Genomic DNA, 63,915 nt, shown 5'->3' with positions numbered 1-63,915 from the left:
TGCCTCTCTCTCTTTCCCCCTGTCTCTCATGAATGAATAAATAAGATCTTTAAAAAAAAAAAAAGAAAATATTTTTAAAGTTTTTTAACAGAATCAGGGCAGCCCTGGTGGCTCAGCGGTTTAGCGCCACCTTCAGCCCAGGGCGTGATCCTGGAGACCAGGGATCGAGTCCCGTGTTGGGCTCCCTGCATGGAGCCTGCTTCTCCCTCTGCCTGTGACTCTGCCTCTCTCTCTCTGTCTCTCTCTGATGAATAAAGTCCTTTAAAAAAAATAAAGTTTTTTGACAGAATCAATGACCATCTCGTGGATCAGTGCTTTTGCTGATACAACTGTGCTCCTTGTGTAATGTGGAAATGCAAAATGAGGCAGGAAGATTTGCTGTAGAATTCTGTTTAACACCCAATCAGAAGCAGCACCCAGCCTGCAACAACCATTCCAAAGCAGTCCTGTAGGGTTCTCTGGGTCCCCTGTGGTGTCCCACACCATGTTGTTTACCCTATGAGGATTCATATGCTTATTTTGCCAGTTGGCTCATTCAGGCTGCTTTAAACTCCTGTTCCCAGTGCCCACATTCACCCTACATCTGTGATTGCAAATGTCATCAGCCCCCACCAAACACCTACAAAGGATCCTAGGAACAAAGCCCAGAATGTTAGCCTGACCCAGGGTAGTAACATGGTAGGGACAGAGGTGGGGGGTGATCTAGTCAGCTCACTCATTACACAAATCTTATTTTCAGTGTCAACTTGGGGCATAGTCCTGTGTGAACTACATCAAGGAAGTGAGCCAAAAGTTTGTTCTTTGAAATGATGACACAGAGAGGGATTACAAACCAAAAATACATTTATACCTTCCTTTGTAATTACCTACATAATTACCTTTACTGGTACCACCGATGGCTTCATGTGTATTCAAGTTATTGTTTAGTGTTATTTCATTTCAGCCTGAAGGTCTCTCTTTAGTATTTCTTGTAGGGCAGGACTGCTAGCAAAGAATTCTGGTTTTCTTTCTCTGGGAGTGTCTTTATTTTTCCTTCATTTCTGATGGGTAGTTTGTCTGAATATTGAATTTTTGGTTGACAGAGTTTTGTTGTTGTTTTTTCCTTTCAGTACTTCGGATATGTCATCCATTGCCTTCCTGCCCCTATGTTTTCTGAAGAAAAAAACAGCTTTTAATAATATTGAGTATCCTTTGTATGTGATCAGTCGCTTCTCTCGTGTTGCTTTCAAAATTCTGTCTTTATCTTTTGACAGTTTATGATATATTTCAGTATGGATCTCTATGAGTTTATACCACATGGAGTTTGTTGATCTTCCTGGATGCATAAATTAATGTTTTGTTGTTGTTGTTTTTTACCAAACTGGGGAGTTTTCAGCTTTTATTTCTTCAAATATTCTTTCTCCCTCTTTCCTACTCTTTTCTCTTTCAGATTTTCCCATTGTGCATATATCGATATGTTTGATGATGATCCACAGGCCTCTGAGGTTCTGTTCATTTTTTTTTTTTTTCTATTTACTTGCTCTTCCCCAGACTGAAAAATCTCAATTGACCTATATTCAAGTTCACGGATTCTTTACTCTGCCTGCTTAAAACTGCTATTGAGCCTCTAGTAAATTTTTCATTTCTCAATGAAAGTTACTGTATTTCTCAACAGAAAAGTGTTTCTATTTACTTTCTATTTGGCTATTTTTTAAAAAGATTTTATTTATTTATTAGAGAAAGAGCACAAGCAGGGGAGGGGCAGAGGCAGAGGAGAAGCAGGCTCCTGGCTGAGCAGGGAGCCCAATGTGTGGCTTAATCCCAGGACCCCACAATCATGACCTGAACTGAAGACAGATGCTTAACTGACTGAGCCACCCAGTGCCCCATTTGGCTCATTTTTATAATTGTTATTTCTGGGGATCCCTGGGTGGCGCAGCAGTTTAGCGCCTGCCTTTGGCCCAGGGCGTGATCCTGGAGACCCAGGATCGAATCCTACGTCGGGCTCCTGGTGCATGGAGCCTGCTTCTCCCTCTGCCTGTGTCTCTGCCTCTCTCTCTCTCTCTCTCTCTCTCTGTGACTATCATAAATAAATAAAAATTTAAAAAAAATGTTATTTCTGTACTGATATTCTGTATTTGGTGAGCTGTTATTCTCATACTTTATTTAGTTCTTTTGATATGGTTTCCTTTAGGTCATTGAACATATTTAAAATAGCTGACTTAGAGTGCTTGTCTAGTAAGTGCAACATCTGGTCTTTCTCAAGAACATTATATATATATATATATATATATATATATATATTTAAAGGTTTTTATTTATTCATTTGACAGGGAGAGAGAGAACACAAGCAAGAGGAGTGGCAGGGAGAGGGAGACGGAGGAGGACCCTGGGATCATGACCTGAGCCAAAGGCAGACACTTAACCAACTGAGCCACATAAGGAACCACTCAAGAACATTTTACATTAGGATTCCTGGGTGGCTCAGTGGTTGAGTGTCTGCTTTTGGCTCAGGGTGTGATCCCAGAGTCCCAGGATCCAGTCCCGCATTGGGCTCCCTGCATGGAGCTGGCTTCTCCCTCTGCCCGTGTCTCTGCCTCTCTCTGTGTGTGTCTCTCATGAATTAAAAAAAAAAAAAAAAATCTTAAAAAAAAAAAAGAACATTTTACATAGATTGCTTTTTTCCCCACCCTTGTTTCTTTGCTTTTGTCATTTTTTGGTGAAAACTGGACATTTTAAATAATGTAGCGACTCTGGAAATCAGATTTTTCCCTCTCCCCAGGGTTTTTTGTTGTTCCTGCTTTTTGTAATGTTTGTTTAGACTTCTCTGAACTAATTCTGTAACATCCATATCTTTTGTAATACATGGCCACTGAAGTCTCCACTCAGTTATCTGGTGGTCAGCTAATCCTTGGACAGAATTTTCCTTAAATTCTTGGAACCAACAAATCTCCCAGTCTTGGATGGTGAGACACATCTTCAATGCTCAGACAGCTGGTTGACAACTCTGTTGGCCTTCACTTTCTGCTTCTACTGTGCTGTGCAGAGCCCTACATGTGCACGTGGCCTTTAGGATTCCCAGAAATGCATTGGAGTTTTTAGTTTTACTTTTTGAGGCTTTTGGTTAGTCTATTATTTGCTTCCATTGTTATTTGTTGCCTTGGGCAGCTACAACATTAAAACACTTGACCGCAAATGTTTTTTAACAAACACCCCCAAGAAAAAAGCTTTTAACACTGGGCAAGTTCTGGTCCAGGTCAAATGAAGACAAGCCTTTCTAGCAGTGAATTCCAAGGAACTAGACCCATCAATGAACACCATTTCTTTGGTAATGAGATTTTGAAATATCTCCGGCTCCATTCTGCTCCTTGCAGTACTGGGTGTGTGGGCCCTTAATTTTGAAGGCCACTACTGAGCTGGGGAACAAAGCAGGGGAATAGGAGAGATGGAAGGAAAGCTTGGTGTTCCTCCTGAAATTCAGGCATTTTTTTCTTGAGTAAATATTCCTTAGGTTGTTGCAAGACTGGTTAATTTCCAGAGTTCTTAAAGTCCTGAAAGTTTTTATGAATTTTTCATTGTTTTTATGAAGGGACAAACTCCCAGAGGTCCTTAGTCCCTCATTATCTTTGATGTCACTCCCACATCATTTTCTTAAGCAGGGGGTTTACTTGGTTGGGGTCAAGTCCAACTTTATCTCCTATGTTAGCAGAAATCTCCAGTTCTACTTTCTTAGCTTTGGATAGGTTGCCTGGAGTCTGTCCCATACATGCATCGTACAGGGTGAGCCAGTGATTTGGGAGGTTTATACACAGAATATGGTGCTTACCTTCTCTGTGTTTCTCTCTTTCAGTAATTATCTTACTTTCCAGCTGCTGTTCTTCTAATCTCTGTCTTCTTCCAATTCAGCAAGGAAAAGATCAGGTTTGTTTTTTTTTTTTAAGACTTATTTAAAAAAAAAAAAAAGATTTATTTATTTTTTTATGAGACACACACACACACACACACACACACAGAGGCAGTGACATAGGCAGAGGGAGAAGCAGGCTCCTCGTTGGAAGCCTGACATGGACTCCATCCTGGATCCCCAGACCATGCCCTGAGCAGAATGCAGCCACTCAACCGCTGAGCCACCCAGGCATCCTAAAGATCAGGGTTTGTATCTGGGTTTAATCTCTATACCTGGCAAGAACTGTAGCCTGCTATCAGAGTAAAAGCAAAAAAAAAAAAAAAAAAAAAAAAAAGGGGGGGGGGGTGGAAATCACCCAGTGCAGTTTGCTTCCCCAAGTGTTGAGTCCCTTCCTATGCCTCTTGCTTTGTGTCTGTCTTCAATGTCTTCATGTAGTTATCATTTAAGTTTTGTCTAGAGTTGTTATGTGTAGGGAAGTTTGGCCCAGTAGAAGATACTTCTCCATGATCAGAACTTGACATCCACAAATGCATTTTACAATAATACAACTATTTATCTATTTTTAATTTTTTTTTTTTTTTATTTATGATAGTCACAGAGAGAGAGAGAGAGAGGCAGAGACACAGAGGGAGAAGCAGGCTCCATGCACCGGGAGCCCGACGTGGGATTCGATCCCGGGTCTCCAGGATCGCGCCCTGGGCCAAAGGCAGGCGCCAAACCGCTGCGCCACCCAGGGATCCCTTTATCTATTTTTAGTTAAAAATATTTTATTGGGATCCCTGGGTGGCTCAGCGGTTTAGTGCCTGCCTTCAGCCCAGGGCGTGATCCTGGAGTCCCGGGATCGAGTCCCGCATCAGGCTCCCTGCATGGAGCTTGCTTCTCCCTCTGCCTGTGTCTCTGCCTGCCTCTCTCTCTCTGTCTCTCATGAGTAAATAAATAAAAAATCTTAAAAAAAGATTTTATTTATTTCAGAGAGAGAGTGACAGGCATGACTCAGGGGAAGGGCAAAGGGAGAGAGAAGCAGACTCTTCACTGAGCAGGGAGCCTGAATGAGACCATGACCTGGCTTAACCCACTGAGCCACCCAGGAACCCCTACAATTCAGTTTTTAAAAAGTAAACCCCCAAAGGGCTCTTAGGTCATGATCCTAGGGTTCTGGGATCGAACTCCACATGGGGCTCCCTGTTCAGTGGGGCAGAGGCGCTGCTTCTCCTCCCTCTGTCTTTCCCCCTGCTCTCCTGGCTCATGCTCTCCTTCTTAAAAAAAAAAAAAAAAAAAAAAAAGATGTAAAATTTCATAGTGAAAGGGTAGCTTGTTCATTCCCTTAACAGAAATGTCTAATAATAATTCTTTGGAAGCAGGTACATTAATGGCCAAACTTACTTTTTTATTTTTAATAAAAGGAAAGATAAAGTTTATGGAATATTTTTTCAGTGATGCTAAGAATAAAGTAGACACTGGCAGTAACTCTCTGGACTCCACTATGCCCCAAATTAAGCTGTAGAGAATCCGAATGACAGTTTTTATTGTAGTGACACAGTCTGGAGGCTAGAATGAAAGACAACAGTCATATAAAATTATGTAGCAAGGGATAACCAAAGCCTATCAACGGTATTTCAAGTTTTGATATGCAGTTCAACCCTCCCATGGCACTAGACTCCCTCTCCCCCCAAGGATCCAGAGGTGAGAAAAGCAAGTAGAGGATACAGGTTTCAATTTTAGCCTGAGGGATCTGGAGCCAAGGAAGATTTCCTGGTTCCCCATTTTCTCACCTGTAAATGATCTCAGAGGCCCGGTCCAGCTTCCAAGTTCTAATTCTGAGAGAACAGGAAGTGCACCAAAATGGTAACTTTATCAAAAAGTTTTGTTTTTTTTTTTAATTTCACTTCTATGTTTGTTTAGTGGCCTTTGGTAAGTAAATTAAAGAAAATTTTAAAGGCAAGAATTAGAGGTCAGAACTCTTCAGAGAAACTACTTTGGCACCATCTGCTGGATAGCTTTTAAGTTTTCCTGTACCTAAACTTCCTTTGCAGTTTCTTATTAGTTTTCCACCATGATTTAAAGAATATACTGTCAAAATTATTTACATCTGAATTCAGTACCATACCAGCTTATGTTAATAGGAATTTAGCTGTAAATCCACTATTACTTAAGGGGCATAACTTGTCCTGCCAGACTTCCATCACAACATATGTAAACAAATCTTAGAATGAATTTCATATGGAGGAGTTGATTTCAGATAGGTCTCAGCAGCCTCCCAGACAATCGCTGATGCATTTTTTTTTTTTTAACTTCACTGTGTTGTGAAGCCTTGAGTACCAAGCACTTTGGATACATGAACTTAATCATCTAACAAGCAACCATGTTTCCTCTCTGCCCAGAATTTTGTGGAAATCTTTCAAGGGTGCTTCCCATCAGTATTATACTAGCTTTCCATTTGTCAGAAGGGTGACTTTGGGCAAGTTATTTAGCCATGCTGAATCCTTTTTTCTCCTTTATAAACTCACTGGCTATACCTACACCTCACTGGCTACAGAAACTACAATGGTTAGCAGAGTCCGCCACTCTGTGAGCATTCCCAACCTTTCTAAACTGTCAGTGTTGTTATTACAACAAGCTTCCTTTCCCTCGTGGGAATACCCATCTTGGCCACTCCCAAAGCTGGGAGAATTTCTAAGAATGTTCTTCATGTTCCATCTATTTGGGGCAGGATGGATTTTATTTATTAATGGATTAAGCTGTGTTCTGAGACCATGCACTTTTGGACTATCACTTTTTAGATATTTATTTCTCCATATTTTACCTTCGAAAATAGAAGTTTTTGTCTCCCTTGTCCACTGCACCCAAATAATCTGTGGCAGAAGCCACTAGCTGTCCCCCAAATCCATCCTCTCCTTCATAGGGTAAAACAGCATGGCTCTTATTGCCCAGATGACTGACAGTGTGGCCATGTGACTGTCTGCCCATGGAATATGCTTAGAAGTAATGAACACCACTTCAGGGCTTTGCTCCACAAAACTTGAGGCTGTCCTTTCTCCTTCTGTGGCTACATGTAGATGATAGTCTCTAGGAACTAGGGGGCCCACAAGACAGAAAGAAACTTTGGGTCCCTGAGGGATGTGGGGAGGTAGGTTGCCCTGCCCACCTCTATACCATCCCAGAACTGTTACATAAGGAAGAAATAAACTTTTTGTCTTAACCTTCTGAGATGTTGAATCACATTGTGACCACAGCTTAACTCAATCTAAACATTAGCCATTTCCACTCAATCCTTTCTCTACTTTGTGTTTTCACGGATAGGAGTTCACAACAGTGACTCTGTGCCTTATTTCTTCTAAGTATTTTCTTTTTTTTTTTTTTTAATGATAGTCACACACACACACACACACACACACACACACACACACACACACAGAGAGAGAGAAAGAGAGGCAGAGGGAGAAGCAGGCTCCATGCACCGGGAGCCCGACGTGGAATTCGATCCCGGGTCTCCAGGATCACGCCCTGGGCCAAAGGCAGGCGCCAAACTGCTGCGCCACCCAGGGATCCCATCTTCTAAGTATTTTCTATGTTATTATGAATGCTTCATAATTTAATGGTTGTAGTATCCCATAAACTAGCTGGCTAGACAATAATTCACTTACTATTCTATTGTTGACATTTAGTTGGTTTCTAATTCTACTGTAAGTAATGTTATAATAAACATTTTTATGTAGAATCATTATTCTAGTTTGAATCATTTTTTAAAACATCACCAGAATTGGCAGCAATCAAAGGTTATAGACACATTGTTGAACTTCATTTCACAAAGACTGAATCAAGCACATTACTATCATTAATGAGTGTTTTCATTCCATCAGACTTTGCATGCAAATGGATTTTACAAATGTGTTAGTATAAACCTGTTAATTTAATTTTTAGAATTCCCCTTTTGTATTTTGCATTGAAAAAAAAAGATTTTATATATTTATTGAGAGAGAGAACACAAGTGGTGGGAGGAGCCGAGGGACCGGGGGAGAAAAAGACTCTCAAGTGGATTCCCTGCTAAGCGCAAAGCCCAACTCGGGGCTTGATCTCGTGACCCTGAGATCATGACCTGAGCCAAAACCAAGAGTTGGACATTTAACCGACTGACCACCTAGGCGCCCCATATTTTGGATTTCCTTGTTCACTACTGAGGTTGAACACTTTTCCATATCTGTTAATTACTTGCATCTTCTTTTTTAAGATTTTTGTTTATGGCCTGCCATCTATTTGGGTCTACATTTCCGGCAGCTGTATATAATCTAGCACTAATAGATATTAGAATCAATCATCCAGAATTTCTGAAAGCATTTTATTAAAAGTCAAAACAAATATTAAGGCACAAAAATACATCAACTTTTCAAACAAAAATATTCGAAAGTTTTGTCCTACATTCAAAGCAACTTCTTCCAAATTATACAATAATTTAACCCTTTTAAATAGAAAAATATAACTTCTCAAACCCCTACGTTTTCTCCTCAAATACATGAATGATTTCCTAATTCTAGAGAAGTTTCTTAATGCAGTACTGAGCTTCTATATATATTGTACATTTCCTTAAAATCCTACTTCTGTCACTTATATACATTTGATATGTTTAGAACTTTAACCAATATGTTAAACTTCTGTCTTCTAAGTATAAGGCTTGGGGTTTTGTATTGCTTATTGCATGCTGTTGATCATAAAAAGATATATTAAGAAAACTAGTGATTTTTAAATCTAGCATATTTCTCCACTTTACACTAGTCAAGTATAGCTTAGTGCAATGGACTCATACCCCTTTTATCTCTTTAAAGTAAATTCTACCCCCAACATGGGGCTCGAACTCATGACCCCAAGTTCAGAAGCCACATGTTTTACTGAATGAGCCAGGCAGGCACCTCAAACCCCCTTTTTTTAAAAAAGGAGAAAAATCAATCTATATGTACATTTTTTATACTTTCAGTCTTGACATTATAGTAGTGCAAACATACTGTATCACAGAGGAAAAGTTGGTTTTCTCTATAGGATAAGAAAGATTTTAAAATGATCTCTTTACAGGAAAAGTAAAGGAGTATTATCTCTGTCTTAAAAAATGCACATATTCATCTATTTTTCCTTATTTCTGAAATAAATTAACAATCCTTTAAAGCAGATATTTAAACATTAATCTAATTCAAATCATGAAAATTCCCTTGTAAACAAATTCCACACATCACATAAATCCAACATGACTTGCATAAGAACACTTTAGCATTTTGTCTAGAAATACATAAAACTGAACTCTTATGCTCAGTTCCCTTCATTTAGAGTAAGAACCGTCTTGATGGCATCCCAAGAATAAACTGATCTGATAGCCTCAAAAGCTTGGGTGACCAGTTTCTGGACACTTCATGCAGAAGCTGGGATAATGAGCTGTACTGTGGCCCTGGGTATCACTTCTCCCCAGCGTCCTTCAGATGAACTACAGCTACAGCCCTAGGGCACCCCTCCTGTTTATATGAGGGAGCTAAGAGGACCCTCCACAGGAATACTCAATTCAGGTCAAGAGACATCAACTGACGACACAAGTATCACTGAAAGTGATAGATACTGCATATGCCCTTTGAAAAACAACATTTCTGATGAGCTTATCAGGAGGGAATCCTACTTTCTCTAGAAGATGAAAAAAGTTTGCATTTCAGCCTGTAGCTGAGCTATACACATCATATCCTTTATCTTTACAGCTGCAGAAAAAGGTGTTCTCACACCTGCTGCTGAGGTTATACAAGAGGCAGTCTCCCTTCTGCTCACCATCAACTCCCCTTCCTGCTCCACTCCATTTGTAGCTCCTACAGGCTGGAAGGCTGGCACCCTGTATTTCAAAATTCAGCTGGAGCCATATGATGAGCTAGTGGTCTGCCTCAAAGTCTGGGAATGGGATTAGATAAAAAAATGTTAGGAATGAGAAGGCAGGGTTGCCTCCAGCTCTGAAACTACTGAGCCCAGGGTAAAACACACCAAAACCAGAATGGATATAAATGCTGGGAAATGTAGTGGGTGGGGACCTATTATTGTGGAAGAAATGGAAGGAAAGGGCAACCCTGGTGGCTTAGCGGTTTAGGGCCGCTTGCAGCCCGGGGTGTGATCCTGGAGACCCGGGATCGAGTCCCACGTCGGGCTCCCTGCATGTAGCCTGCTTCTCCCTCTGCCTGTGTCTCTGCCTCTCTCTCTCTCTGTGTGTGTGTGTCTCTATGAATATATAGATAAAATCTTAAAAAAAAAAAAAAGAAGAAATGGAAGGAAAGAATGGAACCTGTAGTAACTGACACTCTTTTCCTAGGGAGGATGCCCCACACTGTTCCATGTTCCCTACTGAAAATAAATTTGAAAGTATCTTTCAAGGCACATTACTACTAGAAATTTTTTTTGTTAACTCCTATGACATGAGTAAATGAGAAATAAATTGAAAAGGTAGGCTCTTGAAAGAAAATGTTTTATGGCTTCACGATGAAAATTAATGGTTATATTTAAGTGTTGGTACTGGTTAAGACTTTAAATGCTTCTCAATCAAAATTCTCTGAAGTCATTCTCAATTCACAAGGTTAGAACACCTTCAAAAAAAGATATATAAGATTCTAACTTTTATTCCTATTCTTAATGTTCACTAGCCCTGTATCTTTGGTCACAAAAGCAGCAAAACATTCACATTTCCATCATACTACATTCAACTACCTTTCAAGTTTTGACTGTTCTGCACCTAAAATAATATTAAAACAAAAAATTTTCAAATCATATATTACATATGTAATGTAACAAAATGATGTGTAAAACATGGTTCAAGGTTAAGAAATTAATTACAAGATTAATAGAGATGTACTATGCAGGTAAATATATGTTTCATTATGAAACCAGATAAGCCAAGATTATGTAAAGGATGCTCTAGTGTCTGCAAAGTTCACTGGTAATGAGCCCCCCAGCTGTCCAGAGAGGAACCGCTCTGGGGAGCCATGCAGTGACCCCCAGACATATTCGGCAGCAGCACGTGTACTTACAGCCTGAGTGAGGGGACAATGGCAGAGCAAATCTTTGGAAGTGACCATCATGGCCTCTTTCCTGTGTACTTGTATTCCCCTGAGCTCAGACAGAGAGGACCTAGCTCTGTGATTTGATGTACATGGTGATATTTACAAACGAGGACTTTGTGCAGACCCGTATGTATATGTATACACACACACACACACACACCTAACCATACAAACATGCTTATGTTCTAAGGCTAACCAAGTTTTACTTAATTTCAAATTACTTCAGTATAAAAGTCAAAGAAAATTATTACTGCATCTAGTAACTCTAAACCCACGAAATGGAAACGCTGCTTTACCATACAGGAGAACCACATCATCTACCTTAAAGGTAGTTGAGGAATTGTAGGAGTGTTTATGTAAAAAATATTTTTAAATCTGGAACTGTTAAATTTTCCAGTGAGAAGAGAAAACCCAAATCCACATCCCTGCCACCTCTTAGCTAAGGGCATCTGGGCATATTTCGTTATCATAATACTTAGGTTATTTCCAAATCCAGGCAATATGATGGACATTAAGCTCACATTCCAGAGTAGCTTAAAATGGTCACCAAACCCTCCTACTAACTGAATTGTTGTAATACACAGATTTCCAAGATAATGCAATAAAACCTTGTTGCACTATATCAAAACAAAGCTCTTTTTCAGTCTTGAGGAAGTCTTTCACCGTTAAGTAGGTTTAATTTATATGGGTTCCAATCACATTATCTTTTCTGAAGAGAACATTTTTTCTGCCATTTCAGATCTGGTCATGATTTCCTTTAAAAAAAAAAAAAAAGGATGATATGCTTCCAGATGTCGATGCTCCTTCCAGAACATAACAAAATTCCCTAATCTTTCAACAGTCACAATTTTGTGGGGAACTAATATATTCCACGACACATACAGAAATATTAGATATAGAAAAAAAACACTGGATAAGCCACACTTCCTGGTGATGTATGGTTGATAGTCATTGACAAGTTTAGAAAACTTGAACATCCTGCTAGCTGGAAAACATCTGGAGTTCAGAATTACCAGTGAGAAGCAGGTAGGGGGTTAACATGGATTTCTTAGGCACCTGCCTCACTTTATACAACTCATGTATTTTGAAATTATAAAATATTTATGACATGAATCCTCTAAATGCCCCCCTTTAAAAGTAATTTTTCATAGGGTATCTTTCTGTAGAGTTCTAAATCCTGAAGTTCAACTGCTTTATAGCCAGGTGCATGTCTACTGCAGCTTCCTTGAAACCTCCCGCCACTGTCAGATCAACCTGCTGTGGTTGCTCACCTCTTACCTTCAAGTCTACAGAGCTGCACTTTCTCTCCTATTCCACAGCTGTCACCTAAATCACACCTGAGCTACCACTCATTTCCCTCTACTGTTTCTTCCTGTAAGGTCATGCTCCCTACATCCACTCTTTAATTTTTACAATTCAGACTTCCCATCTTGGGCCATCCTTCAATGTCCAGATGATCCATAACTCATTTTTCTCCCCCAAACCTTCCCAAATTTATATCCTCTAAATCCTATCTCCTGCTTAGTAAATGAAAATGAGATAGAAACTCTATTTAATTCCTCAGCAAAACAGCTCAAGTGTAAGACATTTATTCAGACAAAATGCCATCTCAGAGTATTCTAAACTCTTATCAACATATAAGATGTTGGAAAATCATAGTCCTGAAACCTCATAAAATAATTCTCCCTTCCTTCACACCAACAAGTGTTTATCTCACTGTTGTTTTAAATGAGGATCGAGCTCCTTTATACTTTACTGACAAATCAGTGCAGTCTTCCAACCTGCTCAATCTGTAATCATTTTACAAAGTTCCAGAATTTCTTTCTGAAATACATTTTTACTCTGTGAAAACACCACCAAGAAAATAAGCAAAATATGTTTTACCTCATCTGAATCCACTAACACTGGAAGAGCTCTGAAACAAAACAAAAACAGATTAATAATGTTCTTAAAAGACTAGTGTATGTAAATAAATATATGCATATTCTGTGATCTACAAATTCTCATTCCTGGGTGGACACAGCCCACAGAAATAAACACCTAGGTTCACCAGCAAACATAGAGAGGAATTTTCATATTGTTCTTAATAGCCCCCAAACTGAAAATAAACCAAATAGGTGAACTGTAGTATATTCAGGCAATGGAATACTATACAGCAAAGAAAATGAATGGCTTGTCAAGGGATATATTTTTTTAAACTGATACAAGTAATCTACCATTAGAGACATGGAAACAGCAGCACATTTTGGAAAGTGGTCTTGTGATCTGGGAGGAAAGCAAAGAGATTTCTAGGGCCCTGGCGATGTTCTATTTTTTTTTTTTTTTTTTTACCTGAGTGCTAGTTATACAAATGTGCTCTTATTGAAAATTTATTGGAGCTTAGGATTCTACACCTTCCAGTGTGTGTGCTATACTTTAAAATTTTTTCAGTTAAAAACTGAATGTAAAAATAATCATAACTTCAAAATGTAAACAATAACAACAACAACAAAAAACCAAAATGTAAACAAGGCAAGATAAAAAATTCTGGAGGCAAATATGTTGGAAGAATATCCATGAATACAGCATACAAATAAATAATTCCAAACATAACTGACACCTAACTACATATTTGTTTTTTAAGCCACTGCTATTTCTTACTTTATACAGCTGGACAAGTACCTGAGTAGTGATGTACTATCTAACCGACGTTGCGTGTTTTTGTGAGAACTTAACAGGGATGAATAAGCCTGACTCTAGTAATCATTTCATTATGCTTATGTAGAGCAAATCATCATGTACACTTTATATATATACTAAAAAAAAAAGAGAGATGAATAAACATATTATAAAAGGTGGTATTTATGGAATCAAGTATTTGTTTAATTCCCATATCATTATTACTACTGACTGGAGGTCTACCAGTGAAGGTACTGGAGAGAGAGTTATACAATATAACCTTTGCTTGGGAAAGAGAATATGGGTAGAAAGAAAAGCCAAGTGTATAGCCTCAATGTGTGATGATTGCCCTCGCTGAGAGGGAGAGCCTAAAGGAAAAGTCTATGTAGCTCTCTGCAACATGCAAGTCCCATTACTGAGAGACTTCCAGGATGCCATTTACAGAGTAGCCTATGGTGGAGGTAGAAGCAAGGACGAGAGACAAGCCAGGTGTGAGAAAAGGACCAGGTTAGGTTGTTGGTAATACTACTATTAAAGAAAATCCAGGGGAGAAGATTGCTTTAGGGGAAACGTGAACCAGAACCTAGTTGTCAGAAGCCAACCGTTGGGTGGCTCAGCACTGTGTTTGGAGAAGAACACTAGCAATCTTAAAAACAGTTCCTTGGTGAGGTTAATGACTATTTAAAACTTATTAATATGTATTCAGTGCATTGAAGAGGGAGGTGAACTCTGCTGTGTCCTTTATAGCTTATCAGAGGTAAGAAAAAGTTATACTGTCTATCTCATGATAGACTTCATCACATGGTAATTCATGATTTTTTTCAAATTGTCCAATGCAGGCAAACAGAATTTCATACTAGACAGGAACTGCTTAAATAGGAAGTAAATGAGAGAACAGAAAGGAAAGAAAAGCATATGAAAAGGTTATCATATCTGGCTATCCCACTGTTTGTTTTCTGTTGTGGAAATAGCTACACGGAATTCTCATGTCAAACAGAACCTTCACCTTGATTAGCTCAAAGTCCCTGAGGGGCTTTATCTGCACTCTGTTTTTCCTATGCTCATGTTTGTCCTCCAAAGGCTTCCCCAGCATGTATGGTATTGTAGTTCCATGTGTTTGAAAAAAATGTTTTACATATGTTTGAACTTTCTCATAATACAAAGTTGAAACAAAATAAAATGATTCTAATCCTGAAGAACTCAGATCGGGAAAGGCTGGAGTTGGTTATAGGCCACAAGTATTAAAGTAGTTGCTGTTCAGGGAAAAATGGAGGAGAAACAAAAAAGGCAGGGCTGTGTTTTCTTTGTAGTTTGACAGGAAATCAGTCATTCGCTAGTGATGGGGGCCTATAAAAACATATGGAGGTGGGGATCCCTGGGTGGCTCAGCAGTTCAGCGCCTGCCTTCGGCCTACGGCATGATCCTGGAGTCCCGGGATCAAGTCCCGTGTTGGGCTCCCTGCATGGGGCCTGCTTCTCCTTCTCCCTCTGCCTGTCTCTCTCTCTCTCTCATGAATAAATAAATAAATATTTAAAAAACCCAACATATAGAGGTACAACATTCGAAAAGCACATGACAAAGTATGAAAATTATCTCTTCATACGATATGCTAAATTTTAGACTCAAACGTTAACAGAGAATATTTACACATCTGTGAATGAAGAGGGAATATTTTCTTCCACCCACTTCAAATCTTCATCCTGTAGAAGTAAATATTTATATATTAGCATTTGCTTAGTATCTCCTGAAAGTAGAATGTTAAAATACAATGCATATAAATTTATTTTTTTGCATATAAATTCAAACATTTAAATTCAAATGCATGATTCTTTTCATTTCTACATATCTTAAGAAGTTGGCACTTAATGCCACACAGAAACTATGCCAGAATTTTCTTAAATAGCAAACAAACTAAAATTTGGATTTCAAAATTTTGTACTTCTTCCTGGTTTTTGTTAGATTCATAGGTATTACTTTGTGTCCTGAAAAACCACAGTAGAAACACAGTTGAGGGACACCTGGGTGGCTCAGTGGTTGAGCCTCTGCCTTCAGGTCAGGGCGTGATCCCAGGGTTCTGGGATCGAGTCCTGTAAAGGGCTCCTTGAATGCAGCCTGCTTCTCCCTCTGCCTGTGTCTCTCATGAATAAATGAATAAAATCTTAAAAAAAAGAAAAAGAAAAAAACACATTTGATTCATAAGACAGAGAACAGCAAGAATATTGATTTTTATTGTCTTATTTTTTGCTCCCAGCATTCATTATACTTAATTTGTTCAAGTTTATATATCATGAGTTTGTAATTTTTCAACAGAAAAAGATGACAGTAACAATACTCTAATTTTACAAAAGCTTATTTATTTCTGTTGCTTATATTTATGCTCATCTCTTCAGAGACAAGAAAAGGAAAGCAGGTCAGTCATGGTATCTGTTTTTTAACAGAACTTGCTTATGGTTATCTCACTGAGAGAAAGAAAAATAAAGGGTATACTAAGTATTTTGATTTACAAAATAAATCAAATGTTTCTTTGTGATCTACCTGGCTCATGGAATACTCTGGTTCTAGTATTAATCACATTTTGCTCACCTACAGACAAAGTGATAGAACCAGTATTAACAAGAACCCCAATTCTCTGAGTGAGTCTCAAGAAGAATTAGGTTATGAGTTTGGGCTTCTGGTCAAGAGATGACTGCCCGTAATTTAAGGAAATGAAAAAGTATACCCTTGATATGTTTGTAAGCATTGAGTTTTATTTTATTATTTTTTAAAGATTTTATTTATTTATTCATCAGAGACCAGAGAAAGAGAGAGAGGCAGAGACACAGGCAGAGGGAGAAGCAGGCTCCATGCAGGGAGCCCGACGTGGGACTTGATCCTGGATCTCCAGGATCACACCCTGAGCTGAAGGTGGTGCTCAACCGCTGAGCCACCCCAGGCTGCCCCGCATTGAGTTTTATTTTATTTTTTTATTTTTTATTTTTTTATTTTTTTAAAGATTTTATTTATTTATTCATGATAGTCACAGAGAGAGAGATAAGGGCAGAGACACAGGCAGAGGGAGAAGCAGGCTCCATGCACCGGGAGCCCGACGCGGGATTCGATCCCAGGTCTCCAGGATCGCGCCCTGGGCCAAAGGCAGGCGCCAAACCGCTGCGCCACCCAGGGATCCCCCGCATTGAGTTTTAAAATGAAGTGAGACATGTTCCTAAAACAAAAGGAAAATATCTTAATGAATTTAAAGTTTAACAGCTCTAACATCAGATAATTAAAACTGATATAATTTTTTTAAATGTTTGAATCACCATAAAACTATTCAAAGAACACATTTTAAAGAATTATTACCAAAAATAAAAATGAAAAAATTTACCAAAACCAAAAGATCAAACTGTTCTCATAGATCATCTGATCTATTAGAACTTGTAACCATAAATTTTATACTCTATTAATCACAACATAATACAATTATAAGAAAGCAGAATATAAAATTATGATAGGCACTTCTACTATGCCTAATATGCATAAAATATTTAAAAACTCCTCTCTACTATTTTACCATATTATTCAAGCTTGCACAGTTCTATAACAAATGCTAATTTTGTTAATTGCATAGGCAATACATAAAGTCCTTTCTTATTAGATAACAAATGTTATCTGAAATGGCTTCAAAAATCACTTTTTTTGAATCATTTTCAAAAATCACTTTAATACAAGCTTCTACTATGTCAAAGCTTCTCAATCTTTAATGTGTGTATGAGTCATCTGTGGGATCCTGTTACAAAGCAGATTCAGGGGCAGCCTGGGTGGCACAGCGGTTTAGCGCTGCCTTCAGCCTAGGGCTTGATCCTGGAGACCTGGGATCGAGTCCCACATCGGGCTCCCTGCATGGAGCCTGCTTCTCCCTCTGCCTGTGTCTCTGCCTCTCTGTGTCTCTCATGAATGAATAAATAAAATTAAAAAAAAACAAAAAACAAAAACCAGATTCAGATTCTGTAGGTCTGAGGTGGGCCTGAGCCTATATGTCTAACAAACCCCTGGGTGATAGTCATGCTGCTGGTCCAAGAACCACACCCGAGAAGCCAGGATCTACAGCAGTTACAGTCATCAGACTTAACTAGTATCACTGCTTGGTAATATTGATTTTCATACAAAAACAGTAGAAAATGTTTTCCTGACAGTCAATGAATGTGACACAGACTCTATCAAATATATACTATACTCACAAAATTATCAGAAGTAGCAGGTTTAGCTGTTCCATTGGAAACCGTTTTAGAGACTCTTAATTTTATTCCTTCAGCTATAATGAGAAACATTATGGAGATAAATACATAAAATCATAAAATATTATTTTCCTTCACAATCTCACATTTAATTACCCAAAAAGATTTATATATGTTTATATAGAGAGATTTACATATATACTAATTACTTATATATGTATATATTTAAAGGAGAGTTAATAGCAGGAGCTTCTGCAGGGTGCTGGCTTTAACATACCACTTGGAAATATAGAAGGGATGGCAAAAATTAATAGATTTCACAAATGTTTGCAATAACAACCAGGTTTTCAAGATGCTAGTCTGAATTCCAATTTAGAGGAGTTTAAACCAACAAGCAAACATAACCTACATATTTCCTTAAACAGTTTCAATACATTTTAAAGTTTACAGATTTAAAAAATTATTCAATTTGCAGTATCATATTCAAGAATAAAACACATCTTTGGCTATGACTTTTACTTCTCCGATGTGTACTTATGGAATGTGCCTATGGTAAAAATAAGATAGGAAAGAGTAGGACTGGGATACTTGGGTGGTCAGTGGTTGAGCGGCTGCCTTCATTCAGCTCAGGGTGATCCTGGGGTCCTGGGATCAAATCCAGAATTGGGCTCCCTGCAGGAAGTCTGCTTCTCCCTCTTCCTCTGTCTATGTTTCTGCCTCTCTCTCTGTGTCTCTCATGAATAAATAAAATCTTTTTTAAAATTTTAAAAATAATATAAAATTTAAAAAAAAAAAGGTAAGAGAAGGATTTTTTCCTTTCCTATTTGACCAAGGCTCTCCTTTTTGCCAGCAGTTTTAGAGCAGAGGTTAAGAGCATGAGTCCCGGAGCTAGACTGCCTGGCTCTCCCTATGCAACCCTGGGCAAAGCAGTTAACTTTCTGTAACTCAGCTTCCCCAACTACACAATGGGGATAATACTGATATCTACCTTATAGAGTTCTGATGAGCATTAAATCAGTTACTGTATATAAGGTCCCTGATATGTAATCTATATTCCATAAGTATTCACTTTAATTATTACAATAATTTGCAAATTGTGCTTCTCTAAAAACAAGGACAATTGGTACGTTATGATCATAAGTTGATATAATAAATGAAAATGAGTTTCCTCAACCAAAAAATATTTCCACGGGGCATTTAAAATTCCAACATTTGAGATTTATTCTCTTAGTGGGGCAATACACTGATTTTTCAAAATTGAGGCACAATATATATAATAAAATACACAAATTTTAAGTATAATTTTAATTTTAAGTAATTTTAAGAGACTTTACAAACATACACACTTGTGTAACTACCATCTCAATCAAGACATTTAACATTTCCATCATCACAGACGGTTCTTTAAATTCCTTTATGGTCAATCCTAAACATACCAGAAGCAACCATTGTTGTAATTTACATAATCACCATAGCTTAGTTCTTCCTGTTTTGGAACTTCATAATAGAACCATAATCCATGGACTCAATATTCCTTTGGAATTGGCTGCTTTCACTTAACATAAAGGTTTTGAGATTTATTTATGTTGTAGAGTTTTGGTTACTTTGGTTTGATACCGAACAGTGGCCCATTGTGTGGGTATACTACAAATACTTTATCCATTCATCTGTTGATGGACATTGGGTTATATCCAGTTTTAAACTACAAAGAATAAAGCTACTGAAAGTAATAGTGTATAGTAGTGTCTTTCTGTGAAAATCTGCTTTCATTTCTATCATTTTCTATCATTTTTTCTGGGTAAGTATCTTAGGGTGGAATGGCTAGGTTGTATGGTAGGTATATGCTTACCGTTTTAAGAACCACGTTGTTTTTCAAAGAAGTCTTACTACTTTACATTCCTTCTAGTACTGTGAGTGATCTAGCCGTTCCACATCCTCTCCAACATTTCATGCTGTCAGTCTTTTAAATTTTAATCATTCTAATGGATAAGTGGTGGTTTATCACTATGGTTTTAATTTTCATTTCCCTGATGACCAATTATACCGAATACCTTTTCATGTGCTGGTTATTCCTTTGCCTTCTTTGGTAAGGTCTATTCAAGTATTTTTTTGTTTTTTTACAAATTATAATTTATTGATTTAAAGGAATTTTACTTATATCCTGGATACAAGTCCTTTCTCAGATATATGCACTGAGGATCTTTTATTCCAGTCTAGGGCTAGATATAAGTCTTTTGTCAGATACATGTACAGAGAATCTTTTTTCTATTCTAAGCCTGGCCTTTCATTTTCTTAAGTTTCTCTTGATAAGTATTTTAATTTTGGTGGTCTAATTTACCAGTTTTTAAAATTTTATGGTAACTGCTTCTTATGTCCCAAGAAATTGTCTGACCCAAGGTTATAAAGACATTTTCTTGTTTTCTTTTAGAAGAGTTATAATTCTTTTGTTTCTGTGGTTTTTTTTTGGGGGGGGGGAGGGGCTGAAGGAGAAGGAGACAGAGAATCTTAAGCAAGCTCCACACCCAGTGTGGAGCCCAGTGTAGGGCTCGATCTCACAACTCTGAGATCATGACCTAAACTGAAATCAAGAGTTGGATGCTTAACCGCCTGAGCCACCTAGGCACCCCCAGAAGAATTATATATTTTCCCCCCAGAAGAATTCTAGTTTAAATTTTCCATCTAGGTTTGTGGTCCATATTGAATTAATTATTATTGTGATATCTGTGGCAGGAGTCCAGCTGATTTTTCCTCCATGTGTTTATCTAGTTATTCTAGCACTTTTTATTGAAAATAGTATTCGGGGGCAGCTCGGGTGGCACAGTGGTTTAGCTCTGCCTTCAGCCCAGGGCTTGATCCTGGAGACCCGGGATCGAGTCCCACGTCGGACTCCCTGCATGGAGCCTGCTTCTCCCTCTGCCTGTGTCCCTGCCACTCTCTCTCTCTGTCTCTCATGAATAAATAAATAAAATCTTAAAAAAAAAAAAAGAAAATAGTATTCTATCCTCATATAACATCTTGGTGCCTTTCTCAAAAATCAGTTGACAAATGAGATTTCCAGCTTGGAGCTACTTTAATTATTGCAATCCTGGGCAGCCCGGGTGGCTCAGCGGTTTAGCATCACCTTCAGTCCGGGGCGTGATCCTGGAGTCCTGGGATGGAGTCCCACGTCAGGTTCCCTGCATGGAGCCTGCTTCTCCTTCTGCCTGTCTCTGCCTCTCTCTCTCTCTCTCTCTGTGTGCCTCTCATGAATAAACAAATAAAAATATTTTTTAAAATAATTATTGCATCCCTTTATTATTATTATTAATTTATTTGTTACTTATTTGAGGGAGGGGAGTGGCAAAGGGAGAGGGAGAATCTCAAGTAGGTTCCATGCCTAGCACAGGGCCTGATATGGGGGCTCAATCCTACAACCCTGAGATCAAGAGTCAGATGCTTAACTGACTGGGTCATCCAGGTACTCCTATTGCATTCCTTTTTATTTTTTTTTTTAATTTTTTTTTTCATTTATTTATGATAGTCACACACAGAGAGAGAGAGGCAGAGACACAGGCAGAGGGAGAAGCAGGCTCCATACACCGGGAGCCCGACGTGGGATTCGATCCCAGGTCTCCAGGATCGCGCCCTGGGCCAAAGGCAGGCGCTAAACCGCTGCGCCACCCAGGGATCCCTGCATTCCTTTTTAAAACAAAAATTTTAGGGATGCCTGGGTGGCTCAGCGGTTGAGCGTCTGCCTTTGGCTCAGGGAGTGATCCTGGAGTCCTGGGATCGACTTCCACTTTGGGCTTCCTGCATGGAGCCTGCTTCTCCCTCTGCCTGTGTCTCTGCCTCTCTCTGTGTCTCTCATGAACAAATGAATAAAATTAAAAATAATAAATACAATACAATACAATACAATACAATACAATAAAATAAAATAAAATACATTTTAGTAACCTATTACATAGAATCAATTTGGTACTTCCAAAAAGTACCTTCTTCAAAATGTTGTTGCTTAAAGTAATAACAACAACAACAACAAAATCAACTGACGATATAGGTGTGGACTTATTTCTGGGCTCTATTTTGATACACTGATAGGTTTCTGTAATCTTCTGCAAATACCACCCTATCTTGATTAGTATAACTTAAAATTTTTATAGACTTGAAATTAATGTAAGTCCATTAATTTTGTTTTATTGAGATAATTCCCACACTGTAAAATGTACCGTCTTGAAGTGTATAAATTCAGTGGATTTCAGGATAGTCACAGAATTATATATCATCACCACTAATTTCAGAAGAATTTCATCACCCTAAAAAGAAACCCCACACCCATCAGTAGTCACTCACTACTTACTCCTTCCCCAACCCCTGGCAATCACCAATATACTTTCTGTCTCTATGGATTTACCTTTTGTGGACTTTTCAGCTAAACACAGTCATACAATTCGTGATCTTTATGATTGGCTTCTTTCATTTAGCATACATGTTTTCAAGATTTGTCCATGTTGTAACTACAAAAATGTTTGGGCTCTTTTAGGTTCTTTGCTTTTCCACTTTTATTTTATTATTTTATTTTATTTTATTTATTTTATTTTATTTTTTAAAAGATTTTATTTATTTATTTATTTATTTATTTATTTATTTATTTATTTAAGATATTATTTATTTATTTCCACATACATTTTAAAATCAGGTTAACTGGAGCGCCTGGGTGGCACAGTTGAGTGTCCCCCTCTTGATTTCAGCTCAGGTCATGATCTCAGGGTCCAGAAATTGAGCTCTGCGTCAGACAGACTCTGCACTCAGTAGGGAGTCTGCTTAAGATTCTTTTCTCCCTCTGCCCTTTCCTTCTATGCTCTTTCTCTAAAATAAATAAATAAAATCTCTAAAAATATAATAAAATCAGGTTAATCATTTATACTTTTTGAAGGTCAGTTAGAATTATTTTTTAATTTTTAATTTAATTTTATTAATTTTATTTATTTTTAAAGATCTTATTTATTTATTCATGAGAGACAGAAAGAGAGGCAGAGCCACAGGCAGAGGGAGAAGCAGGCTCCATGAAGGGAGCCCGATGTGGAACTCGATCCTGGGACTCCAGGATCACACCCTGGATCGAAGGCAGGCGCTAAACCACTGAGCCAACCAGGCATCCCTTATTTAATTTTTTGAAGATTTTATTTATCTATTCATGAGAGAGAGAGAGAGAGAGAGGCAGAGACATAGGCAGAGAGAGAAGCAGGCTCCATGCAGGGAGCCCGATGAGGGACTCCATCCCGGGACTCCAGGATCATGCCCTGAGCCAAAGGCAGATGCTTAACCACTGAGCCACCCAGGCATCCCAGAACTATTTTTCTTTTAATATTTATTTACTCATGAGAGACACACAGAGAGAGGCAAAGACATAGGTGGAGGGAGAAGCAGGCTCCCCATGGGGAGTCCAATGTGGGACTTGATCGCAGGACCCCGGGATCACGCCCTGAGCCAAACTGAGCTCACTCAGGTGCCCCCAAGGTCAGTTAGAATTATGATTGGGATTGTACTGATTCTACTTACCAGTTTGTGGAACTGACTGCTTAATAATATTGAGAGTTACAATTATAAACATGTATGGTTCTACACACTTATTTTCAGCAACTAAATGACGTACTGACATTGCCTTAACACTTAATTAAAGTGTTATGGTAAAATTAATAAAATGATAAAATGCAATGTAGAAATTAGTTGAAAGATTAAACTAGTACTAAAACTGTAATTAGAAATGCTTTGCGAATGATCAGGAAATTATAAGGATGTGTAATTCTAAAGAGCAAAAAGAGGTGATTTAGCAATCATCATTAAAATGATTATTAGGAGTTAAGAACAATACACACTAAATTATTAATTATTAATGTGAAATAGTATACCTACTTTAATACTTAGGCCTTAAAAGCAAACAGGTAACAAAGGCTTAAAGTACATTATGATCTTAAAATTTTGATTACTGACTTTTCTTTTCGTGATCGTCTAGCATAATAGGGGTTTTGTAGATAGGGTTTTAAAATTATTTTAACAGGAAAAAAATGTATCTGACCTTGCATCACAAGTAAAGGTACAATACAGTGGCCACTTAATAAAAACATATCACTCACTTATATTTTCAGATGGTACCATGAATTCTTCTATTTCATCATCAGAATCATCTATTAACGGCATGAAGGCATATCTACATCAGAAACAAGGAGGAGTATTTTTACTAACACATTTAAGCTTTCAGTTTTCAGTTCATATCTAAAAGCATAATTGCATACAAAAATATTTATGTTTTAAACATTTCTTAAAAATTCAAATAACAAAAATTTAATTACTCTCAAATTAGGAAAGATTATTAGTGGTGAAACTGAAACTAGAGTTTCTAAACCCTGCTGGTAAAAGCATAACTGGGTAAGATCTTTCTGGAAAGCAGTTCTGCAATGTTCAGGGAAGGGAACTTCCTGTTCTACTTTCTTCTCCATGTCAGGTTTACCCTCCCTGCCCACTACTTTTTAACTTACCCACTAACAAAATTGCTAATCTGACTGGTGAAAATAAAGCATAATGACTGAGCCACATTTGCTAGGTCCAACAGCATTCAGAAAGCATTGCTGATACTAACAATAATCCTAGAAACAAAGTGCCTAATAATTAGGGATTGGTTCTATAAATTAGGCTACATTCATATTATGGAATGCCAAAGAACCATTAAAAATAATGTGATAGATCAAGGGGTGCCTGCTTAGCTCAGTTGGCAGAGCATGCAATTCTCAGTTTCAGGGTCATGAGTTCAAGTCCACGTGGAGTCTACTTTAAAAAAAATGTGGCAGATCTATACAAGATGATATGGAAAGATACGTCGTGGACAAGGTGCAGAATAGTGTATACATGTATATATGTATGTATAATTATGACGTATTTTTAAAAAGAGAGAGAGAAACATACACACGGGTATATACATTTTCTTTTTTTCCTAGAAGGGCATTCAAGAAACTTCACGGCCCCTTCCTTGCGAAAGAGTGAGGCAAGGGGCAGATGGAACTTCCCCATCATACGTCATCAATGGTCTACCTGAACCCACCATTCAGTCTCCTCATGGTTTTGGTCCCACCCTTCCTTTCCAGCTTTATTTCCCTCCAATGTAAGTAGGTATTAACCAAGATGCATGCCTTAATGACCCCCAAAATATACCATGGCTTCCCCCACTATCTCAGAAAATGTACATTCTTTCACAGCTCAATCTTCCACTGTTCTGCTCATGTCCTCGAGGCAGAACATAAATTCTGCCTTTCAAGGAGTCTTCCTCATCCCTCTTTGGTCTTCCCCCTGGACTTCCAAGTTTATATACCTTTGATTTCACTGTCTTGCGTTATGTCTGTCTCCCTACTTGACTGTATACTCCTTTAAAGGCGAGGCCTACTCCCTCAGTTTTTATTAATGCATTTTTATTTGAACACAATAGCAGTGATCAACAAATGCTTGCCAAACTTGAATTTTCCCATGTTAGGTACCTCTGATTATTTGCTGATGGTCTCCACAAAAACATGATTACAATAAGGATAAGTGAAAAAAGGAAGCTCCAAAATGCATCATCAACCCAGCGTTCCATCCAATCCTGTAACAAGGACAATTCAAACATGAAATGTTAATTTTCTGATCAACATCGATAGATTTCCCATTCAAATAGCGTACAATGACAGGGATACCTGGGTGGTTCAGCAACTGAGGATCTGCCTTCAGCTCCAGGAGTGATTCTGGAGTCCCGGGATCGAGTCCCACATTGTGCTACTCCTGGGAAGCCTGCTTCTCCCTCACCCTTTGCCTAGGTATCTCACTCTCTCTGTGTCTCTTACGAATAAAATCTTTAAAAAATATAGTGTACAATGATAAATACTAATGAAATCTTTCCTACCAGTTCATCTTTGAAATAAGTATATGTTTTTTTAAGAAAATAAAAACTAAGAAACACTATCTTTATCAAATTATTAACATGAATGCCTACTTCAGCCTTACAACTAATCAGATAAATAAAACTCTAACACAAATTATATACTACAGTATCATAAAGAATTAGCATCATAAAGGGGCTTTCAAGGTCATTCGATCTATTTTCTAAATGAGAACAGTCATGAGGCAGGCTAAAAGAAGAATCAGAAGCAAGTTCACAATGGGTATTTTGACATCCATATCATATTAGAATTTCTGATGTTGAATATCTCAATGTAGTATTTTTTCTTTTTCTTTTTTTTTTTTTTTAAGATTTTATTTATTTATTCATGATAGAGAGAGAGAGGCAGAGACACAGGCAGAGGGAAAAGCAGGTTCTATGCTGGGAGCCCGATGCGGGACTCGATCCCGGGACCCCAGGATCACGTCCTGGGCCAAAGGCAGGCACTAAACCGCTGAGCCACCCAGGGATCCCCTGTAGTATTTTTTCTAATAGGTTACCTTGCTTTCAATGAGACAGGAGATTTTATTTATTGTTTGAAATGTTTCAAAAAGGGCTATTTAACATGATGAATGTGCCTTTCCATAATTTTAGGGTCAACAGAAAGATTTAGAAAACAAAAATAAAAATCCAAAAGATACACTTAGAACTCCAAGTGAAAAACCCTAAAGTGAGGGGAAGAGAAAAAAGAAATTCCAGAAAGTTCAGTTTCTTCTCTCACTTAATTATCCCTAAGGCAGAAATCTAGGATGCTCAGAGGACTGTTTGTAATGTTTATTTAGAACTAGAAACTAGCTTAAATCCAGAAGCCCCGATGAGGGGTTTTTAAAGTTTTTTTTTGAAGGCCTTTTACATTTTAAGTCTAAGAAACATTATCTTCTACCTAGAGAACCCACGGAGAGTATCTCCTGAATGTTCATAATGAATGTACCATCCTATAAGCATGTCAGACTAAAGGTTTACAGTACCATTTAGATACAAAACAACCCAATTTCATGATATGCAAGAAGATTTCCTGTTACCTTAAGTTATATAGAAAGATAATATTTTTTCAAAATATATAAAGGGGGTCTTTGCTGAGGGTCACACTGAGCTGCGAGGTGCTGCAGGGGTGTCTTTAGAGTCAGCACCATGGGAGAAGACATCAAGTCCAAAATCAAGGACTACCAGTCTGCCCCTTTTGACAGCCGCTTCCCCAAATAGAACCAGACTAGGAACTGCTGGCACAACTACCTGGACTTCCACCGCTGTGAGAAGGCAATGGCTGCTAAAGGGGGTGATGTCTCCATGTGCAAATGGTACCGGCATGTGTACAAGTCCCTCTGCCCCATATCCTGGGTGTTGGCCTGGGATGACCTCTGGGCAGAAGGCACATTTCCTGGCAAGATCTGAACTGGCTCCACCCACCTCTCCTCTGTCCTCCATCCTTCTCCCAGGGTGGTGAAGGGGGACCTGGGTACATGGTGATCCCCACCCTGGGATCCTGAATCATGGCTTAACTAATAATAAATACTCGTTGGAAAAGTGTAAGACTGTGTATGTGTAAAAGAACTGGGTGATCGGGCAAGAAGCTGGGATGGGAATTAATACCTTGACCAAAAAGAGGGACTTCAGAGGGATTGTTTTCTTCTGTTTTGCTTTGTTTTATGTTACTAAATTGACCACCTTCTTTATACCAGACAATATAGTGAGTGATTATAGCCTCAGGCCCCTGTATGTGCAAAAATTTATCTGTATGTTCCCCTTTATCATCTATACAATTTCAAAAAACTTTTCTTATGCAATTTTTGAACCACATAGAAACAGTGTAATAAAAATTGTGTACCCATCAAAAAATATATATATATATAAAGGGAAGAGCATAATTTGAAAAGCAGATTTAGGAGGAACTTTTTCAGATTCACTTAAAGGAGGCAAAAGTTCTTATAATTCTATGTAAAATAATTCAAACTAAGCTGAAAATCTCCACTTAAATTGCCTCTGTTTACAAACACAAACTACATTCTTCAAAATTACCCAAACTGGTATAATTAAAAATGAAAAACTATTTAAATAGGAAGGTTATACTTACTGATTGACATTTTGCAATTCTAAATGTCTTAGTTGTCCATACCATAAACACTATAGAAGCTGAAACACATCAAAAGAGTCATCTTTAAAGGAACATGCAATACTGAAATAATTTATTATAATATAAAAAATTAAATAGCTTACCCAGTACAGCAAAGATCAGAGTATTTGTAAAGTGCCTGTATAAAGAAAATTTCACTGTGTTCTTTCTTAGCCTTAGAGTCTTCATTGTTTGTGCCAAACTTATAAATATGTGCAAAAAAAGTTAAGGAAAAACATTTTAAATAGTAATAAACAGTTAAAAAACAAAGAATCGTCTACATTTCTAAAATTAGTACTGCTATAGTTCCTATAAAAACACAGAAAATATTATTTAAGCCAATACTGTATTATCATGATATTGATTTTTATCACAGATTTTGCTTTACCATTTACCATGGTCTGAACTAAATAAACTTTGAGGAAGACAACAAGCAAGAACCTCTATGATGTTCTCCTTCAATGTCAAGCTCCCAAAGCATAGGGCAGAGCAGTATATACACTAAACAACGAGCCCACCTTAGGTCAGACACTTACAGATCATATTATGACATGCTCTTTGGCTTTTGCCTTTGTCTCTGTTTCTTACTTTGTTCTTTCTAGTCTACTCTCATTTTATCCTCTCAATGACCATAATTAAGACTTAGGTCATCTATCAATTCCATTGTATGAACTGAAAAATGAAATATGTCAAATAAAACAAATTGGGACTTAGGCCAGGAAAGACTTCATTCAAAAGGTTATTGCAGATGAGGCTTATTACAATGGGGAGAATGTTCTAACTCTAAGATCTGAGAGAGTCCCACAAGTCAGGCCAGACAGGGCTTTGTTTTTATAGGGAGGGGAAAACAAGACTGGAAAGCAGATGTGGGGAAGTGGGTGGTGTGACTAGACAGCTGCTCTGGGAGTGACTTTCCCTGAGGTGTGCAGATTCTCAAGAGGGGCACTGAGGAGGACTGTGCTGGACGAAGCTCAGGGACCTGGGGAAGGAGACGGCTGGTGGTCTGGTTAGATTGGTGTCTGAGTCCAGCCTGGTGTTCTGGTCAGAATGGTCAGGAGGGTCTGTGTCTGGGAAGGCCAGACATAGGTAACAAGGGGGCATCTGGGAGTCTCGTGAAAGTCCTATTGGGAAGGGAGGTCCTTTGTAGTAAGCCTTTTCCACAGAAGATGAAAGGGTAGGGGTTTTCTTAACCTGTTTTCTATGAGCACAGGGATCAGGTAAAGCTCAACATTGTCAAGTATGAAGAAGCAAAAAGGGGCTTCTCTACTGACTCTTCAGCAGTGAAGCTGGGATTCAAGCCAGAGTTCTCTCTTTGTAAAAGGGGTGCTTCCTCTGGAGCACATCACCACATTTTGTTCGTGATCCATATGCTGAAAATAGCAGAGTGGAGCAAAAGAACTGAAGTGGCAAATTTTGTATTTATGCCTATTTTAAATTCCAAATACTTCACAAATCAGAACCTTCATGGAAGCACTCAAATTATCAAAACTGCTATTCAGTCCTCTTAAATGACCAGTGAATTGCAAAAGAAGATCAATTTCTAAAATAACACAATTCAACCAATTACTGTCAGAATTTATTAAAAAAAGCATTATCAAGACAAATATTTTAAATTCTTGACTAAAATGAATTTTCTATGTTAAAAATATGGTCTCATTTAATAATTCAATAGTATTTCTTAGAAGCCAAGGAATAAAAAGATCAAACGTAAATTCAAAACTGCCTAAACCTCCACTTACCAAGACATTATTAAATTTAAGTAAAGCTTAGATCATTTCTTCCATTAAAGGAAAGTGGTTACGAAAGCAAACAGGCTTGGTTATCCTGAAGTGAGAAGCAATATGAACATGTTGCTGCAGTAGGAAAAGGATATCCACCAGCACAAGCCAGAGTCAAGAAGAGAGAGAGGGAGGCTGGCCAGAAGCACAAGATCAGAATCATTTGCCTGCAGCAAAACAGCAAAAAATTAAAAACAAGCAGAAAAAAAAGAGGAAGAGGGCTTCATGAGAAAAGCTACGGCTCTGAATTTTTCAAGCTATTTTTTTTTCTTTTTTTTTAGAATCATTTTCTTACAGGATAGTTCTGTTAGGTTCATCAAAGCAAAGGAAGCAGGGTCATTATGCAAGCGCTCAATGCTGTATGTAGACCTGCTTCTTTTGCTTGCCATTTGTAACCCTTTAAGAAATCTACTCTTCCTGTAAAGAAAATGCAGATTTTTCATCTCCGTAAAGAGAACTGCCAAATAGCTATCTAAAAGCAAACAGGAAATTCAAGTTCAAGCTGAAATCAATACTAAATTTTCTTTCTCTCACCATGAAACACTAACCAAGATAATTTTAATTTCTGGACTTCTTTATGACTTTTATTTCAAACACCTTTATTAACAATATTAATCATTAAGCAAACTAAATCTTCTGGCTGTTTTCCTTATCTCTCCACTCCAATTTGGTTCCCTACATGTTGGAATGGACCAAAGTCAACATTCTCCGTACAGATGATAAATTGCTCTCATTCAAATCCAGATGAAAATGGGCCTTTAGAGCTGCTTATCTTTGGAATTTTCTGCCAAGTAGCATGCATTACTGTTTTTCCCAGTGAACTACCTTGTGGATGGTGAACAGAAAATCTTTGAAATACAAATCTATAAATTACCAGGAAAAAAGACAATACAGATTTTTAAAAAATGCAATGTCTATAGTTTAGTTAATTGACTGAAGAACATACTTGCTCACTTATGAAAGGCTCCAAGCATATGTAATTGTAGAGACCATTCCATATTAAGCAGGTATCTTAAGCTCACTTTCTAAATAGGCAATGACAGAAGAGAAGAATCTGGAGCTGGTAATGCTGAGACTAACAGCTAGGCTCACCTTCACTGCAATTCTGCCTATACTGATGCCAGGTATGTTCATCCTGCCTGCCCATTCTCCTCAGGTCAGCTGAGCTTCAATAACAAGGGATGTGGCTGCAGCGGAACAAGAACCACAGCCCCTGGGGATGAGCACTCACGGCCAGAGCACTGGTTGTGGGCAGAACTGAGGAATGTAGTTCACCTTTTGAACAGTTCAATATCTTTTCATGTGGAAAATATAAAAATTACGCTATAGGAAAATTGGTATCATTCTCTGAAACGATGTATTTTTTTTTCAACAAACTTGGATTCAAACAGAAGTATGACAGATTATTTTTAAGCACGTTCAGTCAGAAACAACTCTTTAAATGAGGTATTATTTCTTAACTAGACACTCTTCAGACAGTAGGGAATCCACGGATATAACTTTGGAGGTTTTTAAATGCCCCACCGCAGGCAAAACTTCTATGAGATGTGTGTTTATAATTTTCTGAAAAGAGGTTCCCCAGCTCTCATTTGACTTTCAAAGGTAAGTTCAGTCCCAGTACCCAAACAAGGGTAAGAATCATTGCTTTAGAGAGTAAGGAGAGTAAATACAAGGTTTTTTGTTTTGTTTTTAACGTGGAAGCGTACTAAAAATTCACAAACGGAGTTTAAAGAACAGACGGACTGGGTTTATAAGAAACCACCTACAGGGGCCTCAGAAAAGGCCCTGTTTGTTAGCATGCCTGCACAGGAAGAACACAGGCAGACTCAAGCCCTCTGGCTTTCCTGTGAGAAACAATGATGAGAAAATGGAAAGAAATTACAAGGAAATGAAAAAACATTTAATATTAAAAGCTAAAAGACAAGTATTGAAGACAGTGGAAACAAAAAACTTGGTAAAAAGAAAATCTATAGAAAAAAATTTCAGGTAGGATGTAAATGCAGAAGAAAAAGATAAAAATAATGTTCTAGGATATGTATAACACTGCATTCTGCTCTGAGCAGGTCACAATTTCTTTAGAGTTCCTCCCATTTCCACGAATATTAGAATTAGAGGGCTCTGCCTTGGAATGAAAAAGGATGGAATTTTTCAGACTCCACTGGAGTCACTGAAGCAGTGAGGAGTCCTCAAGAATGGGTTACCATGCTTCTAAAACTTCTCCTACTGTAATACGGCTTCTGCCCCACCAATGTCACTGAACCTGCTCTCCTGCTGTCTCATTATGACCTCTGGAATGACCACACAGGTGCACCTTGCCAATTCATCTCGCCAATTCCTCTCTCTGTAGTACTGTACACTGTTGACCACCCCTCCTTACCAAAGCTCACCCAGTCTTCACTCCAGGACAATTTCTGGGTTCTTCTACCCCCCTTCACCCTGGTGTTCCTTTCACGCACATTTCTACCTCCCTTCACCCTGGTGTTCCTTTCATGCACATTTCTACCCTACTAAGCACCATCCTGGTCCTTTCCTCTCTCACTGGTCTACATGCTCTTGGGTTGCTTCCAAGGGTTGTAACCTCTCTCATGAAGATGACCTACAACCATTATCATCACTTCCAATTCCTTTTATAAACCCAGACTGGGATTTCCAACTGTACTTAACACTAATGCCCTGGGCAGCTCAAACTTCAACCATCATGGTCCCTTCCCTAAATTCATTGCTTTGGGGATGGCAACACTGTCCCCAACAACCCAAATGAGACATACAGTACCTCTCTGGAGCACTCTTCCTTCTTTTCCCACCCATTGCTACTAAGTCTATCATCTGGAGTCTTTGCCCTATTTTTAATTCTCACCATCTCTTTTTTGAACCACTGCAAATGACTCTTTACTAGACTTTCTACCTCTAGGCTCTAGACTCTCCTTTTCCAGGTAATTTTTATATTTATAAGATTTTAAATAATTTCTACACCTAACATGGCATATGAACTTACAACCCTGAGATCAAGAGTTGCATGCTCTTCCAACTGAGGCAGCCAGTGCCCCTTCCAGGTCATTTTTAAATGTCATTCACGAGTTCTTTCTAACATATATTTCATCATGCTACTCACCCGTGTGGCTTTGATTCCCTTCTCCTTTCTCCCCACAGAAGGAACTTGAGACTCTTGAGCATGTCATTCTATCTTTTCCTTCCTTCTGTGATTCTCCCACACATGTCCAAGCTATTCTGGAAAATTCCACCACTGCTCCCATATTTTCACGGTTCCAACTATTTGTTTCCAGTTCTTCCCAGGATGCCTTTTCCCCAATTCTTTGCCCAGTTAATCTCATCTGTCCTCCAAGTCACAATTTAATGTCCATCTCTGTGATGTCTTTCCTGATTTCTGTGCTAGAATTACTTTTTCTTCCCTGTTAGCATAGCACCTCTTTAAGATGGCAATTACTATTGCTATATTGTTCCTAGTTATATATTTGTCTTCCCTACCAGAATATGTATTTCTTAAATGCAGGGACAATACCTTTATCTTCTCTGCCTCCTCAGTATGGGGTACATACTGAGCACTTAAGTTTGGTGAAGAGAAAAAATAAAGATATTCTTTGGGGAACTGTTGCTTTTTCACCTTCAACTAAATTCCTATATTGAGATTAAAAATAATGTATACCTATATTTCTATTACTACTATTATTACAAACTGAAAGTAATCGGATTTTAATGATACAACAAAGTACTTAAGGACATAGTAAAGGATATGAACCATACAAAAATGGAGTCAATAACTGCCAAAATAATGTCACCAAAAATAACAGCTAAATGGTTAGAACCCTGAAAGATAAAAACGGAGGGAAATCTGAATATAAACGTTTCATTATACTATAGAAATTATTACATGAAAAAGAAAAACAATTTAGCTCATCTTATCACTTTACAAAAGCCACATAAAAATTTTATTCCTAACAAAATTGTGTTTAAGCATATGGAAATTTTTGTTTTGGCAGCAACAGATGTTAGCTTGCCATCTACCTGGTTCAATGGTAATGTAAAATTGTATTACAGAATGGCAAATAAAACATGTCATGTCTCCAGACCTACTTAGGTCAACCGTTTCGATCTCTCCCATCTCCACACCAAACCTACTGCCAAGAGCTACTAATGAAATGGATTCCTGATCTTTCCTACTACCTGTGAAGGGACATAGAAAGAAAAAAAAAAGGGGGGGGGGCATGGAAGGGTAAAAACAAACCATAGATGAAATACTTTAATCAAAAGTTGACAAAAAATCATATTTAAAAGTTATATCTAAGATGTTGGCTATGCAAAATTTAAAAGAAATACAATGCATATACTACATCTTATGTGCGATATTTATCTTCTTTCTACCAAAGACTAGTTGCTGTAAATTATATATATAAATGCAAAGCTTTTCACTACTCTGTAGAAGTAAAAATAAATGTACCTTTCAAAGAGTCAAAGATGAATAGAGCAGGTGTATCTATTACAGAATGCAGATGTATCAAAGATAATAGAAAAAAAGAAGAATGAGGCTTTTAACAAACTGGACAAATGGCCTGCTTCAAAATAAAAAATACATGAAATAAACTTATATGGCAACATAAGATTATTCACTCTGTGCAGTGATCTGATTTACACAACTAGTTCAAAAGACACTTTAGGTAAAAATTACTACGTTCTTTGAATCAAGTAAGGTGCTGCTTAATCACTCAGTCACCAACCATATTACTAAGAAAAACCAAGAGCTAGAAACCTAGGGGTTTTCTCCGATATCTATGTTCTGCCTTTTTCTAGAGAGTAAAGCACTGCTGCCCACATTACCCAAGTCATTTCCCCCTAGATACTACCTTCTTGTGATTCTTCCAAGAATGGAGTCTGCTGAATCCCCAAACATTGAGTCCATGAGAGTCAGAGACTACTTATAATCAAATGAAACTTAAGAGTGATGAGATGTAATGTCTGCATGTGTAAAGGGTATAGTTAATTCCGTTCACTTCCACGTGTTCAGACCAAGGGTTAAGGAAGAAATGAATGTGTTCCAACTGCATAATGACAAAGATAAATTTCTTTATAAAGAATAACCAGGTGGGTTTTTGAGATGGAGCTAATTCCTAGGGGATGACATCAAGCAATGGCTTCATAATTGATCATGTTTTAAGAGGTACTCTGTCTGGACTTTGACTACTTTAAGGAAGTATTTAAAAAGGGAAATAGTCCAATAGGGAAAAAAAGCTCAAATTAGGCCTTTTTCATAAATGTTCTATCTTTAAAAATGTATCTCAGGAGATATAAAGTAATCTTATTTCATAGCAACAACAAAAAGGGATGGAAGTGGAATTGTGTGGTTTTTACCCCAATAACTCTCATCACGCCTTCAATAGCTGCAAAGATAAAGTAGAGAATTCCCAGTCCGACCACTCGGTGCATGACTGTTCCTAAACGGGGCCTAGAATGAGGGAGAGGAAACAGAAAAAAATAATAATAAAAGAAAGAAAGGCACCAGTAAATAAAATGCATTTGAATACAGTAAATGGCTCTATTTTCAATACAGAGAAATCATTATCGAATCGAATCAGCCCCTCTCCCCCCCAATCCAGCCACTGCTTCCTTGGTTTTAAGAAATAGTTTATTTCCTCTGAACAGGGCAAAACAGGCTCAGGAGAAACAGGCCTCCTTCTCTAGGACTAGATGCTGTACTGATACCCATAAAGCAACATGTTGAGGCTACCCAGGTGCCAGAGGATTAACATAACTCAGGAATTCACTTGCACAGGACAGAAGAGTAGCCTGAGAAACCTAGGAGGCTCAGTGGCAACTCGTGTCACTGGCAGGAACAGTAACTTAATTCTTTCATGAACATTAATTAAAAACTGTTCTGGGATACTTTTTTTTTTTTTTTTTTAAGAGATAATTCACTGATCTTCTGATTTAGGCAGAAAAAGAACAGGAGTATTAGGATATTGAATTCTATTCCCTTTCTTCTCTCAATACCCAAAAGAAGAGTGCTATCACACTGTAGTTTCCCTTCTTTACATTGAAAAGAATTAAAGTAACATTTTGATTCTTTAAAAATATCAATGATTTTGGAAAATGCAAAGACGGTGATTTCTGTGATGAGTAATTTGAAAACCGAACTAAAATTTCATGAAATTTGCAAATCACATAGCACAAACTAGTTTTAGCTCAAAAACCTCTTGCCAGAGTAATTAGAAGAAAAAAACTGATTTTGGAAAAATACGTAATGTAGTCACTTTAAAACAAACTCTAACTAAAAATTAAACTAATATCCACAGCTTATATTTAAGACTCTGTATCTAATATAGTTCATCTAAATTCTGACTCGTTATAGCCCCCTAACTAGAGTCTTCCAACAGCCAGAACTATGAGTGCTCTAAGTTTGTAACTAGAACTGTGGGGTACAAGATTCCGTATGAGGACTCTGTGGTCTGTATATTGTATTAAGGCCAAAAACAAACAAACCTACCAAAACCCCAAAAGCACATAAGAAGGAATCTCAATAAATACCCAATGGAAAAAAGGTTTTCTGGCTAAAATCTTGCTAACTACACCAATCTCAAGCTCACAAGTATATGGGTGTGGATTCAGTGCATATTTACTACATGCCTACTATGTGCTGGGGGACTGTGCAGGGGCCTTAAGCAGAAGGGCACAAGACAGGCTAAGCTCTTACTCTACGGAAGTCATATCCAAGTGGAAGAGAAGAGACAGCAAATCCTAACATATGCATCAAGTGGCACTATACAAGGGGTGAGGGTCAGAGTGAACGAAGGTGTGCACCACACTGGGCATCTTGACAGCACTAGCCTCCCTGGGAGAGGATGGTGAGCAGAGATGAGAGTGAGAAAGCAAACCATGCCTGGATCTGCGGGAATATACTTACAGGCAGAGGCCTTTACAGCACTGAGAGGAAATGTCTATTGTGTTTTAAGAAACAGCAACAGGACAGAACAGAGGGTTCAAAAGGGAGAATGGTAGGAGGTAAGGTCAGCTATCTGAAAAACCACAGAAGGGAATTAGAGTTTCACTGAGTGAGATGAACAGAAATGTAAGGAGATCAGAGTTGTGTTTAAAAAGGATCATCTTGGCTGCTGCTGTGTCTGAAAAGACTGAGAGGAGACCAGGGCAGATGCAAGAAACCAGTTAGGAGGGTACTGAAGTCATCTAGGGAGAGAAGATGGTGGTTGGACCCAGGGTGGTGGCTGTGGAAAGGAGGGGTGGGTTCACTGTGGATGATGTGTCCTGATTTTAGAGCCAAGAAACTGGATAAGCGTGCCCAGGGATGCGAGTCACTGGAATGGAGGTCTGGGGCCTGAGCCTGGGGCACTTCAGTGCTGGAGCTAAGGAAGATAAAGAGAGTCTAGCAGGGGGCACTGGGGAGGAGCAGCCAGGGGCTCTAAGACTCAAGCTGCCACAGGACCCTGGCACCAAGGCTGAACAAAGCCATGTGGTTTGGCAACAGAAGTCCAGGTGATTGACAAGAGCAGTCTCAATGGAGGATGGAGACAAAACCAGGGTATGTTCAGAAGAAAATGAGGGAAGTTGAAGTGGCAAGTACAGACAATGCATCTGAGAAATGATGCTGCACAGGAATGAAGAGAAATGAAGGAGAAACAGTGGAGATGGTTGGCTGGGATTGAGGGAGGTATGCTTTGGAAGATGACTGAACCAACAACATGCTGATGGCAGTGATGCAGGAAAGCTGATGACACCACAGGAAACAGAACCTACGGACAGGTGGGAGGTAACAGGATCCAGGACTGAGGCCAGGGGAAGGACTTTACCACGTGTCCTTCAAGAGGAGGAAAAGAGCTGTATGTGGTCCAGATATGGGGGGAATGGTACAGACTTGGTGGCAGAAATGCACTGGAATTCCCCTCTAATGGCTTCCATTTCCTCAGTGAGAAAAGAAACAAGAGTGGCTAAGACAGACGTGGGTAGGGAGTCTGAGGCTAGAGGGGAGAGTAGGGGGGATAATGGTCTTCCGCAGAGTGGGAAAGGGACCATCAATTGGCAAGAGGATCTAGAAACTGCCAGGGGCCCACAGGGTACACTTGAAGTGAGATGAGCCTGCAGTATGGTCGGGTGTTCTTCTCAGACAGATTCTGTGGCTTGGGTATGAGCCTGAAGTGGACAGAAAGATGGATTTATTGAGGGAGGCTGACGAAGAGAAAGGCAGAGGGCTTCAGGTATATGCAGACTTTCAGCATCCTGCAGGATCGATTGAAGGTGGCGGTATCAAAAGGTCAGAGGCCACACCAGGGTCAAAGATGGAACTATTAGGAAAAATAAACAGGAAAGAAGGTGACAGTTGAAAAGTGGATTGCTTAACATTTATAATGATAAAGAGGGCACAGTTCAATATAATAATAAAGTCTAGAAAGTGGCAGTAAGAATCAGTAATGGAGGGGGGGACAGGTGAGAGCAGTGGAGGTGGGGAGGTGAGATCAGGTTACTCATAGGATCACACACAGAGATACTGAAATCACAAGGAATTCTGACACATGAAGCATTGAGAAAGACAGTGAAGCAAATACTTGGGAGAGTTAAGGGCTGAGGGGAGAAATCTGGAACTTGAAAGGCAATTGCAGTGAAAAGATATAGCAGGTGATCCAATCTGAAAGCTTGAGCTTCTAGAAATTAGAGAATCTTAAGAATAAAGAACAATGGTACCAAAAAAAGGGCAGGGAGGATAAAGAGGACAAGCTCTTCTATGTTCATTCTTACTAACTCTCAGGATTGAGACATAAAAGATGGGCCTGAGAGAATCTGGAAGGAGTAGGGTTCTCATAGGACGGCCAGGTTGTAGTCTGAAATCTGCTAACCTGGTGTTTAGTCCTTTCCCCCTTAAAATATTCAAATACAATTGTAAAAGCGTAACCTGGGGCACCTGGGGGGCTTAGTCAGTTGAGTGACTCTTGATCTCAGCTCAGGTCTTGATCTCGGGGTTGTGAGTTCAAGCCCCTCACTGGGGGGAACGACAAAAGAATAACTATGTGTCTAGGAAATAGAAAATGGTTTGAACTTTAAGAATCATTTAAAATTTTCCTATCCTTAAGGTGGATTACTTATTCATCTAACTATAAAAAGCTACTGGAATTCAAATTCAAGATCTTTATTTTTTTTTTAAAGATTTTATTTATGAGAGACACAGAGAGAGGCAGAGACATACGCAGAGGGAGAAGCAGGCTCCCTGCAAGAAGCCCAATGTGGGACTCAATCCCAGACCCCAGGATCACACCCTGAGCTGAAGGCAGATGCTCAACCACTAAGGCACCCAGGCATCCCTCAAGATCTTTATTTGAGGACAGGGTAAAGTGGTCAGTACATGGAAATCCCTTAAAAACACCTTCTTGCAGGTATTTTCATATAGGATTTGTGTTATAATACTGAGGAGTGTCCAGTTTCACAGAGCTCCTAATGTAGAAGGGAGGAGTCACCAGATTGGAGGCACAGTATCTTTCCAACACACCAATACTTACTTCACAATGCCATAGCCCAAGCTCACAATGATCACAAGGAGACGAGCCAATGTCCTCTTAACCGCAGATATCAACTCTGCAAATATCAGTAAACCTTGGGCTGATGGGAGGAAAGATAAGAAATCATTCTGTGTACATCTAGAGGCTTGTCATCAAAATTCTAAATATGTACTGTGTATAACTATATTTGGACCTCAGATGAATTAACTATTTGCTTCAAAGGTCATCTAATCCAACTGATGTTTGAAAACCTCAGTAAATGGGAATTCATAACCTCCTGGAGAATTCATTCCATATTTGCTAGCTCTATTAGATACAACTTGCTTACATCAATCTAAAAGCTGTCTTCCTCAATTTCCCTCTGTTCTTGTTCTTCCCCTTGAGGCTACAAAGAACTATATACCTCATTCTCTCCTGCAAATATTTGAAAACCATAAGGTCCTCTAGAGTTTTCTTTTCTCCAGGATGCCTTCATCATTTATTTGTTTATGCTCACTGTGTGGCTCTAAGAGGAAAAGAGACACCATGTTCACTTCATGAAGATTATACTCTGGTTAAAACAAGTAGATAGACAGAACTCAGCATGGTGAGTGCTAGAAGCAACATAGTATCTCCTAGGACTGTGAAGAAGCCAACCTAATCTACATTTGAGGGAGGTGCAAGTGGATCTAGAAAAGCTGCTCAGAGGAAGTAATATCTAAGTCAGGATTTGAAGGAAGGCCTAGTAAAAATGAACTATTTTGGGGAAATAAAGAGGAAAGCAAAATTAATGGTATATGAAAAGGTATGAAGGAGGAAAAGTAAAATACACTGTAGGACGTCAAAGTTCAGTATGTCTGCAGCACAGTGTAATGAGGGATGTGAAAAAAGAGGTGGTGAGAGGTAGGGACAATCACGTAAGGTTTTCAGACCATGTTACAAGTCTGGATTTTATGCTAAGGGCAGTGGGAAGTCAATGACAGTAAACAAGGGAGTAAAAAAGGAATTGGCAAACTACAGCCCATAGGCCAAATCTGGCCCTATATCTACCTTTGTTAATAAGGTTTTATTTGAACACAGCCACGCCCATTTGTTTACATCTTCATGTGGCTGCTTTTGTGTTACAATAGCAGAGATGACTAGTAGTAAGAGACTGGTGTATGGCTTGTAAAGCCAAAAATATTTACTATATGGCCTTTGCAAAAGAAGTTTGCTGATTTTTAGCGTAAAACTGACAGCTTTATTTTATCAAGACTGTTCTACCTAATGGTTTGGAAAGGAACTAGGCTACAGGCAAGGAAAATGCTCAGGAGGCTATTGTAGAAACCCAGGTAAGAGAGGAGAGCACAGTCCTGGCAGTGAAGATAGAGAAAACCAGAAAGACATTCAGAAGCCAGTAGTGAATCCACCTACTTATTCTTGTTTTCACTTCCAACTTATCCATAAGAAATCGTAAGAGACCTTGTCAAATGCCTTGTAGACAGATGTGGAACTAGAGGGAGAGGAAGAGGGTGGCAAGAGGATGGAGCCAAGGTCTAATGGAGGCAGGGCCATCCATTGACAGGAGCATTAGGTTTGGACAGAAGTGAGTCGAGTACAAAGGCAGAAAAGGTGAGTTCCTTTTCTGCCATACAGAGACTGAGAAGTCTGCAGGACATTCAGAAGATGTTTAGCAGGTGACCAGCTACTAGGTCTGCAGCTCAGGACAGACATCCGGCCAGGAGATTAAGCTTTAGGAGGAAAACAATGGATGAGCTCCCCAAGACAGCATGCAGAGTGTGAAGAGGTATAGGATGACAAACTTTTAAGGGTGGTGTTTTCAAATTCCTCCATGAGCTGCTCTGGACTTTTTCCCTCTTGGAGGAAAGTGAATACAACCTTCCTGGTACAGTTGGACTGCAAAGTAGGACTCAACGTCTTCACTGCTCACCCTCCTATTGTAACCTAAGGTTGTAGGAGCTGGTGGGAGGCAACCACTCTATAATTGCCTATGTTGAGTTTACTCTTCATCAGCTTCAACCTTTAAATCCTTTAAAAAAAGTTTCCCACTTGTATTTTTGCAACTTGTAGTTCAACCTCAAGTTCAACGTCTTGCCTATTAAGTTTCACCTTTCCATTCAAGATATCAAAACTCTTCGCATTCCTTCAAGTACCGAGGTTAGAAAGGTCCATTTAAAATTATTCTCTATACCTCCAGTATTAACAATTCTGCCAATGTCACATCATCCACAAAATTTTAGCAGATGCTCTCTATATATGCAGAGGTCTGCAATAAATGTCAGGTGAATAGTAAGAATAAACCAGCAACAAGGTCTGAAACCTGTGAGACAGATGTCCTTCAAAACCTCCTTCTAAACCAGTGATTCTCAATCCTAGATGCACACTAGAATCACATGGGAAGCCTCTGAACAGAACCAATTCTTACAGGGCACCTGGGTGGGTCAGTGGTTGAGCATCTGCTTTTGGTTCAGGTTGTGATCCTGGGGTCCTGGGATCAAGTTCCACATTAGGTTCCCTGCAGGGAGCCTGCTTCTCCCTCTGCCTATGTCTCTGCCTCTCTCTATATCTCTCATGAAGAAATAAAAAAATCTTAAAAACAAACAAAAAACCGAACCTATTCTTAGGCCTATGCCAACCATAATCTTTGGCACTGATATTATTTTAAAGTTCTTTAGTGATGCTTATGTGCAGCCAGGAATGAGAACCATTCTCCAGACCAGGGCTGTCCAGTAGAAGTTTCTGGAATGGTGGAAATGTTCTACATCTTTGCTGTCCAATAAAGTAATCACTGGCCACATGTGACTACTGAGCTTTTGAAATGCAGGACAACTAAGGAAGTGAGCTGCCAAATTAATTCTACTTAAACAGCCAGATGTGGTTTTTAGCTACAACTGGACAACATAGCTCTATACTGACAAGACTGAGGTGGTTATGTGCATGAGCCCTTTAGACATGGTTGCACAACCACTTTTCAGTTCACATTTCTCCACCTTGTCCACAAGAAATCACAGTTGTCAAATACCTTGAAGAAGTTATAAATACTAAGTTTAGAAGCACAAAAGAAGTCAATATGCCATGACCTATATTCTTAAGGTCCCCATGTTGGGTCCTAACAATCACCATTTCCTGTCTCCGCAATCTTTTTCTAAAAGATTCTAGGATCAGTGCTAAGCAAGAAAAAGCCTGGGTTACAGACTTCTCACTTGGGATAATCAGAAACAGCAGCAGCCATGCCGTCTTCTGGCACCTCTCTTTTTCACAGGACTCCTCAAAGACACTGGCAGCAACGTGGGGTTTCTCTTCCAATGCCTCATGTCATCTCAGACAAGAGGGCTTCAAGTCCTGAAGATGGCACGTGGCCTCTCATCCCTTCATGTATTTCATGTATCCCTTCTGCTGCTCCTCACCGATGTTTAGGCCACCCTCCATCTTCCAACAAGAAATGACCACCATTAAAAGCAAAGGAGCTGATCTGCCTTACTTGACATTCAAGAATGCTTTCCTCCCCAGCCATGAGCAGCAGCCTCTCCTTCATTATTTGGTTTAGAGCATACACATACACACGCATGCAAATATCACTAAAACCTCTTATAGAGTAATAATACCTCTCATATGTCTCCCTGGATATTTGTCCTTTCTTTCTTCTCTTGTACACATCCTTTTATTGTGGGAAATTACAAACGTTCCCCAACACAGAGATAGGGATATACTCAACTCCTATTTACCCAATACTCAACTACAATAATTATCAACATTATGCCAAATCTATATTCTAATTCTTTTTTTTCTAGAGTATTACAAAAATAACAGACATAACCATACCCTATGAAAATCTGCACAAAGATCATGTTAACAGATCACTCAGAAGCACACTTCTAAGCATTTTCAATCCTTTCCAGTTACCTCCCTTTCCAAAGCTTTGGTTATGAGATTGTACCTTTACTTCTCTACTTCTGGCCGTTTTGCATGCCACCTTCTAGAAATCTGGGGCACACATGTGAGGATGCCCAACTTCTTGCCCTCCCTGATTCACACATTTCCGTGTATAAACCATGAGGGGCTTCTGATGGCCCACATGCAGTTCTCTGTGAGAGTGAAGACACAGAGAACGCCAGAAGGTTGCAGGCACCATCCATCCTCGCACTACTGATTTTACTCCCTGGGGTCAAATGTCCCTTCTTTTCTGGAGCAGAAAGGAGAAGAAAGACTATGGGGAGAACACAGAGAAATATGTTAGAAGGATCAGCAGCACCTAATATGTGGAACTTCTGTTGTTTTAAGTCAGTCACTGGAATGGGAGTTTACTTTTCCCCAGAAGGAAAGTGAAGGAAAGCGGGGGAACAGAAAATGAGGACGATATATCCGCTAGCCTAGACTGGAGCCCCACTCTGACATTCCCTTCTTGGCTCTCATCCTCTTCATCTCTAATGCAACTATTCCCAAACCGCTGCCCTGCTCACAAATGCTTGGGACCTCCTGCACTGTACTGTACTTATAGAGTCACAGCTTACTTGATAGCCCAGTGCTGCTGATGTTTTGATATTCAGTATAAAAAACTGCTTTTTCCAGCATTCCCAGGAAAATAACAGCTGCAATCCAGAACTGAATTCTTAATATATCTTTCCAATAACAGGCAGACCACATCAGCCAGAGTACGCCATATAAAATATAAACGATACACATCACCATGTAAAACTGTAGGAAGAAGAGCAATTTTAAGTCAGTTAAGGCCTGTGATCATTTGAAAATGGACATTTCTTCTTTCAAGTATCTAATCTTTTACTTTGCTGTCACTCTGGAACCAGAAATAGTATGTCAAAGCATTAGCTACTAAAAGATACCCACCACTGAGCTCTTTAAATTGTTAAATTTTCCAATTAGGATATGAAGTTCATTTTTTTTTTAAAAAAGGAAAAAATGATGGGAGGTACTTACAATCATCAAAGGCCAATCTGATGCAGAAATATATCCATGAGGCCCAATCATAGAAAGAGAAACTGGTAAGGATGGGGATAAAGAAATTGAAGAATTAGTCTTTTCTTATATTTTTAAATGTAAGCTCATTTTCCAGAAGGTTCCAAGAACACAAATCAAGTTAACAAATGCTGTTTACCTAGCACACATAAGATATTATATAATTACCAGTCATTGGGCATGTAATCTCACCAAGATACCCTTACTTGTATACATGCTGTTGTCAAAAGTGGGCCAAATCTGATCTTATGCAGATAGCAGAGTAGTACTGGCCTTTGACTGGGTCCATGTTAAGTCACTGACCTCACTGAGGACTCTCTTCCTTAATGTAACTTGGGATAAATTACTGAATTCAAGCTCCCAGTCTGGGTTGTTGTCTGGGACAACAATAATAAACAGAGTACCAAATACAGTATAAGACTTATAGGTCTCAGTAACTGCTCCAGTTACTAACTAGTGGGGCCTTAAAACTGCCTGCTGGCATTAGGTGAAAAGACACAATACCTGGGAAGGTAGGGGGGACCCACAAGTCTAGGTAGCAGAATGGCCTCAAGGTGTCTGGCTCTCTTATTTGGCTCTCTTATCTGGCCCATTATATCATCTCTGGGAAGAGGCCCTACTTCCCACTCTTTCAGAGCAGCCACTGTCACCAGATTCCCCTGTGGTATGCCAGTCCTGTGCCTCTTCTGAAGCAACGCCTATGTCACCTCAATACTTTCTGCCTACCCACTGGACTGGGCAACTCTCAAAGGCAAAGCTTGGCTTCACTTCTGTATCCCTAGTAGATGAATCAGAGCAGTTTGCAAATCCCTAGGCACCTCACACGCTGTTTGGCTACTATTGGTCCAGCAGACATTCATTCTGGAAAATGATAGCCAAAGCAATTCTAAGAGCTGTGAAAACATTTGTTCCCTTAAAAATTGCTTATTGTAAGCCCACTCTTGTACTGGGCACTAGGAACTATATAGCTTAATGAGACACAGAGGGCCTACCTTGGGGGTCATGGGGTGGGCAGGTTGCTCACAAACCCATAGAAGCCACAGTTGCCAGATAGGCTACTTCTACTCCCAAGCTACAGATGCTTTAAAATAAAAATTTTAAACCCCTGATAATGGCCATTTTCATGAGACAGAATGTAATCTACTGCAAATACAATTAAAATGTTATCTACCTACTTCTATATTAGAAAATTTTTTTTAATCTGAAAGGATAAAGAATTTTATATCTTGCTATAGTTTGAAATTTTAAAAATTTATCTTAATTTTAAATTTCCAATCTATTAAAAAACAAATTACAGTTAAGATAAGCATAAAGTTTTAAGTCCCCCCCAGATACACAGATCACTTATTTTTGAGTAACAGAAATTCATTTTTGAATGAGGTATTTTAATAGAAATGTAGATTTGGATCAATGACAAAAATATAGAACACAGTAAAAGCAGACAACAAACATGCATGCAGTTAAATTATACCATTCAAATTCCATCTTGCATCTGTTTTTTCTGTTTTAATAGAAACGATAAAGATGTGAAACCCATCTCTCTGTGTTCTGGCTACAACATCCTGAAACAGGAAAAAAAATTTTTTTAATTTTAAATTTTAAAAACTGCTATATAAGCTATAGTTAAACAATTGTTCACCACATTTTAAAACAACTTTTAGGGCACGCCTGGGTAGCTCAGCGGTTGGGGGACTGCCTTCGGCTCAGGGCATGATCCAGTCAGAGGACTGAGTCCTGCCTTGGGCTCCCTGCGAGGAGCCTGGTTCTCTCTGTGCCAATATCTCTGCCTCTCTCTGTGTCTCTCATGAATAAATAAATAAAATCTTTAATAAAAAGAATAAAACAACTCTTAGCAACTAAATTGAGTTACTTTCCACTCTTTTAAAACAATGAAAAGGAATGGTAAGCAATGGAAGGATAGTAGACAATAGGATTTCTCCCATTCTTTTTTCTCCATGAGGACGTCCTCTCAGACCCAAAACAACAGAGGAGGAAAAAAGCTTTTTCTACTGTTCAATTTTTCCTCTTTCAATATTTTTAAAGAATCTCCCGGGATCCCTGAGTGGCACAGTGGTTTGGCGCCTGCCTTTGGCCCAGGGCGCGATCCTGGAGACCCGGGATCGAATCCCACATCGGGCTCCCGGCGCATGGAGCCTGCTTCTCCCTCTGCCTGTGTCTCTGCCTCTCTCTCTCTCTCTGTGACTATCATAAATAAATAAAAATTTTAAAAAAAGATTAAAAAAAAATGTGGCAAGACAGATTTTGAAAAAAAAAAAAAAAAAAAAGAATCTCCCTTAAATGTGACCATTCTATGTTTTACTCAATATCACCATTCAAATATTTCTAATATTACTCTTCCCATATTTTAAACTAATTATCAAGCATTCAGTTGTTAAATGTGGGTATTTTAAAAAATTGAACTGGGGTAGTAAGAAGTCAGATAATATTGTTAGAAAGATTGTACAGTTTCAGGACATAGGTTCAATTACTTAAACTCCTTAAGATCTATGTTACTAGCCATCCCGCTGGGAAATGAAATTGCCCACTGTAAATGCCTATGAATGCTGCAATGTTCCACATAACTGCATTAAACTTTTCACCTTCATCCTTCCAGAATTATTTCCTATTCCTTCTCTTTCATTTCCTACTCCTCTACCTGCAATAGAGTCCGTGCAGAGCAAAGAGTTTGTCCTGTGCAGAGTGGAATGCCTTCCTACTATGAAACTACTCTTTAAGATCATTGGAAAACTTAAGGAATGTGAAGAGTCACAGCAAAAAAGCAAACATTAAGCCCTCCTAAACCTGCCTTCAGTCCGTACACACAACCGCTTCAACCCTCTCCACCTCTTCATCTTCTGACTTTTAGGAATTCCTCCAAATACCACCCTCCCCCGGTGCTACATTCATGGTTTCTATTTCTTTACATCCTTTTTTTTTTTTAAGATTTTATTTATTTATTCATGAGAGACACACAGAGAGAGGCAGACATAGGCAGAGAGAGAAGCAGGCTCCATACAGGGAGCCCAATGTGGGGCTCGATTCTGGGACTCCGGGATCATGCCCTGGGCCGAAGGCGCTCAACCACTGGGCCACCCAGGCGTCCCTCTTTACATCCTTAATGATGATCCAGACCAGCCCATTGCTGTGCTAGGCATTTGAAAGAAAGGCTGCATAGAAGCTAACCTTAAATTACAACCTCAAAGGAATTTTTAAACAAAGTCAGAAATAAGTATACACAAAATTCATATAGACACACATAAAAAAAAAAATACTATTTGAAATAATGCTTTTTTTCTTCCCTGCTTCTAATCACACTACTGTATACTGCTCTCCAAGTATCTATCACAAATTCTTTTCAGACTTACTGGAACTTGTATACATTTGATTCAAAGACAAATAAAATGACTTACCGTTGATCTTTCCTGGTTCGAAACATTTTTGGTATTTGTAACTGGTTCTTTATTCTGGAAAAAAAAAATACAATAATCCCATTTTATATTGCTGCATTTCTATGGGGAAACTGTTTTAACAATTAAGAAAAAAGTTCTTATGAAAAAGGTAAAGAACCAGAGAACCCACCTCTTTGTAGCCCAAACAAAATCCTGGTTTTGAAAAATTACTTTTTAAATCAGGATAGTAGTTACCTTTGATGGTGAAGGTATTAGGAACTAAAAGGAGGGTCTAGGTGCTAAAATATTCTGTACTTGATCTGTGTCTAAATTGACATGTTCAGGTTCTAAAAATCATCAAGCCATACACTTGCTATGCACACTTTATGTTTATTATACTTCAATACAAATTTTTTAAGTCCTTTTATTTTTACTGAAGACATATTTTCATTTCAGAATCTACAAACAAAAACATAAGTTACAATGACCTGTAGCCTCACAACCCATTGCTATTAACATTTCAGAAATCAAATCTTCCAAGCCAGGAGGGAGTAAGTGCATAAGGGAGGAGAGAGTGTTTAAGTAGGTTAGATGCTTAAGCTGGCAGACCTTTAGTACTGGAAACCTTGACTAGCTGTTCTGATGAAATGATGGGGGGCAAAGGTCTCACTGGAGTAGATAGAAGAGAGAATAACAGAGGAACTGACAGCAGACCAAGAAGGATAATGAAAAGTTCTTTTTCAAGGGTGTTGCTATAAAGGGTACAATAAAATAAACCATGGTGCTAGGATCTTCCTTGTTAGGTACTACCACACCTAAACTAACACCTAAATTAAACTCCTAAAATTAACAAATTAAGTATTTTCTCTATCAAAATGTTGATAAAATAGAAGTTAATACTTGTATTCACTGGGAGTAAAGTTTTTTTTTTTTTAAAGATTTATTTATTTATTCATGATAGACATAGAGAGAGAGAGAGAGAGAGAAGCAGAGACACAGGCAGAGGGAGAAGCAGGCTCCATGCCGGGAGCCCGACGCGGGACTCGATCCTGGGACTCCAGGATCACGCCCTGGGCCAAAGGCAGGCGCTAAACCGCTGAGCCACCCAGGGATCCCACTGGGAGTAAAGTTAATTCCTTTTTTACATGGCAAGACAGATACTCACATTCAGCGATGGAAACACCTGTAAGTCACTGTTGCAGTCTAAGTTTTCATATTTTGTTGTCCAACATTCAATATTCTTGAAATAATGGCCGCATAAGTCTTCATCAACACTAAGATCATGTTTTTGTGATAGCTCCTCCTACCCAAGGTAAAATTCTATGTTATAATTTATTTACACATTTCTTATTCAAGAAGATCAGTAAAACTTAGAACCTAAATAATATCAAAGATTTATTCAGTTTGGAGGGAAAACATGCAGAAAAAAATACTGAAAAGAAAAATGTTTTGGATATAATTTTAAGTATAACGAGGTAATAAAACAAATGTTAAGCCATTCCAAGGTGCTCAGATACAGTAACACATAATACAAGGATAGTCTTACAGGACAGGACGAAAAGTGACTAAGGTGTTACTACAGGAATTGGTTCACTGAGAAATAAAGAAATACTCTGTCCTGAGGCTACTTTCATTTTATCCCACGTATAAAAGATTTTACAGAGAAACAAAAGCAGCATTAACTACAAAGAAAGTTAAACCAAGGATGGATGAATAAAAGCAGGCTCCCAATGGCCTGGCTTCTAGCCATCAAGAAAAGGTTGAGTTGGCTTCTACTGGCCAAATAGTAGACAATGTGAACAAAATAAGTAAAAAATACTAATTGATTATAACCCATGCAACAAAGCAAAAACCAGTAAGTCCATGCTAATGATTGCTCAGTTGACTGATTGACAGGTAAGATAAGAGGAAAAGAAAGAGCTCATCCTGATGGCAAAATGTTAACAAAGCAGAAGAAAAAAATGGAATTAGAAAATCATCATTTAGCAATCATCAAAGCAATAGGTGATTCATCAGGCAAGAATCAAAGGATATTAAAACAAGGACTGATGAAAAATCAGGATATTCATATACAAATATGAAAATATCTCTTCACAAATTATTGTTAACAACAAGGAGAAAAGCAGCAACTTTATAGTTACTTTATAGTGGAGAAACCTGGTAGAAACTTCCTTAACTAATTGATCTTAAAGTTAACACTTTATGTCCCCAAAATAGGACAAACCAGAACTCTTCGGTATGCCTGCCAAAAGCATAACCTGAATCTGAGCACGAGGAAGTATTAGAAATACTGGAAACTGATTGGTATTTTATAATAAATGGCTTGTACACTTCAAATATGTCAATGTCAGGAAAGACCAAAAACAAAACAAAACAAAAGCTGCAGAAATGCAGTGTGATCTTGGACTGGATCTTGTACCAGGAAAAGAACAACAATAAAAACAAACTGCTAAAAAGGATGTTTTGGGGACACTGGCCAAACTTTAATAAGATCTGTTTATTAGTTAATAGTTTTGTATCATTGTTAAAATTTCTAAATTTTATCACTGTACTGTGTAATCTAAGTATCTTTGCTCTTAGGAAATACACACTAAAGTATTTAGTGTGAAGGGGTAAAATATTTGGGGATAGAGTCACAAAAGCAGTATTTGAGGAAAATGGCACCTTTCATCCCAAATGGAAAGAAAATGCAGATAAAGGTATGGAAACCCACGTGTCATTCAAGCTAGGAGCCCACAGGAAATGGCCGGGAGCAACCATGTGGAGAATGGTCAAGTGAAGCACCTTTCCAAGGAACGTGTGAGCCCAATGGACATGCCAGGGGTAGGAGAAAGCCTACCCTGGCCTCTTTCCTCATCTCACATGCTCCCCCTCCTTTCCCTGGGGGACTCCTTTCCTTTCACCTCTCGGAATCTGCTTCTACTCACTAAAGCTGCTTGGCCTCCCTAAAGTCTAGATACCCTATAACCAACTTTTGACTGAAGTAAACCCTTTACATTTCTTCCTTAAACTATGTTGATTTTTGTTTGTATGTGACCTACAACCCCTTTATTGATTCATATATGTCTGATTTAAATATTTACTAATATTTTTCGTAAGATGAAAGAAAACTAAAAGATGTTTCCTTTTCAGAAAGCATATACTTTGATATAGTAAAAGCATTTCTTGCCTAAGTCCCAAATTAATCTGTTTTAAAACTTTTTAAACTTTTAAAACTACAATCTATATTTCTGGCCTCCTCACTTGATGAGCTAATAAATCTTTATACTCATAATTTTTCCTTCAAAGCTTTATATACATTAAAAATTTGCATTTTACTTACCTCCAGCTTAGAATATTCATTTTGACAGGTATGATACTTCAAATGCCACTCTATGGTAAACTTCACAGGCCCAGAACAACTGAACGACTTAACTGTTTAGATAAAGAAAGTCTCATTTATTTTTTTATTTTTTAAATTTTTAAAAAAGATTTTATTTATTTATTCATAACAGACAGAGAGAGGCAGAGACACAGGCAGAGGGAGAGAAGCAGGCTCCATGCAGGAAGCCCGACCGATGCAGGACTCAATCCCAGGTCTCCAGGATCACACCTCGGGCCGAAGGCAGCGCCAAACTGCTGGGCCCCCGGGGCTGCCCAGAAAGTCTCATTTTATAGTAATCACATATATATACTCCAATATAAGCTTAAGGTTTCGAGAATGCAATTTAAAATAGGCTACTTTAATGAAACATTGAGTAGATTATCTAATTTCTCCCAAAACTCACTGCAAAATGAGGTAAATTCATTATTATAGTTAACTAAAAGTTGCTTAATACACTCATTTAATTTCTATGTTAAACCTAGAGTTAAAATCAACTGAATAACCGAATATGCTGCCACTGCTTACTGTAAAGTCACTCTACACTGTTCTCTTCACTGACTTATTCATTCAAAAAGTACTGAGTGAGCATTTCTTATGTGTCAGAGACATAATGATAAACTAAAACAATCCCTGTCCTTGATATAAGAAGTACTGGGGAGGAGAGGGTTAATAATTAAATAGGCACCTTTGCTAGAATAAAGGCCTGAGAACAGGGGGTCAAGGGAGCCTTGGGCAGGGCACCTAACATGGTCCAGGAGACCATGAGGAAGGGTACCAACAGGCTTACTGGAGAAGGAGACTAACATGAAGAGCAGAATTTGCTAGGTGAAGAGGACAGTGGAGCAGTATATGCAAATGTGCATGCCAAGTTAAGTGAAAGCAGGCATGCGTATGAGCACCTGAAAATGGTCTGCTATGGTCAGAACAAACATTTGGGGAAAGGAGAAGAGCTGAAGCTGGAGAAGAGCCCTGAGGAAAAGTCACAGAGCGTAATATACTCAGCTAAGGAGTTTTCCTTTATTTTGAATATTACAAAACACTGCCATATATTTCAGGTAGGAGGGTAACATGATCAGACAGACTGAAAAGGATTAAGTTTAGAATTAGAAAAAGCTCTTTTGGGAGTGTCATCACAACATGGCGGCTGGCTTCCCCCAGAGTAGGTCATCAGAGAGAGAGAGAGAAAGACAGCGAGCAAGCATGCACAGAGAAGAAGCCACAGTATCTTTTACGTTCCAGTTTTGGAAGTGATATGCCATTAGTTCTGCTATATTCTCTTGGTCAGACCAACCTTGATATAATACGGTAGGGGACTATATAAAGTCATGAAGACCAGGAGGCAGGGATCACTGTGAGCCATCTCAAAGACTGGTAACCAGAGGGAATCCAAACTGAGCACTGAGACTGAAGTTCAAGAGTTTAAGACTGGTAGACTTTCTGGGGCAGAATACCCAAGAGTTGGGAGCTACACAGAGAAAAAGTTAACAAAATCTGGACAGGGATGCCATTGAGCCTGCCCTGCATAGCAGACAGTGCCTGCATATAAAGCAGCCCAATGATTCTCAGAGTTCACATAGGGCTGGGAACTAGTTGAGTTTCAGCTAGACAAAATGGAAATGCCTCATTAAATATACCGTGCATTCAGGAGAAATGTAGCAGGGTCAGACCTTAAAAGTGGTGCTAAGTTAGCCCTCAGTAAAGGCTACTCCAGATCCTCCCTAAAATAAATTAAACATAAAATTGGAAAGGATCAAACTGACCTAAAAGAAACTTAACTATCTGCCAGAACAAGGTTGTTAAAGGAATACAACATTTGAGCACTTAAGAATGTACGTAACATTCATGATATTCATCATCCAAACAAAAACACTAGCTATTAAAAGCAGAAAAAACTGAGTCATAATCATGATAGATTAGTCATTATGAAGAGGTAGAAATGACAAAGATGATTAGCAGAGAATATTAAAACAGCTGCTATAAATATTTTCCATATGCTCAAAGATGTAAAGGAAAAAATGAAAATACTGAGGGAAAGAAGAGATTTTAAAAAAGGAACCAAACTTCTAGAGATTAAAAAAATACAATATCCAAGTAAAAACTTTGAGTAGATTATCTAATTTCTCCCAAAACTCACTGCAAAATGAGGTAAATTCATTATTATAGTTAACTAAAAGTTGCTTAATACACTCATTTAATTTCTATGTTACTGTATGAGATTAATAGCAGATTAAATACTGGAAGAGATCACTGAACTTGAAGACAAAGCAATAGAAAGATCCAAAACGTAGCGCAAAAAGAGACTGGAAAAATTTAACAAAGTCTCAGTGACCTGTGAGACAATTATCAAGCAGTCTAATATAGGTGCAAATGGAGTCCCAGAAAGGCAGGACAGAGCTGGTAACAGTGTCTAAATCCATGATTGGGACACCTGGGTGGCTCATCAGTTAGCGCCTGCCTGTGGCTCAGGGTGTGATCCTGGGGTCCTGGGATCGAGTCTCACAGTGGGCTCTCTGTGAGGAGCCTGCTTCTCCCTCTGCCTGTGTCTCTGCCTCTCTCCATGTGTCTCTTATGAATAAGTAAATAAAATAAAATCTTTAAAAAAAAATCCATGATCAACGTAAGAGATGAGATTTCTTTCAGTGTAGATATACAGTTGTTCATTTATTGAAAAGATCAGGATCACTTATTGAAAAGACTATCTTCTCTCTAAAGAATTACTTTGGCACCTTTATTGATAATCAATTGACCTTATTATGTAGGTGTCTTTCTGGGCTCTCTGATTTGTCTCATTATTCTGTATGTCTACTCTTATATGGTACCACAGTTAGGATTATTGTACCTTTATGTAAGTTTTAAAATCAGATAGTAAAAGTCTTTCAACTTCGTTCTTTTTAAAAATTGCTTTGTGTATTCTAGGTTCTTTGTATTTGCTATAAATTTTAGAAATAGCCAATTTCTACATTAAAGTCAGCTTGGATTTTGATTGAAGTTAATTGAATTTATAGACCAATCTGGGGAAAACTGACAGTATAGTGTTAGTTACAGATTTAAAAAAATATATATATATATATATTATTTATTTATTCATGCAAGACACACAGAGAGAGGCAGAGACCTAGGCAGATGGAGAAGCAGGTTCTCTGCAGGGAGCCTGATGCAGGTGTCAATCCCAGGACACCAGGATCATGACCTGAGCCAAAGGCAGACATTCAACCACTTGAGCCACTCAGGTGCCCCAGTTATAGATTTTTCATAGATGCCTTTACCAACTTTTTTTTTAAAAGATTTTATTTATTCATGAGAGACACAGAGAGAGAGAGAGAGAGGCAGAGACAGAAGTAGGCTCCATACAGGGAGCCCAATGTGGGACTCAATTCTGGGACTCCAGGATCATGCCCTGGGCCAAAGGCAGGCACTCAAACATTAAGCCACCCAGGCATCCTGATGCCTTTACCAACTTGAGGAAGTCTCCTTCTATTTCTAGTTTTCTAAGAGTTTTTCTCAGGAATAGGTGCTGAGTTTTTTCAAATGCTCAAATGCTTTTGTCATATCAAGATGATTATATAGTATATTTCTTTTATTCTGTTTATACAGTGAATTACATTGAGAAATCTTCAGCAGTGACTCCACAAGACTACATCCTGAATGGGGTAGCAAAAGAGGGGTCACTGAAGGGAAAGCCAGATAGATGCCTGATCCACCAAAGAGCATGGACACATATCCAAGGGGCTAATTATTAGCTTTGCAGGCACTGAAATCTGGTTCTGTGAAAACAGAGACTCAGTCTCACTCCTTCACCACACCATCAATGTAGACATATAATCTAGAATGCCCACTTATTTAAAATGAATAGTAATTGAAAAGTGGTTGTGTATTGATTGATTAACTCTCTCCCTTCAGCATGCTTTCCCGAATACGCAAAGGTGATAAAGATTGCTTGATGAGCATGGCACCAGAATGAGGTGGCTCAGATGGATGCTGCCTCTATACCTGGCAGTGATACGTCATATCTACAGTCATAGTTCAAGATTTCTCTCCCATCGGTGCTGCTAGACATTTGCTTTACCCTGACTAAACCTTCATATTTTTTTATGCTTTTGCTCCTAACTCCCAGCTCTTCTGCTGCCTCATTCTTTCTTCAGATGTTAATACCATTGTCTTTTTTTTTTTTTTTTTTAAGATTTTATTTATTTGAGAGAGAAGGCAAGTGAGACACAGCACAAACCAGGGGAACTGGCAGAGGGAGAGGGAGAAGCAGGTTCCCCACTGAGCAGGGAGCCCAACTCGCAGCTCAATCCCAGGACCCAGAAATCATGACCCAAGCGAAAAGCAGACACTTAATTGACTGAGCCACCCAGGTGCACCACTGTCTTGAGTGTGGTCTACTCTTAGCTGATTGCAAACACTACATATTGATTTTTTAAATCAAATTATGTGTTTCACGGTCCATATCATTTTCCCCCATGTAACTTTCTTGCTGCACCTCCTAGATCTTACTTGTCTAGACAATGAGATTTGAATTCATTAAAGCAAATAGATGCCAAATTTTTTTCCTTGCCTACTTTGGACTTTAATTTCCTCTTGCCAAGTTATCACCACTGATGATCTGATATAAATGAGCTGCTTTGAACCACCTCTGCTATCTAGCTGATGGCTGGCCAATTCCCTCAGCAAATACCCACATATGACAGAATCACCCAACAAATTATTTGAATGTGGTGTAATAGAGAAAAGGGGCATGGCTTTGGATCCCCAGGAAGCCAATTTGTTCTATGCAACAAAAAACTACTCCTTATCCCAAAACTAACCCTTGCAATCAATTTACCTAGTCAAGTTATTGGATACACTAAGAGGAGTTAGACCACAGTAAATGTGATTTGCTATAAACCCATTAAAAATATTGAAAACCTCAAGATGTAGGACTCAGTAGTTCTTACACATCAGTATTTACAGAGAAAACATAGTCCCTAACAAATATGTTCACTTTCATAAGCACTAAAATCCTAATTAAAATGCTAGTGCCTAGTAATTTTTATTGTATTCTATGATCATGGGTATATTTATAAAAGTTTCAAGGGCATAAGGACTTTACCACAATCATGACATTTCATATATAAAAGGAATATATTTAAGCTGGGGTTCAGAGTCAAATTTCACAGAAGTCAGAAGTCAAACACTTTTTTTTTTTTTTGCTGAAGCCTACTTTATTATACTTTATAATTTTTAAAGAATGATTCATATTACATTTTTTGAGACAAAATCAGAAAAATCTATTCTTGAAAATAACCAAGACTTGACTGAAACAAAAGAAATCCTGAAAATGTTAGAACCACTTAAAAACAAAATATTTGTCTAGTTTAAAATGTTATATTAATATATCAGTTTAGGGGATCCCTGGGTGGCGCAGCGGTTTGGCGCCTGCCTTTGGCCCAGGGAGCGATCCTGGAGACCCAGGATCGAATCCCACATCGGGCTCCCGGTGCATGGAGCCTGCTTCTCCCTCTGCCTGTGTCTCTGCCTCTCTCTCTCTCTCTCTCTCTCTGTGACTATCATAAATAAATAAAAATTTAAAAAAAAATAATAATATATCAGTTTATGTTATATAGCATTACTCATTTATAATATACTGTTATATTAGTATATTAGTTTATTGTACTTACCAGAAAACTTGATTTCAGTAGAGTTAAACATAGTTTTTCTAAATATCAAAGGTCCTGATTTCTAAAAGGAAGCACAAGGAAATATATAAAGATCTAACTTAAAAATTTTTTTTCTATTTAGAGTATAGTTTTACCTTGAAAATATGTAGTTCTAACCCTTGCACTCCTGTGACCAGAGTGATTTTTTTTTTTTTTTTTTTTTTTTTTTAATGTAAACCCGGTCATATCACCCACTTGCTCAAAATCTTGTCCCACATATCTACTCTCTAAGAGGCTTCTGAATGCCTTTGCTTCTAGTGTCTCAGCCGGGGATCAGCAACACAGGACGTGCTGCTGCCACGTACCATTTTTCGTTATTGCTGCTCAGCCAGGGGACCTGTCTCTCTCAGTATTTTTAATAAAACAACCATCACTGTCCCTAAATTGTTATGGTTCTTCATTATGTACTTTTGACAGACCAATTCTTACTGCTGGTCACAGGCCTCTGGATGATCAAGCCCTGCCCACCTCTCAGCATCTTTCTCTCGGTGCTTTAAAAGCAGAAAACGCCTTCCAGCTCTCAGGACTTCAGTAGTCAACATGCAAACTTACTTAAAAACCCTTCCCTGTCCTCTTCCTTCACCTTGTTAATGACTGCTTAACGCTTCTCAGCCCAGCTCAAGAGCCTCAGGAAGTCTTCTGCCAGGTGACATACCAGACCAGGCCCTCCTTTACATGGTCTCTAGGTCCCATCTTTCACAACCCTTGCCACAATTAAAATGAAATAATCTATTACTTAATTATTTAATGTCTGCCTTCACCAAGAATAAAAATGCTGTGAGAAGGGATTGTGTTCAATAAATGAGTGGTTAAGAATGAAAAGCACAGAGTACAGGCAACTCTTATTTGATTGATAACCTCCCACCCTAACACAGTTCCAACAATAACAACAAATTTCCCAGCCAAGACCCCCCCCACCTCTGAGCCCCAGATCCACATACCCAACTACCTTAAGGTCAGGTCCACTAGGATGTCCACCAAACATTCCACACTAACCTGTCCTAAAGCAGACACACTCCTCTCTGCTCCTTCCCAACTCTTTCCATACTATACATGTTGGCTGGGGGTGATGCCATCTTTAGTCACGCCAGCCTTGGCATCATTCAATCTCTGAGCTCCATTGCCCAATCCCCAAGGCACACCCACTTTATCTCACAAACATTTCCCAAATTTAGTTCTTCCTCTCCATCCCTGTCACCACTGCTCCAATTCTGGCTCTCAACATTTTCTGCCCCCTGCTCTGCAGTAACTTAATTGGTAATTCTGCCACTAGATCTGAGCCTATAACTCATCCTGAGTTCATAGCCACAGTGATTGGTACTTACGTCTAAAATCCTTCAATGGCTCTCCCTCATTCATACCCCGAATTAGTTATCAGTGGCCTAAGCCAACCTATAAAATGAGGTTTGTTTGGCCCACATGGGAACTTTAAAAAAATTTTTGAATTAGTTGACATGATAAAAATATGGATTCTGGCTTTCACTTTTTTAAAAAAAAAAAAGGGAGATTCAGCAATTCTGTGTCTACATTGCCATATAAGATCCACTAGCCGGGGCGGGGGGGGGGGGGGGGGGGGGGGGGCCAGGTGGCTCAGCAGTTTAGCGCCGCCTTCAGTCCAGGGTGTGATCCTGGAGACCAGGGATGGAGTCCCATGTCCGGCTCCCTGCATGGAGCCTGCTTCTCCCTCTGCTTGTGTCTCTGCCCCTCTCTCTCTCTCTCTGTGTCTCTCATGAATAAATAAATAAAATCTTAAAAAAAAAAAAAAAAGATCCACTAGCTGGAACCAAATGGCAGCCACCTCTTCTGAAGGAGCACATAATCTATAGGCCATGGCTCTCTAGCACCTCCTGACTCTAGTTCATTTCACTCACTGATACCAACGGCCTCAGACCCTGTAGGTCCTGGAATTTAGACCCCCGGCCACAGGTTCAGGGACAAGCTGTGGGAGGCTTACGGTAGCCTAAGTCCCCTCTAAGACTCCTACCAGAACCTCACTGAGCAGAAACATTAAGAATTTCCTGCTTTGCTGCTTCTCTAGTCCCTCCTTCTTCATCCAGGTAACATCTACTCATCTTTCAAGACCCAACCAGACATCAACTCTAGAAAGCAGAGTTAGGTGACCCTCTTAGTGCTCCACTAACATCCCAAGAATGCTGCCATGTATTCAACTACTATTCATGAATCTGTTGTCCCTATTATATAAGCTTCTTGAGAGAAGAGGCTGTTGTCTTAATTCATCTTTGCAACAGGAATGGCCAATCTAGCACATTATGTGCAGTAGGTACTCAAACTGTTTGTTGATCTTTATAATCAAAAGAAGCATTTCTTGATACATCTGTAGTACAAATAAATGAAAACCTCCTTCTCCTTTCTTATTCTTAAGGACAAATTCTAACAGCTTGAAATGAGGGGAGAGATCAGTGTATTCTCTGCAAAAAAGGGCTTTATGGCTACTGACCTGAAAGTGGGACCCAAGGAAAAATTTACCTTCCTTATACAGGAAGCAGTTATTCTTTCTCCAGGGCCTCTGGCGTTTCATCATCCAAAGTATACTTGGCAAAGATCCTTACAGATATGGTCAAGTAGTTTAACAATCCGTACAGAGCTCATTCACTTCTAATATTGTTTACTCTTAGTTTATGATACTGCCATTCACTAAAGCAGCAGCATGAAACCACAAGTGTGGTTCTCAGAAATTCAATAATAGAGAAGTGCATGCTATATCACTGATGCATAGAATGGGACACCAAAACCCAGAAGAATTCTAGAAGAAATGGTAGCGCTGGGTCTTAAAAATTCAGAATGAGACCTTATCTTCCTTCCTGTATAGCTTCTACGTTGTAGGAAGTTATCTGCAGCCTCCGGTACTAAATTTTTCTCCTTAAGTCAAAATATAAGTTTTGCTCTTAGAACTCAAACGTCATTTTAATGCATGTGGAAAATATTCATCTCAAAACACAGCTGGATGAATAATCTGACTAGAAAAGCAGGAGATAGGGCCTCTTCCCGATTTCCCGTTCCTCTTTAACAAGACTTTCCAAAATTCAACTCCGGCATCGCTCCTACATCATCTCCTGTAACTATCGGATGCCAAGTTCTCAAATGGCTTGTCCTAGGAGGGAAGTTTACACACCGTCGTGCCTCCAAGACTAGCCTCTCAAACACTCCTTAATCACGTGTCCCACCTCATCTCCACACACACATTCCCGCAACTGTGACAGGAGCCCTAGAGAAATTCAGGAACCCCAGAAGAGCGAACGAGGGGTGGGGGTGGCAGATTTCCTCCCCATTTAAAGGAAAAAGAAAAAAAAAAGTGGCATATGCGCTTTAGGTGTATGCTGAGAGCGAAGCCTGGCAAAGTCCTTTCTGTGGCCTCACGGGTGTGGCCCTGCGGCTGCACCCGAAACCCCAGGTAAGGTCAAACGGCCCAGACGCCGGCCCGACCGAGCGCCAAGGGATCGAGCCAGGGGGCGTCAGGGCGCCGCGACGGGCCAGCACTTGGGGAAAGGCGATTCTGGAATTTAGAACGGTACCGGCGCTCGGGAGGGAGAGCCGTCCCCGCGCACGAGCCTGTGAGGGCGAGCCTTCCCGCCGCCCAGGTCGGGCCGGAGGGGGGCTCTCCTCGTCGCTGGCGGACGAGAGGCTCAGCGAGCGTGTCAGGTGCCCCGGCCCGGCCCGGCAAAGACCAGATGAACAAGTCCGGGGCCAGGCCCGGGGTCCGAGCGAGCTCCGCGCGGACCCTGAGGGCCCGAGACGCGCCACGCCTCGGTCTCCACACTCCACTTACGTCGTCGACCGTCGCTGCCCAGAGCCCGAGCTCCGGGACGGCGCTCACAACCGCCGGGGCCCAGCACGAGAGGCAGAGGGCGACGTGAAGCAGCGGAGCCGCGGCAGGAAGGCGGCGGCCGGACACCAGCCGGGCCCCGATGCGGCAGGCGGCGGCCATCTTGACGCGGAAGCCGCACCTGGCGCTCCAAGGCGCCCGCCACGCCCCGCGTCCGCACCTGGTGCAGCTCCGCCTCCGGGAGGCGGGTTCGCGTCGGTGACGGGGCTCACGCTGGGAGGTGGACCGGAGGTTTCGGCTTGGGCGAGGAGGTGCGGCTCGGGCCCCACAAGCGGGGTTCAGGCCCGGGCCCGGGCGTGGAGCTAAAGAAGCCAGAGCGCGGCTCGGAGGGGTGGGCGGGTCAGAGCGTAGAGGCGGGCCTCGGGGCTGGGCCGGAGCGGGAGGGAGGGGCGGGGCCAGATTGGGGGCGGGGCCGGGGAGAGGCGGGCTCGGGGCGGGGCCTCCGGAGTGGGGGGGCGGGGCCAGATTGGGGGCGGGGCCGGGGGGAGAGGCGGGCTCGGGGCTGGGCCTGAGCGGGAGGGAGGGGCGTGGCCAGATTAGGGGCGGGGCCGGGGGAGAGGCGGGCTCGGGGCGGGGCCTCCGGAGTGGGGGGGGCGGGCCGGGAGGCGGGGCCAGCCTGAGGCGGAAAACTCAGGTCCCAGATTGCTCAGTGCCTGTGGTTCGATGCTTAGAGGAGAGTATGGGATGGTTTCGTGTGAAAGTTCTGCTCTTATTAAACTCAACAGCAAAGAAACAATCCAATCATGAAATGGGCAAAAGACAGAAATCTCACAGAGGAAGACATAGACATGGCTAACACGCACATGAGAAAATGCTCTGCATCACTTGCCATAAGGGAAATACAAATTAAAACCACAATGAGATCCCACCTCACACCAGTGAGAATGGGGAACATTAACAAGACAGGAAACCACAAATGTTGGAGAGGATGCGGAGAAAAGGGAACCCTCTTACACTGTTGGTGGGAATGTGAACTGGTGCAGCCACTCTGGAAAACTGTGTAGAGGTTCCTCAAAGAGTTAAAAATAGACCTGCCCTATGACCCAGCAATTGCACTGCTGGGGACTTACCCCAAAGATACAGATGCAACGAAACGCCGGGACACCTGCACCCTGATGTTTATAGCAGCAATGGCCACAATAGCCAAACTGTGGAAGGAGCCTCCGTGTCCATCGAAGGATGAATGGATAAAGAAGCTGTGGTCTATGTATACAATGGAATATTACTCAGCCATTAGAAACGACAAATACCCACCATTTGCTTCAACGTGGATGGAACTGGAGGGTATTATGCTGAGTGAAGTAAGTCATTGTATGGTCTCATTCATTTGGGGAATATAAAAAATAGTGAAAGGGAATAAAGGGGAAAGGAGAATAAATGAGTGGGAAATATCAGAAAGGGAGACAGAACATGAGAGACTCCTAACTCTGGGAAACGAACTAGGGGTGGTAGAAGGGGACGTGGGTGAGGGGTGGGGGTGACTGGGTGAGGGGGGCACTTGATGGGATGAGCACTGGGTGTTATTCTATATGTTGGCAAATTGAACACCAATAAAAATAAATTTATAAATAAAAATTTTTTAAAAGTTCTGCTTCTTGTATCTCACTTTCTTGCATCCTCTGCACGTGCCCCTACCCCAGTGTTCCCATCGATTGTTCTCTAAATTCGTGGACGGTGGTCTGGAAAGTACTTTGAGATCAGGGCCCCTTGAACCCAAAGCATCGTGTTGTAAGCATAACGTCGGTACACAGCAATTTTCAGACAAATAAAGCCGCCTGATTACTTAAAGCTAAAAGGGGCAGGGCTTACATCCGTCTTATTGTGTACTTCGCCCAGCATTTTCGTCTTTGAAAGCTTGCAGTCAAAGAGAACTACTTTTTAAAAAAATTTTTTTTAAGATTTTATTTATTTATCATGAGAGACAGAGAGAGAGAGAGGCAGGGACACAGGCAGAGGGAGAAGCAGGCTCCATGTAGGGAGCCTGACGTGGGACTCCATCCCGGGTCTCCAGGATCACGACCTGAGCTGCAGGTGGCGCTAAACCGCTGCGCCACCGGGGCTGCCCAAAGAGAACTACTTTATTATCAAATGTAAGTAACGTCCAGAGGAAGAATGTAGTCTTGGATTAATATAGTTATAACGTAAAATAGGATTGATTTATAGTCACGAGGCTCTCTCTGCCTTATCAGTCACCCTAGTCACTTATTCAACTAGTAATTACTGAGGGTCTAGTCCAGAGTTTGAGTTGAGGCTCATGTGTGTATATAAATATGAAGACTGAATAGTTCCTTTTCACAAGAAACTTGTGATTATATATAGATATTTTTTATTGTGTCAGATTTATCGTTTACTAGTGCTTCATATAGGCCCCTTATACAACCATCAAAATTCAAAAGCCCTGAGAGATAGGTTTCTGGAACACTGGCCTATACTCATCAGTAGGTGGCAGTAACAGTTCGAAGATATTTTCTATAAACTCCTGTGTACAATAACTGTCTTCATAATAAAGAGTTTTCAGCTTCCAACTTCAGTTGATGATGTTATATTTACCTCTAATTTAAATAATTAAAACCTTAATTTAACCAACAAATATTGTGTGCCTCAGTTCTGGATGTTGTACATTTGTACAGATTGCCGGTAATGGACTCAGCAAGGATTTTACATTATTTTTTTAAAGATATTATTTATTTATTCATGAGAGACACACAGAGAGAGGCAGAGACACAGGGAGAGGAAGAAGCAGGCTCCCTGCAGGAAGCCCGATGTACCTGAGGATCTCACCCTGAGCCATGGGGGCAGAAGCTCAACCACTGAGCCACCCAGGAGTCCCAGGATTTTACATTATTAAAGTACAAATACTTTTGTCATTTAGGTTTTGTAGCTATACTATTAAAGCCTAGTTTCCAAGGCAGATTAGAACTAATCTCATTAACTCCGCAAATTAAGCAGCATTGGTATCTCCTGCATTGAAGGCACTGCATGGATAGGGATAAAAACAATGCAGCATAGTTCCTGCCATCACTGTGAGGATGTAAAAATGTAAAAAGATGTGTACATGTAAAAAAGCCAATTATACAAGGCAGAACAAGTAAAGCCTTGAAGCATGGATATCAAGATTGTATGGGGGTAATTTGATTATTTTTTTCAAGAGTCCTTTATCTTTAAGATTTTTAAAATTTATTCATGAGAGACACAGAGAGAGAGACAGAGACATAGGCAGAGGGAGAAGCGGGCTCTCCAAGGGGAGCCTGATGTGGGACTTGATCCCAGGCCTCCAGGATCACAACCTGAGCCAAAGGCAGATGCTCAACCACTGAACCACACAGGCATCACAAGAATCCTTTATCTTTTAGAGATTTCCTTCATTTGAGTTTGCCCAGAAGCAGTCCCCAAAATAAAGATTTGAGTAGAAGTAGATCATTTGAGTGATGCAGGAAACACCAATAGGGGCATGTTATGGGCTGAATTTTTCCCCAAAAATTCATATGTTAAA

At 39.6% G+C, this 63,915-nt stretch overlaps 1 protein-coding gene and 1 pseudogene across 10 annotated transcripts; one reads left to right on the top strand and one right to left on the bottom strand.

Moving 5' to 3' along the window:
• Window positions 1–5,252: 5,252 nt before the first annotated feature.
• TMEM87B (transmembrane protein 87B) lies at window positions 5,253–60,807 on the bottom strand. Of its 10 annotated transcripts, XM_049095513.1 has the most exons (20): window positions 60,366–60,772; window positions 56,540–56,600; window positions 50,838–50,929; window positions 48,681–48,818; window positions 47,537–47,590; window positions 45,598–45,688; window positions 44,088–44,149; window positions 43,664–43,847; window positions 39,174–39,273; window positions 35,026–35,119; window positions 33,416–33,486; window positions 27,988–28,097; window positions 27,845–27,903; window positions 25,337–25,440; window positions 23,945–24,018; window positions 17,832–17,905; window positions 15,262–15,314; window positions 12,841–12,871; window positions 5,659–5,703; window positions 5,253–5,434 (listed from the first exon to the last, which is right to left on the bottom strand). In XM_049095513.1, exons 1-19 carry the CDS (start codon window positions 60,522–60,524, stop codon window positions 5,698–5,700), a joined length of 1,617 nt encoding a protein of 538 aa, XP_048951470.1. In that variant the 5' UTR covers window positions 60,525–60,772; the 3' UTR covers window positions 5,253–5,434; window positions 5,659–5,697. The 10 variants fall into 10 exon arrangements, 8 of the variants coding, with proteins under 8 accessions (XP_048951470.1, XP_048951468.1, XP_048951469.1 ...); XM_049095511.1 differs by lacking the exons at window positions 5,253–5,434; window positions 5,659–5,703 and adding an exon at window positions 8,209–11,711 and having other exon boundaries at window positions 60,366–60,807; XM_049095512.1 differs by lacking the exons at window positions 5,253–5,434; window positions 5,659–5,703 and adding an exon at window positions 8,209–9,799.
• On the top strand, window positions 26,839–27,303 carry LOC112664408 (cytochrome c oxidase subunit 6B1-like; annotated as a pseudogene).
• Window positions 60,808–63,915: the final 3,108 nt, after the last annotated feature.

This window comes from Canis lupus, chromosome 17, assembly GCF_003254725.2.
Source record: "Canis lupus dingo isolate Sandy chromosome 17, ASM325472v2, whole genome shotgun sequence".
Lineage (NCBI taxonomy): Eukaryota > Metazoa > Chordata > Mammalia > Carnivora > Canidae > Canis > Canis lupus.
Note: the sequence above shows the minus strand (reverse complement) of the source record. Positions and strands in the feature narration are given on the sequence as shown.

Excerpts from the sequence above, each read along its gene's own strand:
- TMEM87B (XM_049095511.1), bottom strand. The coding sequence starts at position 60,524 with ATGGCCGCCGCCTGCCGCATCGGGGCCCGGCTGGTGTCCGGCCGCCGC. Across the intron at positions 50,930-56,539 it reads TACTGAAATCAAGTTTTCTG|TTAAGTCGTTCAGTTGTTCT; the intron begins GTAAGTACAATA and ends TTATCTAAACAG. Across the intron at positions 15,315-17,831 it reads CTGCTACTTCTGATAATTTT|GATGAAGATTTGAAGTGGGT; the intron begins GTGAGTATAGTA and ends TTACTTCTACAG.